General features: G+C 56.7%; 4 protein-coding genes across 4 annotated transcripts in view; 3 read left to right on the plus strand and 1 right to left on the minus strand.

The window, feature by feature from the left end:
• Nucleotides 1–1,017: 1,017 nt before the first annotated feature.
• CARM1 (coactivator associated arginine methyltransferase 1) lies at nucleotides 1,018–41,478 on the plus strand (the record flags this gene model as incomplete). Its single annotated transcript, XM_079702576.1, has 16 exons — nucleotides 1,018–1,243; nucleotides 25,628–25,753; nucleotides 28,030–28,136; nucleotides 29,084–29,188; nucleotides 31,030–31,140; nucleotides 32,216–32,393; nucleotides 34,514–34,604; nucleotides 34,786–34,867; nucleotides 39,293–39,378; nucleotides 39,574–39,663; nucleotides 40,109–40,246; nucleotides 40,337–40,426; nucleotides 40,523–40,635; nucleotides 40,789–40,866; nucleotides 41,105–41,173; nucleotides 41,336–41,478. The coding sequence occupies 16 exons, from the start codon at nucleotides 1,018–1,020 to the stop codon at nucleotides 41,476–41,478; spliced, it is 1,833 nt and encodes a 610-aa protein (XP_079558702.1).
• A 56-nt stretch (nucleotides 41,479–41,534) lies between these two features.
• Nucleotides 41,535–47,766, minus strand: YIPF2 (Yip1 domain family member 2). The gene is made up of 10 exons (XM_079703813.1): nucleotides 47,716–47,766; nucleotides 47,501–47,561; nucleotides 46,573–46,727; nucleotides 46,404–46,484; nucleotides 45,386–45,473; nucleotides 43,769–43,885; nucleotides 43,516–43,682; nucleotides 43,255–43,437; nucleotides 43,035–43,166; nucleotides 41,535–42,938 (listed from the first exon to the last, which is right to left on the minus strand). Exons 2-9 carry the CDS (start codon nucleotides 47,529–47,531, stop codon nucleotides 43,053–43,055), a joined length of 936 nt encoding a protein of 311 aa, XP_079559939.1. The 5' UTR covers nucleotides 47,532–47,561; nucleotides 47,716–47,766; the 3' UTR covers nucleotides 41,535–42,938; nucleotides 43,035–43,052.
• Nucleotides 47,767–47,907: 141 nt separating this feature from the next.
• On the plus strand, nucleotides 47,908–48,937 carry TIMM29 (translocase of inner mitochondrial membrane 29). The gene is made up of 2 exons (XM_079703383.1): nucleotides 47,908–48,049; nucleotides 48,126–48,937. The coding sequence occupies exons 1-2, from the start codon at nucleotides 47,956–47,958 to the stop codon at nucleotides 48,812–48,814; spliced, it is 783 nt and encodes a 260-aa protein (XP_079559509.1). The 5' UTR covers nucleotides 47,908–47,955; the 3' UTR covers nucleotides 48,815–48,937.
• Nucleotides 48,938–50,797: 1,860 nt separating this feature from the next.
• Nucleotides 50,798–58,208, plus strand: part of LOC307051862 (GTPase HRas-like) — a gene marked incomplete at its 5' end in the record, with an annotated part of 7,665 nt that continues 254 nt past the window's right edge. The window contains 4 exons of the mRNA XM_079702441.1: nucleotides 50,798–50,908; nucleotides 51,073–51,263; nucleotides 51,367–51,526; nucleotides 52,012–52,208. Of these exons, the coding sequence (XP_079558567.1) occupies nucleotides 50,798–50,908; nucleotides 51,073–51,263; nucleotides 51,367–51,526; nucleotides 52,012–52,134 (585 nt within the window). The 3' untranslated portion in view covers nucleotides 52,135–52,208. The remainder of the gene's footprint in view (nucleotides 50,909–51,072; nucleotides 51,264–51,366; nucleotides 51,527–52,011; nucleotides 52,209–58,208) is intronic.

Raw genomic sequence — 58,208 nt, forward strand, 5'->3', positions numbered from 1 at the left:
AGAGTGAGTTGGGGTGGGGGGGAAGGGGCTAAAAGAGAGGTCCAAGAATTTTTTTGTGGGGGCGAATACAGTGAAGGGCCAAGGATGGAGGAAGAGGGCACTGGGGGAAGCGGCTGGAGATGATGGGGAAGAGAGAAGGAGACGTTGAGTGCTCGGAGAGGGGGCACAGGTGACGTGCAGAGGCCAAGTCCATGCTCAAACTGCTTTTCCAGCGGGCGCGCTGGGGGTGGAGCCACAGGCTGGGGCGTGTCCCTACATCCTGTCCCCGCCCCTCACTCCGGCCCTCCCCAAGAACCCAGAGCTTCACAAAGCGAGACCAGTGGTGGGGTGGGGAGCAGGACCGGTATAGGGGCGGGGCCTCTTCGCAGCGGGACCCCGCCCCTTACTGAGCCGCCGTACAAAGCCTGGCGGGACCAGGGGCAGAGCCCAGCCTCAGGGGCGTGTTGGAGCCCGTCGGGCGTCTGGCCAGCTGCCGCCGTTCCCCTGGCTGGGGATCCACCTCACATAGCTCGGCCGCTTGCGCGGGGCGGGGCTCCGGCGTGTGTCCGCACGGCCGAGCACCGCCCTGTGACACGCGCTCCGGGCTGGGCAGCCGCACCACCTTACAAAGCGCGGCCATTCGGGCCGCGCCGGGTTGGGGGCGCGTCCCAGCCCTAGGGGCGTGTCCGCGCGGCCGAGCACCACTCCTGACGTACGCTCCCGCCCTCGCTGTTCCTGGGCCAAGGAGTCACCTCACAAAGCTGCGACCGCTAGCGCGCGGCGGGGCGGGGCGAGGCGGGGCCGGCCCCGCCCCCCAGCGTGCTTCCTCCCAGAGCCCAGGGCCGCCGGCAGGGGGCGCTGCGTCACGGGGCTGGACCGCAACTGCGGTGGCGGCGAGGCGGCGCGTGGCCATCAGGCGGCGCTACCTGGCTCGGCCTCGGCCTGTGCGGCGGCGGCGGCGGTGGCAGCGGCGGCGGCCTGGGCCCGGGCGCGGCGGCGGCGGCGGCGGCGGCGGCGGGGCCTGGAGCCGGATCTAAGATGGCAGGAACGGCGGCGGCGGCGGCGGCGGGGCCGGGCGTGGGCGGCCCGGGGGTGACCGGCCCGGGTGTCACGGGGCCCTGCGGGGCCGTGTCCGTGTTCCCCGGCGCCCGCCTCCTCACTATCGGCGACGCGAACGGCGAGATCCAGCGGCACGCGGAGCAGCAGGCTCTGCGCCTCGAGGTGCGCGCCGGCCCGGACGCGGCGGGCATCGCCCTCTACAGCCGTGAGTACGGGGCCCCAGGGCCGGGCCGAGGGCCGGGCTGCGCGCGGGGGCTGCGCATGAGGCCGGACGGGCGGGGGGCCCGGGGTGGACGGGACGCGGCCGCGGTGAGGGGCCCGGGGTCCCGAGGGTGAGGGTCCCTGATCCTTGGGGGCCTGGTGTGGGCTCCGTGGGGCCGGGCCGAGGGAGCTGAATGTGGGGGCCCCCGAGTGACGGGTGTGGAGGAACGGTGTCAAAGGGGCAGAAAGAGAAAAGAGGGCGTGAGTGGTGACCAGAGGTGAGGTGCCCCGAGTACAGAGGGAAGCGGGAAATGGGGGAGTAGCGAGGGCCCTGAGATTGGGAGGGGGTGGGCAGGAAGTGGGGGGCCGAGAGTGCAAAGTAAGAATTCGGAGGAAGCCGGGGGTGGGCGGGCTGGGTGGGAGGGGAGAGGGCCTGGGCGTGGGAGAGGTGGGAGTCTGTGGGCGGGTGTGGCCGCTCTAGCGGGGAGGAGGGAGGGGTGTGGGCAGCCTCTGGCTATCTCAGGGGACCCTATGGACTTCCAAGGACGGTTGGAAAGTGGTGCCCAGTCTGGGGGGGCCTGGAGCACCCTGTGTCACTCATCTGGAGGGCTTGGCGTTCCGGACCCCCGAGTGGGAAACTTCTAGATTTGGGGAGAGGGGTCCTGCGAGGGTGGTGCGAGCTGCTGTGTGTGCGCCTCGTGGAAACGTGGATGGGGAGGGCCCCTATCTGGATGCCCAGCTCCGAAGTAAGAGGTAACACGGACTCCTCCCTCGCCACGGTCCTCTGATCTACCTTTTTGGGGATGTGAGAAGCTGGTTACATTTTCTGAAGCTAGTTTCAAAACTGACATTAAGGTGGGAAAAAAAAAAATCACAAATGTGTTTGCCAAGGACCTCGCGTCTTTGTAGTTCATCCTTTTTCTTTCTCTTGTTACTCTTTCTTATCAGTTCTCTCTGGTCACGATTCCTCCTTCACATTTTTTTAAAATTAATTAATTAATTAATTGTTGGCAGTGTTGGGTCTTCATTGTTACGCGTGGGGTTTCTCTAGTTATGGTGAGCGGGGGTTACTCTTCGTTTCGGTGCGCGGGCTTCTCATTGCGGTGGCTTCTCTTGCTGCAGAGCACTGGGCTGTAGGCGCACGGGCTTCAGTAGTTGTGGCACGTGGGCTCAGCAGTTGTGGCTCGCCAGCTCTAGAGCGCAGGCTCAGTAGTTGTAGCGCACGGGCTTAGTTGCTCCTCGGCATGTGGGATCTTCCCGGACCAGGGATCGAACCCGTGTCCCTCGCATTGGCAGGCAGATTCTTAACCACTGCGCAGGGAAGTACCTCCTCCTTCACATTTTGTTATTCTGTTACACTCAGCTTGGTCTCTCCGGGTTTCTTGCACTGATGCTCTGTGGAGTCATTGAGGGGGCCTCTCCTGGCTTTGGCCTGTGTGAGTTTTTGCCACTTCAGGAACGGGGGTTTTCCGAAGGGAAGTGTGTGGAGCAGTTGGTTCCCACACAGGATTCTCCCCACACCTCAACTTGGAAAACCCAAAATAAAGGAGCTGTGCGTCTGTCCCCAGCGTCGCACCTCTTTTTGCTGGGGCAGAGCTGGGTCTTCTTGGATCAGATGAGGAGAAAGAAGGGTATCCCCGGTGGGCGTCAGAGCTCAGGACAGACACTTAAGCTTGGCAGGATCCCTCAGATCACAAGCATGGCCATTCATTCAACACACATTAATGGGATACAGAACAAAGAAGGGCAGTGTTTCTCAAACTAGGGTTCCAGGGCTGATCCGCAAAGGAGTTCCAGGTGAGGTGGTTTATCTTTGGTAAATAAACTTTTGATTTTAGAACACTTTTAGATTGATAGAATTACTAGGAAGATAATACAGAGCGTTCTCATATACTCTATACGTAGTCTCCTCTCTTTACATGTTTCTTCAGGAGAGTTTTTACTTTTGTGTTTTTGTTTCGTGGATCTACTCGGAATTGTTACTAGTTACAAAGGGAACACTTCCCTTTTTAGAGGTCATTCATAACTGAAGCGTTTGTCAAGAGGAGAAAGTCCATGTTTCTCAAACTGAGAGCCCCAGTCTGAAATTGTTTCAGACCCCTGATGATAAAGTCTCAGAGGTCTGAAATAATTTTTTCCTCTTTAGGCTCAAGTAACATTAGTGTGAGGTATTAGTGTAAAAGTATGGGTCCTGGAGTTGGTCAAAGCTGGTTGTATTAGTTTTCCAGGGTTGCCGTAACAAACTTGGTGGCTTAAACCAACGGGAATGTATTCTCTCATAGTTCATGGGCAGAAGTCCAAAATCAAGGTGTCGGCTGGGCCACACTCGCTCCACAGGCTCTAGAGGAACATCCTTTCTTACCTCTTCCAGCTTCCAGTGACTCCAGGTGTTGGTTGGCTGGAGGCCACAGAAATCCAGTCTCTGCCTCTGTCTTCACATGCCTGTTCCCCTGTGTCTCTGTGCCTTTTCCTGTAAGGTCACCTGTCGCTGGATTTAGGGCCCACCCTAAATCCAGGATTATCTTAGATCTTTAATTATTTCTGTAAAGACCCTTTTTCTAAGTAAAGTTATATCCACAGGTTCCGGGGGTTAGGGCTTGGACATATTTTGGGGGGCATCCACTACGTGGGCTAGACTGGTGCCCTGAGGGTAGTTGTGGGTGTCTGTGCCTCAGTTTCCTCGGCGGTAGAATGGAGGTGATGACAGGACTGTGGCACAGCGTGTTTGCTCTATGAACGAACACTTCTTCTTTGGAGGCAGCGCCTGCTCCGGTGAAGGCTTGGTGATGGCCTCAGAGTTGGTTGGGTTACTGCTCAGGGCGGGGCAGCCCTGGTTCCTGAGCCAGCTCCGCCTGGGGAGTGTGGGCCTCCGGGGAAGAACTGCTCTGAAGTCTGCTGGGGGAGTGCAAAGTCCTGGATCAGAGATCAGGCCTGGCCTGCTGGGTGTGGAGGGCTGGCTGACGGTCCCCTGGAAAAAGGCAGAATGGTCCGGCCACTGAGGGGACTTAGGGGTGAACCATGCTGCTGCTGGGAGCTGTAGGCTTTCTCTTGGGATGAACTTCCGTCCCTGGCTTCAGCATTTCCCCAACCTGGACCCTTCTGGGACCCGAATGCTTTGGCCAGGTGAGGAGGCTTCAGGAGCCCTGTTGCGCTCTCCTGTCCCTTGTGAGGCGAGGTCTTGCGAGCCGCTGGCGATTCCAGATCCCGGGCATTCGCCTCTGTGGGTGGAGCTGGGGTGGGGCGGGTGGGCAGTTGACCGAGACATCCGCCCGAATCTCCCAGTGTCTCACATCTGGGAGCTGAGGGTCCTGAACGTGGAGTGTGACTGGTGTGAGTCACCAGCTATGCGGCTTTGAACTAGCCATTTCACCTGTAGCAGCAGCCCTGTAGCGACACCTGTACACGTCCTCCGTTTCCTCACCTGCGATGGGAATAGTGCCACCAGGGGCTCACGGGGTTGTGGAGCAGGGTGTCCGGCGGTGAAGGGTAGATCTGTCTATAGATGTTATCCGTGGTGATGCTACTGGCGTGGAATGGTGAAGAGCTGGCTTTTCGAAGAGGGAGTCCCTTATGCTGTGGGGCTGCCCAGCTGCCTTGCACCCCCAGCAGACGGGAGGGGGGCCCCTGGGCTGCCACCTGTCTCAAGTGGCAGGGCTGGGAGATGGGTGTGAGTAGCAGAACATCCAGCCCCTTTCCTTGACGTTTGCCCCCTCCCTGTGGGAAAGAGGACAGCTGAGGAAGGTCCTGTCCCAGTCACCCTGCAGTGAATGGTGACCCTCCCCACCCCTTCTTTTTTTTTTTTTGGCCTCGTGGCTTGCAGGATCTTAGTTCCCTGACCACGGATCGAACCCGGGCCCCCGGCAATGAAAGTGCAGAGTCCTAACCACTGGACCACCAGGGAATTCCCTCCCCCACCCCTTCTTGCCACTTGATATCACCCTGGCCCGCGTCCATGGGATTGGCTAAATGGCAACTACCAAAACTGGGCCGTTTTCCTTGGGCAGAGTTGCCGGCTTCCCGGGCCTTGAGGAAGCTTTGGCACAGCCACTGGAGTCCTTGGACGTGGGCTGCCATCCCCTTGCAGGGAGGCAGCTCCTTGGAAAGCCCATCGTGGGGCGGTAGGGCGGCGAGCAGAACAGACTCTCAGTTCCTCAGCCCTGTGGCGCCCTCTCTGGAGCTGACTGTGCTGCTTTTCTCTTTCGGTCCTCTGGCCTGTCCCCGCCACATTGGCTAGGAAGGGATGTACGGCAGGGCTGGCTCTGACAGGGGCTAAATTTCAGTTCGTGGGGTACGTGCCAGGGGTGGAAACCCCAGAGAAAAACCCTCTGTAAAAGCAAGGTGAAGCATGGCCTGCTGTCCCGGAATCAGGACCCTGTGACTTCCTTCAGTCACCCTCCTGGTAGCCCACACCCCCGGCAGCTGCGGCAGGGGGTGGTAGTGAGAGGGTTTGGAAGAGTTTGTCCTCCACCCAGCCTTGAGGATATTCAGTGTCAAGCTGGGGGGAAGACCCAGAAAGTTACACCAAAAGGCATTCACGTTTCAGTGGTGCCTGCCAGTTGCTGCTGGCTGCTGTCATTTATTGAGCACTTACTGTGTGCCAGGCCCTGCTTAAACCAGTGTTGACAGACTCAAATGCTTGACTTTGGGGGCAGCTGGGGAAAGGATAATAATATAAAGCAGGGCCTGTGGGCAAGCTATGGCCTGTGGACCAGATCGGGCCTGTGGCCAGTTTTTTTTTTTTTTTTTTGGTGGTACGCGGGCCTCTCACTGTTGTGGCCTCTCCCGTTGCGGAGCACAGGCTCCGGATGCGCAGGCTCAGCAGCCATGGCTCACGGGCCCAGCCACTCCGCGGCATATGGGATCCTCCCAGACCGGGGCACGAACCCGTATCCCCTGCATCGGCAGGCGGACTCTCAACCACTGCGCCACCAGGGAGGCCCTGTGGCCAGTTTTTTAACCGGTGACGGCTAAGGGCGGTTTGTACATTTTTTTAAAAAATTAATTAATTAATTAATTTTTGGCTGTGTTGTGTCTTCATTGTTGTGCCTGGGCTTGCTCTAATTGCGGTGAGTGGGGGCTACTCTTCGTTGCGGTGCGCGGGCTTCTCCTTGAGGTGGCTTCTCTTGTTGCGGAGCACAGGCTCTAGGCACGTGGGCTCCAGTAGTTGTGGCGCAGGGCTCAGTAGTTGTGGCACGTGGGCTCAGTAGTTGTGGCACGTGGGCTCAGTAGTTGTGGCTTGCGGGCTGTAAGCGCAGGCTCAGTAGTTGTGGCGCACGGGCTTAGTTGCTCCATGGCATGTGGGATCTTCCCAGACCAGGGCTCGAACCCGTGTCCCCTGCGTTGGCAGGTGGATTCTTAACCACTGAGCCACAAGGGAAGTCCCGGTTTGTACATTTTTGAAGTGTTGATTAAAAAGAAAAAAACAACCGAAGGAAGAATATTCAACCAAGACCACAGAGTTCTGCAAAACCTAAGATGTTTACTTACTGGCCCATGACAGAAAAAGCTTGCAGACCCCTGCGATAAATGAATGAAACAGGCAGGAGGAGGGGGTACTTGGGAACTCAGCCCCAGCCAGGGTTGGCAGATCTGCCACAGCTTAAGAGAAACTGAAAAGCCCTTCTTTGTGTAGGTCTGTTTGTTTTGATTGTGAAGTGTCCTGATTGCTCAGGCCAGATAGAGTACACTTTCTGGACCATGTGGGTCAGTTAGCCTGATAGGTGTGGCCCTTGCTGTGTGTTACCACTGGTCCTTAGAACAGTTCTGGGAGGTTGGCACACCACTCTCATTTTATTGCTGGAAAAGCAGGGGTGAAAGGGCTTGACCAAATAACATGGCTGGCAGGCAGCAGAGCTGGCTTTGGAGTTCACGGCTGTTGGACCCTCTGCTCACTGCAGAGTGGTTCAGTGGAAAAGGGTGGTCAGGATTCAGTTTATCTGTGCATAACAGAAACCCAATGTGGCAATGGCTAAACAAGATGGCAGTTCACTTCTTGTGCTCTTGTCCTGAAGCCTTGGAGGTTGGCAGACCAGGGCTGGTGTGGAAGCTCTGCTCCAGGAAGTCCTTGGACCCAGGTCCTTCCAGCTAACCCCTCTCCCACATCCGGGGTTTGGGTCTTGTCATCATGGATCAACATGGCGGCTGGAGTCCAGCTATTACACCCTGGTTTTCAGACAGCAAGATAAAGGAAGGGACAAAGGATGCCAAGAGCATTGCCAGGTGTCTGTTAGGGAAGGTTCCCAGAAGCTGGCCCTGGGTGCTTCTGCTTGCATCCCATTGGCTAGAATGCAGTCACATGGCCACCACTAGCTGCAAGGGAGCCTGGGAAATGTAGTCTTTAGTCTGAGGAGCCCTGTACTCAGTTAATTTCAGGGTTTCTCTTTCAGTGGGAGAAAGGGGAAACAGACATTGGGAGACAGTCACCTTGGCCACAGTAGGTAGGATGTGGATGTAGCCACCAATGTTAGGAAGGATACTCCTGGATTATGGAAAGATGCTCAAGTGGGGGGTGGGGACAGCAGCCTGGTGTGGAGCAAAAGGGTCCCTTGGAGGAGCTAAAGAATGGGTAACAAGGTTGGGCCCAGGTCACTTTCCCGAGTGACAGGGCCTTTTCCTTTATGTGGTCAGGAGTGGCCTGCCATTTTTCACGGGGGCCTAACATGATAAGAATGGTATTTCTGAAGATTACTCTGACAGCAGGTTACACTGTAGACGGGAGCAAGGAGAGAGAAGCCTGCAGAAGCTTCCAGGCGAGAGAATGCAACAGAAATGTAACTGAATAGTTTCACCTTAGTCTGCCCCTGAAGCGTGTCAGAGGCCAGGAATCATGTTATGGAACAAAAGGTGAATTCTGCCCAGGGCAAAGGCAAAGGGCAGATGGCAGAGGCCATGACCCATGGCCAGGGGTCGTGAGTGACCTGCCTGCAGGGTTAGCTCCACTGTGTGGTTAAAAGGAGACTCCCAGTATTTTAAAAATCAGAGGATTTCACATCAAAATCTGGCTTTGTACTTCTGAAAAAGCAGAAAGGCTGGCAACCCTAGGCCTTCACACCCCGAGGCTGGGTCAGATGGCAGTGCTGCCTTCAGAAGGGGCAGGCACCCCACATGGCTAGAGTCCTTTCTGTGCTCGCCGCCACCCAGCACAGGCCTCGCACCAGGAGCCATTTGCCCTCTCACTTGCAGCGGTTTGTCTCCTCTCTTTCTTTTCTCTTTTTTTAATTTTATTTTTGGCTGCATTGGGTCTTTGTTGCTGTGCGCAGGCTTTCTCTAGTTGCGGTGAGTGGGGGCTACTCTTCGTTGCGGTGCGCGGGCTTCTCATTGCAGTGGCTTCTCTTGTTGTGGAGCACAGGCTCAAGGCATGCAGACTCAGTAGTTGTGGCTCACGGGCTCTAGAGCGCAGGCTCAGTAGTTGTGGTGCACACGTTTAGTTGCTCTGTGGGATGTGGGATCTGTGCAGTGGTTTGTTTCTTAGAGAGGCATTTCTCTGAACCCAGGTTTCCATCGGGGGTGGGAAAATGTTTCTTACCGTTAGCCCACACCCTTCTTCGTCCCCCATCCCTTTCTCTAGGCGGCTGAGTTGGAGCCCCGTGGAGCTGGGGGCTGTTACCCTAGTCCAAGTTGACCTGGCTTCCAGTCCCGAGTCCCGAGTCCCGCCCACTGCCCACCTCCGAAGCCCCTCCCCTTCCTCACCTCTCCCTGCACCTGTGTAGCCCACAGGCCCTCACTGGCAATTTGGAAGTCTAAAAGGTACGAAAACCTAACTTCTTACTCATTTGACAGCAAGCTCTAACCTGACCCAAACTGGGGCACAATTCCCCCCTGAGCTGCCACGTGGGGCTCTCTGTAATCTCTGGGTATCCAGTTTAGAATGACTGTTCCCGCTTTTGGCTGCAAGACTGTGCGCGGTTCTGGACGTTTCCTATAGTTTGCTGGGGCTGATCCACATTATCTGAACCTTGTTAGCTTTTTCCAGATCTGAAGAATTTGTAATCTGAAACACACTGGGCCGCATGTGTTTCAGGCAGGGACTAAGGGCCTCGCGCGGTAGCCCCGTTGGGGTTGTTTGGGCCCATATGTGAGATCACAGGTGGAAAGTGGCCGGCGTCCTGAGTAGCACCTGGCAGCAAGCACAGGCATTAGGTGTGGGGGCCTGCGTGAGGTGGGCGTGCAGGGCCTTTTATCAGAAGGAGGAGTCTGGTGTGAACTTAGGTGGTTCTGTGCTGCCTTCTGGGAGCAGGTCATATCTAGCAGCATGGGGGAGGCAAGAGAACTCTTGGCGGCACGTGAGGCTCCTTGCCTGGGGAGCCTGAGGAGGCACCTGAGGAGGTGGTGAGTTTGCCAGGACGTCGGGACAAATACCCATCCCAGATGGGGGAAGGGGGGGTTGGAGGGCCAGAGCTGGGCCAGACTTGGCTGCTCCCATGGAGAGTGGAGGCTGGGAGGGGCTTCAGGCAGCTCAGAGCTGAGACTCTGAACCTGAAGTCCTTGGATGGCCCCTGGGAGGGGGTTGTCCCATGATCCCTTGAAATTATATGCCGCTTGCATAAGGGGAGAGGAACAAGAGTCCATGGCCGGGACCTCAGAGGAGCCTGTCCGGAGGCAATACTTCTAAAATGCCTATTAGGTCTCTGTGCTTCTGGTAAACTGTGGCTGTGACGCTGCGGTTGGTTCTCTGTGCATTTTCTGGGAGAGAGGCTCCCTTGCTTTTGATCCTCCTCAGAGGGCTCTGTGACCCGAGAAAGGCTGACAGCCACTGAGCTCAGCCGCAGATTGGGGGTGAAGTGGATGCCGCTGGCTTGTAAGGGATGGTCAGTGGGAGAAGCGGTGTGTGTGTGTGTGTGTGTGTGTGTGTGTGTCCCGTCCTCAGACAGGGGGAGTGACTTTGAAAGGCAGGAATGCCAAGGGCAGGTCACTGGATTTCAGGCGGGGCAGCCCCACCCGAGGGCTGCGGTGGGGGAGGGAACCCAGGCCGATGGCAGGTCTGGGGAAGGCTGGGTGGAGCGTGGGAGAGCGACCCAGGACAGCAGGGCCCACCAGCAGTTCTCTGAAAATGAGGAGACCTGAACTTCCATTCTTTCAACCAGAAACGTATCCAGAGTGGACTTGCTGTCGCATTGTGGTCATTACCATTTGTCTCACTTTAAAGAGCAGAACTTGACTGAGCATCCATTGTGTGCCAGGTACTGTTTTAGGAGCTGGGGTTAAGCACGTGGGCCCACGCTTGGGGGTCTTGGGGGGTGTGTGTGTGTGACAGGCATTAAGTCAGCAGTCACCCGCTAGTGGTCAGCGCCTTGGAGGAGGTGAAACGTACTGAGGCTTGAGAGTGCTGGGGGAGGGGCTGCTCAAAGTGAGGGGGAGGAAGGGGTTGGTCACAGATGGTCCCTGCTCAGAATGGGGCATTAACGCCACCAGGAGAAGCGCAGGTGAGGCAGCGCCTCACCGTCGGCGTGACTGCTCTGTGCCTCAGTTTCCTCGGCTGTAAAACGGGAATTTTGGTAGCATCTACCTTGGAGGGTTGTTATGAGTTGTGAGCTAATAGAAGTAAAGTGCTTAAAATAGTGTCTGCTACTCAGCAGGGCGGGAAGAGCTGCTGGGGAGTGAGCCTGTGGGCCCGCGTGGCCAAGGACAGCCAGGGGCCAGTGTGGCTGGAGCAGGGCGCGTAGGGGGAGGGCCAGGCCCCAGCAAGGGGCTTGGCGTTTATTCCCAGAGTGTTGGGGAGGGAAACGACACCTGTGGTTGTGTCTGGGCTCAAGCCCAGTTCTGTCCCCTGTCCTTTCCTGGCAGGGTGATCCTGGGCGAATGACTCAGCCTCCCAGATCTCAGCTTCCTTGTCGGTGGGGAGGTTCCACTGAGGGGCTTGGCTGGTGGCAGGTGATCACCTGTGCCCGAACTGTAGGCACGCTCCTAGTTTCGGGGAGCAGAGAAAAGGCGGAGTAAGAACTCCTCTCATTGTTGCGCGGGGGAAGTGGCCCAGGAGCCAGTCTGAAGAGAATGGGGCAGGAGGCCACCAGCCGGAGAGAGTAGAGGTGGGAAGGAGTCTGAAGAGAATGGGGCAGGAGGCCACCAGCCGGAGAGAGTAGAGGTGGGAAGGAGGCAAGTCCCAGGGGCAGGGGGCAGTGGCTTAGCTGGGGTCTGCTGTATTTCTGGGTCAGTCCTGCTCTCCTGGGTCCCTGTCTCTCGGCCAGGCCAAGGGACAGGCCTGCTTTGCATTCCTGGGTTGGAATGCCCGCCCTTCTCCCTTCTGGTCTGCAGCAGTCCTCTCCAGAGTCAGAAGCAGCTGGAGGTCATGATTAGCATAGGCCGCGGAGCCTTATCTGACTTGACCTTGTGACCCTGGCCAAGTGACCCTAGTTCTCGCTTGTTTCTTCCTGGAGCATGGAGAGTGGTCTTGGGGGCTGGTATTAGCCCTGTACACACAGCAGGTGAATGACATGATGTAAGATATCACTGGCCTCCTAAACCTGCTGTGTGGTCTGGAAGAGGTGATCGTGAAACCCCCAGACAGGTACAGGAGGAGCTGGGAAGGGCACAAGGAGGTGGCCTTGGAGATCCTGCCAAGCCCCTCCAGGTCCCGAATGACTCACTTTGTGCGTTCACCCTCCTGTTTTCTCACTTCCGGGACTCGCTTGGGAAGCTTCAGGATTCGGGGTCCCAGGAACAGTGCAGGCCAGGGCTGTTGGCACCCTTCTTCACATCTGCCCAGAGAAACCATGGCACTTGGCCTGACACTCGTTACGCTACACAGCTCCGACCTATGGTTTAAGAACCCCGAGTCCCTGACTTCTCCCACACCCACCCCTTTTGTTCCCTGAAAACCAGTTCTGTGAAGGAAGTTGAGACCAGGCTTCACCCAGGCCTGCAGGAGTTGGCTTTGGAGGCTCTGTGGCCCTCATGCGTCTCCTCTGGTGGTTATTCTTTAGATCACTTACTTTAATGGTTGTTTAATCAACACACACAGACGCCTGGGCCTTAGGTGCACTTGACAGTGTGTGCACCCATGTAACCGCCACCCAAAGCCTGACCTAGAACTTGTCCCCCAGCCTCTGGGTGGGTTTTGTTTGGTCAGGTGGGTCTGTCCCCTGACGCCAGGCAGCGCATACTTGAAAACAGGTCCAGACTGGTGGGGCGGGGCGGGGGGGCCGGCGGGTGTGCTCCGTCTCCTACCATCCCCCATTCCTTGCGTAGTGAGAGGAGAACCCCTTTGCTTCCCTCTTTTTGTCTGTCTCTTTCAATTGATTCATCGCCCACAGCTTCGGTAAGAGCGGGTCTGAGCTGTTTTCTTTTAAGATTGTTTGGCGGATTTGCTCCCCCGTGAATTGTGTTCCCGTGGCTGGGGTTCCTTTTGGCTGGATGTGTTACTCGTGTAACGGTTTTGTGCGTCAGAAACCTGCCTGACAACACAGGAACTGGTAAGATTCTGGTGGGGTCGGCCGCAGGGACCCTGGCAGATCACTGCTCTAATGAAAAAGGGATGCTCTTTTAATCCCCCCACAGGGGGCACGTGAGTAAATACAATCAAAGGCAGACTGGGGGGCGTCCTGCAGACCCAAGAGGGACATTCCAGGAGCTTGCCACACTCTTCCCTGAGCTGGAGGTGAAAGCAAAGGCAGGCTGGGGCTCCCAGACTTCTGTTGTGTGTCCCGAAGGCCACCTCCGCAGAGCCTGGCTCTGGTCTGAGCCCTCTGTGTGACCGGAGGTTGGTGTCCCTAGTGATGGATGAGCCCTGGGTGGGGGATGCTGACGGGTCACATGGCCTTGACTCCCTTCCACCGCCACGCCACCCCCGTGCCCTGCCTATTGCCGCTTTGAGGCCCTACCGTGGCTGACGTGGGCTGAGCCCAAACATGTGGCGGGCGGGTGCCATGCCAGGCACTTTACGTTCATTGACTTGCCTCGCCGTCAGAACAGCCCCTTGGGGAGCCACCAGAGCCACAGCTCATCCCCGTTTCATAAGGGAGGAAACTGAGGCACTCAGTGGTGGGCGGCAGTCGGATGCCAACCCAGCTTTGGCCCTGACGTCTCGACTCAGCCCTGCCACCCCTTGGGCGCAGGTGAGGAGTCAATGCCGTAAAGGAGAGGTAGCACCTGGCCCTTGTGTCTCTGTCCTGTGTCGGGGCAGTGGCCCCGGTGGCTTCTTCTGGAGCCCGAAGCCAGTCTTTCCTTATTCCTGCCTCGTTGCCGATTCCGTCATGGTGTCAGGCAGCCTCTGTCCCCTCTTGCCTGGGCCACATCTGGAGTCAACATCTGGTGAGGCAGCCTCGGGTGGGCGGGAAGGGGCCCTCCTACCTCAAACATCCTGTTCTCTGAGGCCAGAGGCAAGGCCGGAGGGGCTCCCGGAGCCCCAGGGGCCTGGCGGAGGCCCTTCCGGCAGCCGTGAGGCCCCAGGACATCCTGTTTCACCTTTTTCTTTGTCGATGGGCCCTCCACTGGGACTACAAGTGGGCCTCAGCCCCCTGAGCTGGTTTCCTCCATCACTCTGCCGCTGAGGCTGCCTCTGCCCCGTCCTCCGGCCTCTTCCGGTTTGGCCTCCCTGGAGCCACCCTGATCTGAGGGTTGAGGCCCCTCAGCTGGCCAGAGGAGGGACATGTTTGAGTTCCCCAGACACCGACTGGCTCAGCTGCCTGTGCTGGCGCAGCGTCCCCGGCAGCTGCGGGAGCCAGAGTGTGGAGCGTACCAGCCTCTCTGAGGGGGTCCTGCTGCTGCCCTTGACAGAGCTCGCCCGCCCACCTCTGTCCTCACGGAGCACTGCCAGCCCAGCTCCTGCTGGCACAGATGGTGGCCGCCCTCAGCGATGCCTCCCAGCCCTAGGAGGCAGGCTCCATCGGGCTCAGGGGTATGGTGCCTGCCAGCCATGGTCAACCAGCCAGGCCTGGCTCTGCCCGGGCCCAGGGCCCATGTCCTTCCCAGGGCCTTGAAGTGGTCCCCACAGCCCCCCAGGGCCAACTCTCCTCCCAGAGGCTGGGATGGGGTTCGGCTCTCTTTCATGAGCTGCTGAGCCCCCAGGCTGAGCCGCTCCCAGCATGTCAGTTCTCTGTGCCTTGGTTTCCCCTCTTGAAAGTGAGCTAAGTGTGCCCAGGCAGGTGGGTGGGAGCATTAGCTGAGCTACTGCACTGTGTTAGGTGTTTGCCTGGTACCACATATAGCAACAGCTTCAAAGTCATGGCCAGAGAAGAAAGGCCCAGCAGAGGAGGCCCGGCAGAGGAGGCCGGCAAAGGAGGCCAGCAGCCCAGCGCATGGAGTGAGGGGCTGGGCTGCTGGTTTAGTTGCCTCCACCCCCCCGCCCCCTGCCCCCAGTTATCCGCTAAGCCCCCGTGCTTTCATGGGCCAAGGAACAGGCGCACATCTGCTGTTTCTTTTGTAGCTCACAAAGCCCAGGGCTGCAGGCTGATTAGCATGGAGGGGGCAGACATTTGCATGTAATGGCTCCTGCCCAGTCGGAGCCCCTAGCATTCTTTGCAGAAAAGCCAAGCCCTTTCTTTGGTCCTTCTTCTCTTGGGGTTGCCCTTCCGCACACCCCACAGTGAGACTCATCTTTGGGCCCCTCCAGACCAGGCCTGCAGGACCAAAGCCTCCAACCCATAAAGGCAGATATCGCCCCCCAGCCCCCATGGACCAGCCCTTTGAGAGGAGTCCCTGCTGACACCCCCTCCCCGGCCCCTGACCCCCTGAAGCCAGAGCTGACTTAGGAGGTTTGGGTGTCTCCAGTGCGGGGCCTCTTCTCCAGCCTGTGGTCAGCCCCACTGGAAGCGGGGGAGAGGTGACAAGGGGCGGGCCAGCAGAGGTGGGTGGCTCTTATATTGTGAAATATTTTCAAAGAATGAAGGATAATACAGCAAATACCAAGAGCAGTCACTGCCACCTTAAGAGATAAAACGCCCATAGAGCAAAGGGCCCCCTATCTTGTCTCCTCCCAGGGAGGTAACCTCCTGTTCAGCCAACACCGGTGGTCAGCCTTCACAAGAGGCCACTTTGACGTGGCCTAAAGACCCAACCTGGCACCTTTGAAACCTAGAATCAAGACTTTTCCAATCACGGTATGAAGCTGGTGCCTCTCAGCCTCGGCCAGATGGCTGCTCTGGGTCTAAGTGGCCTGCACCAAGCCTGGCTGGGTGCCCAGTCGGGCTGGTCCAGTGGCCAGTTGCCTGGTCTGGGCCCAGTGTGGCCTTGTGTCCAGAACTCTCTCTGGGATTCCTTCTCTCCAGTCTTTGCATCTGGTCAGAGTGCCATGGGGATATGGGGCACCGAGGTGGATGTTTTGTGCTCAGAACCCCTGCTATGTGCCTGTGGGTCTTGGGCGGGGCACAGGGTGTGTTGGTCTTCATGATGGTGCTGAGCGATGCATTATTATTTTATTTTTCTAGACCTGAAAGGTGGGGGGTGGAGCCCCAGGTAGAAGAGCCCAGATTCAAAGCTGGGTCTAACGGACTCCAAAGCTGGAGTTCTGGGATCTGCACATGCAGTGTGGCCTCCCTGGCAGGGGGAGAGGGACTACCCTGGGCTTCAGGAAACCCAAGTCTCTAGTGGCCCCAGGCACCCCAGCCTGGCCCCGCCTGCTGCTTCTCCTCCATCACACCCACTAAGGGGGGGAGGGTTGGGTGCAGGCCTGTGCCAGGCAAGACAGTCACAGGCTGAGAAGCCGGTGTCCTCCATCCTCCAGCCCTAGTGGTCACTTGGGTCACAGGACCTGAGGCTGCAGCGGAGGGATCAGAGCCGTTCCCACTACCCTCCCCCCACACCAGCAGGGTCTGACCTGCTCACTTCGGAGAGGGCCCAGGCGATTTGAGTGGGCACCAGGCCTCCCCCGCTGTCACGATTGCCTTTTGTCTGCTTACCCTTCAGGAACGTGGTAGAAATTCAAACCGCTCAGGAGGGTATAACATGAAAAGTCCATCTCTTCGTCCTGCCTGATCCTGGCCTGCCCCCCGCGCCGCCGCTTGTCTTCTGGTGCGCCCTTGCCGCGCAGTGTTTTGGGCACACATGGGCTTGCGTGCACACGTCTCCCCAGGAACCCACTGGGCTGAAGGTTCTGCAGGTTTAAACCATGGAAGAGAGGGGTGCCTCCCTTCCAGAGGCAGCCCCTGCAGTCATTTCATGGTGTTTCTTTCTAGACGAGCCCCAGGCAGGCAGCGCGCCTGGCCCCTCCCCCTCCCCGGCCCCCCCGCTCATTTTTGCACCTGTGGTGTGTGTGTATTTTACCCCATCTGCCCCTAACAGTGCGGCTTGGTCATCTTAACATGTCAGCGTCTAGAGACGGAAATCTGTGTCTTTCCATTGGCTGTACCTTCTTTCACTCATTCAGTGGCTCTTTAGGTTTTCTGCTGCTTTGGACAGTGCTGTATCTAGGTGTATCTTTGCAGACATTTAGAAGTAGAACTGTAGGATAAGGTCCCGCAAGGGGACTTCTGGGTCAGAAGTCTTTGACAGAGATGCCCAGATGGGGGCTGGCCCAGTGCGCCGGGGTGCTTGGGGGAGGGGTTGGGATTCACCCCGGGACAGGGCCAGGCCAGAGGAACCCAGGGTCACCTCATGGTCCTCAAATACCCCAGGGCTGGGCAGTGTGGCAGCAGCTGCTCAGAGCGTCTGCGAGGACAGCACTGGAGCAGCCGGCTTAGGTTACAGCCAGAGAGGGAGGCCAAGCCGGGCTAGGATTCCCCGGGGTGGGATTCTCTTCCGAGACCGTAACCATGGCTGCTCCAGATTACAAAGTGCATAGGACACTTACTAATGCCTCCCTTATCTCATGGAATCCTCACTGCAGGGAGAGTTTTATCCTCGCTTTATCCCCATTGCACAGATGGGGCCCCTGAGGTTCGGGGTGAAGGCAGGTGGTGGGGCCCTCCAAGTGGGCTGTGTCCTCTCACCCTGCAGGCTGTGCCGCGATCACCTTTGGACAGATGAGGAAACTGAGGCCCGCAGTCACATCTGGAGAGCGGCACAGTTGGCCCGGAACCCAGGTCTCCCTGGATGCCCATTCATTTTGACCACTGCCCTCTTGGCCTTCCCTGCTGTGGAAGTGGGGCAGTGGGGCCTGGTGCCTCTGGAAGAGGGGAGGCCCTTTGAGGAAGGCGAGCCCTGCATCCCCCAGGGCCTGGCTCGGCTTGGATGTCACTGCCTAGGCAGCCTGTAATCTGTATTGCACAGGGCATCGTGTGTATCAGACCCCCGAGTCCCTCCAGCCCCTCTTACCCGGCCTTCTCACTGGTGTCGCCTGCCTCCCTGTGGTGCCCGGTAGCATGGGAAGGCAGGGCCTGGCTGGCTTGTTCACTGCGGTGCCCTCGTGCCCGTGCTTGGCACCGAGCGGGCTGCAGGCCGAGCCACCCGGTGAGCCGATGGCCCCGAGCAGAGGGTGGGCCGAGGAGAGCACCCTGATTTCTCCATGCCTCGTCCTCCTCTTCACCCAACTCTCCTCTCTCCTGTGGAGTATTTTCCTGTGGAAGGTGAACAGCCTGTGTTTTATTTGGCTGTAGGAGGTGATTTAATAAGAGACCTCACATATGGACAGGCGTCCCCCCACCCCGGAGTCTGCCAAGGTAAATAGCTTTAATTATGCCTTGCTTGTGGCTGTAGTAGTTTTTCTGCCAGAAAGGCAAGGACTTGAAATGTGGCCTTTTTTTGTGTTGGTTGCTTTTCTTTTCCCCTTGAGCTGGTGGCTGCTCTCCCGTCTTGCCCTCCACCTCTCTGTTGTCCAGGAGGCAAAGAGCCGCTCTCATCTCACACGAGGATGGAAGGTTCTACGGGAGGAGAGAGCTTGACTCCAGGCATTTATCTCCATTCCACTGGGTCCCTCTGACACAGGTCTGTCCAGCCTGAAGGGCTCAAGGACCCCCTGCTTGTTCCAGAGCAAAGGGGAAGGGGAAAGAGGGCAGAGGTTACCATGGGGCTGCCCGGTGCCCAGCGTCTTCCAGTAGTTAAGTGACCTTCCCCAGGCCACATACTCCCTCGGCCTGGGCAAGTGGACCCCCATTCTGGTTGCCTCCTGCATGTAGGGAAGGGGCCCAGTCTCCCTGACCCCAGGCCCTGGGGTGGGGGCCGTGCAGGTCAGCATCCCCAGGTGCTGGGCTGGGCACTGGGCCAGCCACGTGCGGAGCTCTGGATTCAATAAGGAGTCAGCCTACGATCAGGGCTCGTCCAGGAAGTGCTAGAGAACCTTCCTGGTCTTCCTCCACCTGGAGGAGGTGACAGGGATGCAGGGGAAGAGAGGCAGGGTGCCAGGGAGGGTCTGCGGAGCCACGGAGGCTGGAGAGAAGGCCTTCTGCCCATGGTCTGGAGGGTGGTGAGGTCAGCGTGGCTTGACAGGGCGGTGGAGGGGCTGTGTCGAGGTCGTCCATGTTAGCAGGGGCTCACGAGCCCCATAAGGAGTTTGGACTTGTTCCAGAAGGCTCTGGGGAACCACTGAGGGGTGCAAGCAGGGGAGAGAACACAGCAAATCAGCCGCGTTAGATGCTGTGACTGGGACATGACTAGAGGCTCAGCACGTCCCCCGGGTCGTCTGGTCAGTGTCCCTGAGAGAGGATGCCTACCCCTCCCTGAGGCCGCCAGCTCTTTTGAGGCCCTCCTGGGTGCCGGGCCCCGCTTTGGGCCCAGGAGTGAGGGTGGGGAGCAGGGTGTTGCCTTCAGGCCTGGGACCGGGGAGCCCCCGTGCCTCAGTGTCTGCCAGATTCTGCTGCCCTGGGTCCCACGGTGCTGTCCAGGGAGCCGACAGGGAGGGACATCGGGTGGCGCTGTGCTGGGTGGGGGCAGGCAGCCTGTCCCCGAGAGCCGCCTGCTTCCCAGCCTCCGTCGTCTCTTGCCGGGACGGCAGCTGCCCTCCAGCCCTGGCCCTCTTTCGGCACGGGGTCCCTCTGGGTACTGCCCGTGGCTCTGGGGGAGCCAGACTTCTGAGCCACAGGTCCACCGGGGCCTCTCTCACCTCCTCCACAGCCATCCTACAAATCGCCCGTCTTGCCTGGGAGCCTCTGCAACCTCTCTGGGCTGCAGCCAGGAAGTCCCAGTCGCCCCCATTCTCCCTGCTGGGCCCCTGCAAGGAAAAACACTGCTCCTGTGTGTGTCCCCCGCTCTCAGCACTCACACTGAGCACTTCTGATCCCCAGGTGTTGGGCGGGTGTCCCACACACCAAGCAGTTCTCCAACACCAGCCGGCTGTCTGACAATTCAACTCAATTCTGAAACTGTCTCCCTGGAGGTAGTGTCAGATCCCACAGGTTGAGGGCTCAGTCCTATAAGACTGTACACACCCCACTTCATTCGCCAGTCGCAAGTTCGGCTTGGGTCATCTGTGCTTCTGATCAACCTGCTATAAATCAGAGGTTCCTAGGACCTCTTCCTCAGGTTCGATTAATTTGCTCCAGCAGAACTCAGGAAAACAGTTTACTTACTGGATGACTAGTTAATACAAAAAGATGCAACTCAGGAGCAGCCAGATGGAAGAGCTGAATAGGGCGAGGTGTGTAGGAAGCAGTGCAGGGCTTCCATGCCCTTTTCGGGGGCACCAACCTCCCAGCACCTCCACGTGCTCACCAGCCTGGAAGCTTTCCTGAACCCTGTCCTGTTGGGGTTTTTTGGAGGCTGAGGAGGGGGGACTGAAAGTTCCAACCCTCTAATTACTTGGCTGGTCCCCACATGGCTTTCTAAGTCCTATATCCTGGGGTGGTTGAAGGGGGCTTCACATGAATCATAAAAGACACCTTTTATGATCTCTCTTCTCACTTGGGAAACTCCAAGAGTTTTAGTAGCTCTGTGCCAGGAACAGGGACCAAATAACATACGTATTATAGATCACGGTATTACCACCCCCCTTCCTCTCTGCTTTCCCACATGCTGTTTCCTCTCGCTGGAGCATTTGTTCCCAGTCTCTTTCCCTGGCTGGTCAGGTGCCATCTCTAGCCTCCCACAGTGCCCCTGTGCCCCTGGCCTCAGTGCCCATCACCTGGGGATCCTCGTCACTCTGGCCGCCCAGCTCTCCTCACCCCCTCTGGGATGGGGAGGGTGTCTCCTTTCACGCCACTACCGGCTTTGTAATAAAGTTTTATTGGCACATAGCCATGTTCCTTTACATATTTCTGCGGTGGAGTTGAGTCACAGTAGCAGAGATTCAATGGCCTGAAAAGCCGAAAGTATCTATTTTCTGGTCCTTTACAGATAGAAGCCCAGAGAGGTGGTGCACACACTGGCTAGGAGCACAGACCTGGAGCCAGTCGGCTCAGCCCCTCGTCCTGTGACCTTGAGCGAGATACCTAACCTGTCTGAGCCCCCTTTTCTCATCGGAGCCAGTGGGGGTGGTAGCAGTAGATACAGGGGTGCTGTGAGGGGGTCCGTGGATAGCACAGGAACAGAGCCTGGCACCTGGGAAGTTATTACTCACAGTCTGACCTCCCAGCCCCATCGTGGTCTCAGCAGTGTGTGAGTGGGTGGGTGCTGGGCCACGCTGCCTGTGGAAGCTCGGTGTTTGTGACTTGGCTATTCAGGGGCCTTGCTCCCCAGGGAGCAAGACGGGTGGGGTGGTTTTCCTAGCTCCCCCCGCTGCACCCCGAGCGCTGCATTGCCTGTGGATTTGTCCCTGGCGATTCCGGCCCCTCGTCCCCTGGCCCCAGAGCCTGGGCGGGACAGACTTTGCAGTGTGGTGGCTGGGAGGCCAGCCCGGGGTGGCAGGCCGGGTCCAGGAGCAGGGTGGACACGTTTGTGATGGCTGCGGCATGACTAATACTCCTTGGGCTGAGTTCGTTTCCCGTTCAGAGCCCGTCTTGGGTGAGCCTCTGCGGAGCCTGTTCACCGCTCAGCCCTCCCGTCCCATCACTGCAGGGAAGAGGGACACCGGCTCTGCCCGACCTGCCTGCGGGGGGAACCCAGCACAGCCTCCTGGCCTGCAGCCCCCTTTGTGGTCGCCCCCAGTTAGAGCGACACGGCAGTCTGCCAGCCCCTCTCCCGCTTCCTGTCCCCACCTCTCCGGGCCGCGTACATGCAACAGCCCCCGAATGTGCCAGCTGGTGTGACCAGGGTGGCGCTTTCTGGCTTCGTTTCTGGAGGCAGGGCACAGAGACCAGTTCTGCCTCTTGCACCGCTTGCCCACTGCTGGGTCCAGGGCCTGTGGGCTCCGGTCCCCTTTCCTGGGGGGAGAAGCCCTCTCCCAGGAACCCCTCCCCCGGGGCCCAGGAGGCAGGCTGCACCACCTGGCTGGGATAGGCCCAGCGCCACCACCTCTGCCCACTGTCCTGGGGGCCCCCTCCCAGTGAGGGGGGGTAGGGGAACGGCGATCGACCAAAGGTGCAGAGCCCTGCCCGCTGGGGACTGGGGCGCTGAGCGTGGCCACGGGAGGGGCTGGGGAGGGGAGGCCCGTGACTGCCAGTCCGAGAGCTTGGACTTCTCCTGAGACTTTAAAAGAGGTAGGAGCCTGGTCCAGCTTTTTAAACATTTTTTTTGGTTTGTCATATATTTACCTAGCATCTCCTGTGTGCCAGGGACTGGCCTGTGGGTGTATAGCTGTGACTTATACAAAATGCTGGCACCATGGGCTTTGGTGGTCCCACCTGTGATGGGACAGCTCAGGTTGCCCTTAGCCCTGGCTTCCCTGGCCTGAGCCTCTGGATGCGGCCAAGCTTCCCTTAGCCACAGGTCCTTGTGGTCGCCTGCCTGGCGCCAGGTTGCAGGGGCTGCCTAGGGCAGCCGGTCGGGTTGCCAGGCTGCTTTGTAAACAGGCCCTCCCTGGTCTGCTCGCTGCCACACAGGCGTAGCTGACAGATCGGCTTTATTTTCTGCCCCAGGAGTGGGCATGGGTACCACGTCAAGGTTTCGGGTCCCTTCCTGAGACCCATTTATAGCTGGACTTGGGAGCACCTTGTGGGTGCGGCGTGGCTGTGAGCCTGGGGCTGGCCTCCCAATCCGCTCTTCCCTCCTGCCTGCTGTCAGGAGGCTGCCTGTGCCCTGCTCCCCCCTCCCTCCAGGAGGTGGCACCTGGCTCCAGAGGTGGGAGGTCATCTGGCAGAAACCCAGGCTGTGGCCCCAGGAGCCTCCTCCAGGCGGTGGCCCAGGCTTAGGGCTCAGACTAAACAAGGGGAGAGCAAGGGGCCCAGTGGACACCCATAGGCCTTTCATATCCAGATTCACCCATTGGGAACATTTTTCTTTGTCTATTGAGATAAAATTCACATGGCATAAAACAATTGAGTGGTATTTAGTGCACTCACAGTATCAGGTAACCATCACCTCTATTTCCAAAATATTTTCATCATCCAAAGAGAAAACCTTGTTTCCATTAAGCAGTCATTCCCCATTCTCCCACCCTCAGCCCCTGGCAACCACAAATTTTGCTTTTAGTCTCTATGAATTTACTGGTTCTGGATGTTCCATATATATGGGATCATATACCTGTGAGCTTTTATGTCTGGCTTCTGTCACTCAGCATGATGTTTCTGAGGCTCATCTGTGGGTTGGGACTTTATTTCTTTTTATGGCTGAGTGATATTCCATTGTATGGATGGACCACATTTTTTTTATCCAGTCATCAGTTGATGGACATCTGAGTTGTTTCTACTTTTTGGCTGTTTTGAATAGTAACACTTTGAATATTTGCATCAAGTATTCATTTGAATACCAGCTTTCAATTCTTTGGGGTGTATACCTACGAGTGGGATCGCTGAGTCAGATGGTAATTCTGTGCGGCTGTACCATTTTAAGTTCCCACCAGCAGGGTCTGAGGGATTCAATTTCTTGCCAACACGTGTTATTTCCCCCTTTTTTGTTTAAAATTACAGCCGTCCTGCTGGGTGTGCAGTGGTATTTAATTGTGGTTTTGAGTTGCAGGTCCCTAATGACTAATGATGACGTGCACCTTTTCACATGCTGGTCATTTGTATACCTTTGGAGAAACATCTCTTCAAGTCCTTTGCCCGTTTTTGAATTGGGTTATATTTTTGTTGTTAAGAGTTCTTTTTTTTTTTTTTTTTTTTTTTTGTGGTACGTGGGCCTCTCACTGATGTGGCCTCTCCTGTTGCGGAGCACAGGCTCCGGACGCGCAGGCCCAGCGGCCATGGCTCACGGGCCCAGCCACTCCGTGGCCTGTGGGATTCTCCCGGACCGGGGCACGAACCTGTGTCCCCTGCATTGGCAGGCGGACTCCCAACCACTGCGCCACCAGGGAAGCCCAAGGGTTCTTTATATATTCTGGACAATAGATCCTTATCAGATATATGATTTGTAAATATCTTCTTCCATTCTGTAAGTTGTCGTCTCGCTTTTTTGATACTGTCCTTTGATGTAAAAAGTTTATTTAAAAAAAAAATTTTTTTTTTTTTGGCCGTGCCACATGGCTCTCGGGATCTTAGTTCCCCAACCAGGGAGCGAACCTGGGCCCCTGGCAGTGAAAGCACCGAGTCCTAGCCACTGGACCGCCAGGGAATTCCCCAAAAAGTTTATAATTTTGATGAAGTCCAGTTTATGTAGTTTTTCTTTTGATACTCTTGCTTTTGGTGTCATATCTAGGAATCCATTGCCAAATCCAAGGTCTCAGAGATTTACCCCTCTGTTTTCTCCTAGGAGTTTTATAGTTTTCACTCTTATGTTTAGGTCATTGATTAATTTGCGTCAGGTTTTATATATGGTGTGAGGGTAGGAGTCCAGCTTCATTCTCTTGTACAGGGAGACCCAGTTGTCCCAGCACCATTTGTTGAAGAGACTATTTTCTGCCCCTTGAATGTTCTCGGGACCCTTGTTAAAAATCAGTGGGCTATACGGGACTTACCTGGTGGTCCAGTGGTTAAGAATCTGTGCTTCCAAGGCAGGGGGCATGGGTTCGATCCCTGGTCAGGGAACGAAGATCCCACATGCTGTGAGGCATGGCCAAAAAATAAAAAACAAACAAACAAAAAAATCAATTGACTATAAACATAGGGTTTATTCTGGACTCTAATTCTATTGATGTGTATGTCTCTCCATTTGCCAAAACTATTCTGTTTTGATTACCATACCTTCGTAGTGCGTTTTGAAATCGGGGAGTGTGAGTCTTCCAGCTTTGTTTTTTTTTTTTTCAAGATTGTTTTGGCTATTATGAGGGCGATTGGGAACACTTTGCACATTTGTACTCATGCTTCTCTCTATAAATATATTTTGTCGTTGTTGTTGATTTGGTGAACCACTTGAAAGCAAGTTGCAGACATCACAGGAATTCACTTTCCTTCCATATGTATCTTACAATAATAAGAACATTCTTCTGCAGAATAATGCTCCTGTCACATCTAGATCATTTGAAGTTATGGCTCTTGCAGTCCACACATTTCCCCACTTGTCCTTTGTAGCTGTTGAATGGTGTTCATTAGGCGGCAGTCCTGGACCACGCCTGGCATTTGATGGTCACGTCTCTTTAGCCTCCTTCACTCTGGAATACTTCCCAGCAATTTTTGCCTTTCCTGACTTTGGCCATTTTGAGGCAACCAGGGAGGTTGTCTTGCAGACTGCCCTGTGACCTGGCACTGTCTGTTGTCCCCTCGTGATGGGACCAGGGTGTCTGTCCTGCTGCCCCACATCCGGGCTACAGCATCGGGTCGGTTTGTCTCCTGGTGATGCCGTGTCTCACGGTTCGGCTGAGGTGGGGTGCCCCATGCTTGCTGAGTGAATGACTAGTAACAGTAGTAGTGGCGGGCGTGGGGATGCAGCGCTTCCTGTATGCGTGTGTTGGGCCCGACCCCTGCCCCACTGTTAGTCCCGCTTGACAGATGAGAAAACTGAGGACTCAGACCTGCCCTGGTGACACACTAAGTGGAGTAGGCGGGGCGTGAACACAGGCCGTCTGGGTCCTGTGGCCACACTCACAATACATGCAAGAAGGAAGGGGCTCAGCGGGAGGAAGCAGAGGCGCCACTGGCATTTCTTTCTTGACCCCCGCCCACCCCTGCTCAGCTCTGAAGGCTGACGATGCCCCCGTGTGACATGGAGGGGCTGCTGGCTGAAGGCCCGACTCCCTCAGCTGGGCCTGAGCTGCCCGCTGGGTTCCCGTGACCCTCTGACCCTGCCAGACTTGCCCTTCTCTCCCCTGTGTCTTCCCACCTCAGTGCCCAGGAGCGACATGGGGTCTGGCACCAGCAGGTGCTCCGTGAGGGAACGTCCTGGCACAGGTGCCCCCCTGGGCCCCCCAGTGCCCAGCAACTCCCCATCCCTCCACCTCAGCCCTGGTTGCCCTGTGGACAACTGTCCTCTCCTGCTGGACAGACTGCATCCTGTATCCCCACTGGGGATGCTGATCAGCCACCGCCTCGTCCTCAGCGTAGGCTGGGCAGGCAGAGCACATGGCAGCGCTTGTGGGGAAGGTGTTGTGGCACCCTGGAAGAATCTGGGGTGCCATGGGTGGGGGGAAGGTGGCCCCGGGACCTGGCGGCTCACGCCCGCCTCCCTCCTCTCGCAGATGAAGACGTCTGTGTGTTCAAGTGCTCGGTGTCCCGGGAGACGGAGTGCAGCCGTGTGGGCAAGCAGTCCTTCATCATCACCCTGGGCTGCAACAGCGTCCTCATCCAGTTCGCCACGCCCAGCGGTACGTCTCCCTTCTGTCCCAGCAGCGCACGGAGCGCCCAGAGCCAGGGGGCTTAGGCTCTCAGCCGTGGCGGGCGGGGGGCCTAGAGCCCGGGTAAATCATAGCCCATTCATCTGACCCAGAGAATGCCCCACCAACATCAGAAATATTCCCAAATAGAAATATGTCCATGGTAAGAGTACGTGCTCGCTGCCTGGACACTCTGCCCCAGACCTCGCCGGCTCCTTTGGGTCCTTCTGGGCTCTGCTTATATGTCCCCTCCTCTGAGAGGCCTGTCCTGACCTGCCCACACCCCAGGCCTCTTGGAGGAGCCGGTCAGATGGGGGTCAGGGGCCCAGCCCTCCCGCAGCAGTGGATGGGGGTGAGACAAGGTCCTGAGGTTGGCAGAGGCTTTGTTCCGAGTGCAGAGGACTCTGGAGGGTTCTAAGTAGACCCACCTGGGGGACACACGAGCAGGGACGGCGGAGCCCCAGGCGAGTGCTGCTGGTGGCTCTGGGTGGGGGTCAGCAGTGGAGGTGGTGACCCGCCCTGGGCTGGAGACCCCTCGAAGGGTCCAGCAACCGGGCTTGGTCCCTGCAGAGCCGAAGTCAGTGGGCCTGGTGGTCGGCGCAGGGGCTGGGGCAGGAGAGCCCAGGATGGAGAGACCGCCTGCCCACGGCTGCCCCCAGCTTCCCCAGAGCCCTCTTACTTGCCTCAGTGCCCCCGATGGAGAGAGGAGGCTCCCCCAACCCAGACCCTCAGGACTACCCGCCCTCAAGTGGCCTGGCTTCAGAGCTGAGAGAAGGCCGGGCTGGGAGAAAGCAGCCAGGTGGCTGACCACCTCCCGTCAGGAGCTCCACATTCCGTTTCCTTCTTTATCCAAAATCAATCCCAATTCAATGTTTAAAAAAATAAGTTACAGAAACACCACTAGGGTTATCATTAAGAGTTGATGTTTTAGATCCGCCTAGTCTGTTTCTGCTTCATGGATAGTTATATTCTGATTTTTTTCCTTTCAGGCCTATCAGTTTCTTAAATTGTGGTCAAGTACACATAGCAACAATTCTGCCATGTTAATAACCCTTTTTGAGTGTACATTTCAGTGGTATTAAGTATATTCATTGTGCAACCATTGTGCACATTGTGCAACCATCACCACCATCCAGCTCCAGAACTGTTTTATCTTCCCAAACTGTATATTTTTAAGATATTGTCTTTTAGGTGGGTTTTTTTTTTTTAATTTATTTTTGGCTGCATTGGGTCTTCATTGCTTCACGTGGGCTTTCTCTAGTTGTGGTGACCGGGGGCTGCTCTTCGTTGAGGTGCGCGGGCTTCTCAATGCGGTGGCTTCTCTTGTTGCAGAGCACGGGCTCTAGGTGTGAGGGCTCAGTAGTTGTGGCGTGCAGGCTCAGTAGTTGTGGCGCATGGGCTTAGTCGCTCCACGGCACGTGGGATCTCCCGGATCAGGGATCGAACCTGTGTCCCCTGCGTTGCAGGTGGATTCTTAACTACTGCGCCACCAGGGAAGTCCTGTCTTTTAGTTAATTGTGTTAAAATACGCCTAACATAAAATTTACCATCAACCATTTTCAAGTGTCCAGGTTCCAGAGGTATTTAAAGCACATTCATGTTGTTGTGCGACCATCTCCACCATCACCCATTTTCGTCTTCCTAAACTGAAACTCTGTTCCCATTAAACACTAACTCCCCTCCCCCACCCCCTCCCCTCCAGCCCCTGGCCCCCACCGTCCTACCTGTCTTCATGATTTTGTTTTGCTTCTTTTTCTTGATGCAATTTAGTGGTCTGTGTTAATAAACATAGTTCATTTTCCACGTAACATCTGGTCCTGCAGACCCCTGGTGACTGGTTCTGTCATGTGCTTCTCAGTGTCCACTGGGGTCCATCCAGTCCCCTCTGACCGGACACTGGGGTGGTGTCCCTGTGTCCACTTGCCACCCACAGACACTGCCGTGAGCTGTGGGTAGACCCATGGGTATCTGCTGGGGTGAGTCCCAGAGACTTGATGCCCAGGTCATCCTTTGAAGGCTTTGGCCAAGCTGCCCTTTGGCGAAGCAGCGCCAGCCGCGTGGAGCACGCTTGTCCCTGACACCTGCCTTCTCCCGTGCCAGTCACCAAGAGACAGGCTTGGCTGCCCTTCTTCTTAAGCTTCAACATTTGTGTGTATGTGTGGGGTTTTCAGATCACTCGTGCTCAAGGTAGAAAAGTCGGGGTGCACGCCTAGACAGAGCCCGCCACCCCTGAGCCGGCCACACGTGACCTGGCTTCCCCCTTCCAGATTTCTGTTCCTTCTATAACATCCTGAAAACCTGCCGGGGCCACACCCTGGAGCGGTCGGTGTTCAGTGAGCGCACGGAGGAGTCCTCTGCTGTGCAGTATTTCCAGGTGGGTACATACTGCCTGGGCCAGGCTGCTGCCCCCGGTGGCCCCCAGAGGCCGTGCGGCACAGGGCAGGCCCACCCGGGTTCATGTCCTGGCTCTGCCCCTTACTCGCTGAGTAACCTTGGGCAGGTTTCCTCCGCTTGCTGGGCCACAGTTTCCTCATCTGTGAAACAGAGATGCCAGTGCCTGCCTACAAGGGTTGCTGGAAAGATTTGAGTGCAGGTGAAGCTCAGGTCCACAGGCATTTTGAGTAATGATAGCATAGTTACAGTGTCCTGAACACGTAGGGCATGCCAGCCACTGGCCCCAGCGCTTTGACACGTGCAGAAGCACTTGAACCCTCCCAACAACTCTAGGAGGTAAGTACTATTGTTGTCCCCATTTTACAGATGAGAAAACTGAGGCTCAGAGAGGTTAAGTGACTTGCTCCAAGTCACACAGCTATTATGCAACAGAGCCAAGATGGGAAGCCAGGTCTGCCTGATGCCAAAGCCTGTGCCCCTGCCCAGGTGCCACGCTGCCTCCCGATCGCCTGTTGTCTTACAAAGAGACCCCACAGCACCTCACCTGCCTGGCGCTCTGAGTTCTAGGGTTCTGTTTGATCCACTCCTCCACTTCTTTGGGGCCCCTAAGATGGGGCAGGTGGCCCTTGATCCCAGAACCCTGCGTGTGGCATATCCTGAGTTCTCCTGGGTGGCTTCCAGGACCAGGTATCAACCAACTGTGTCCTTTGGCCACGGTGACGGTGGTGGTGTCCTCCCTGGGGGCTGCCTCTAGCTTCCAGCTCCCTCTGCTGGAGCAGGTAGCCGGGGAGTCCAGGCCAGCAGAGGGGGTGTGGCCTCCCCAGGGAGATCTCTGCCCGAAGTGGACCTCCTCTGTCACAGGGTCGGCCAGGGCCTCGGCCATCTGTCTGCTGCGTGCCCTGTGCCATTGGCATGTCTCTGTTCCAGTTTTATGGCTACCTGTCCCAGCAGCAGAACATGATGCAGGACTACGTGCGGACAGGCACCTACCAGCGCGCGATCCTGCAGAACCACACGGACTTCAAGGACAAGGTGAGCAGGGCCGGCTGCATCCACCCTGCTGCCTTCCTCCCTCTCCCTCAGGCTCCGTGCCCGCCTCACTGGTTCAGTAGCCTCTATTTTTTTTTTCCCTTTGTTCATTGATTTTATCTTTAATTTTTTCCGATTGCAAAAGCAAAATCTACTTTTTGTAGAAGCCCAGTGTGTGTCAGATGGGCATGAAAGGCCTCTGTCATTTCCCTCCAGAATGACCACTGCCAACAGTAAAGCTCTCTTCTTCCAAAATTTTCCCTATGCGTATACCAGCATATATATTTTAGGGTTATAATCTTTTAAAAATACAGATATACAAAATAGGACTGTATTCTACATTCGCTTCCTGCAAAATACTTTTCCCCCACTTAATGTTGTGTCTTGGCATGTACTGTTAAGTTACGTGGATGTAGTGTAATCTAAGTCACTTCCCTAGGTCCTTTTAAAATCTTTTTACTGTTACCAAGTAGTGAGCAGTTGACCCTTGAACAGCATGGGTTTGAACTGCACTGGTCCACTTATATGCAGACTGTTTTCAATAGATATGAGCAACTGTGTTACACGATCCACACTTGGTTGAATCTACGGCTGCAGACCCGTAGATATGGCGGGCCAACTGTATGGTTATACTCGGATTTTCTACTGGGTGGTGGGGTTGGCGTCGTTCCTGACTCCCGCATTGTTCAAGGATCAGCTATATACTCGTGATTAAAAAGAGACCAGGGTATATATATTCGGAGGTGAAATTTTATTCTGTTCTCTTCCCATGGCCTAGAGTTTGTTTTTCCTTTTTAACCACATGAAAGCTTGTGGTTTTCTTGACATATCTAGGGGACTCTCCACATGATCCACGTGGATCTATGTCATCCGGCGCCTTGGTGATGCCCTCCCCCAGCATTGCTGAGAATCCCCTCAGGTGACTGAGCCTCCTGGTCCCAGGGCCTGAGCCCCAGAGGCTGGGGAGGAGTCATCCTCGACACAGCGGCCATCCCTAGGCCCCGGCGGCTGGCATGGGCAGCGTTGGGGCAGTACTTGGGGCCCGGGAAGCCCATGTCCCTTCAGCAAAGCCTCTTCCAGCTCTCCCAGGATGCAGATCCATTTCCTAGTTCATCTAGAGCTCTGAGAGGCACCCGAGGCCCTCCCACCCGACAGCACCAGCGCCCCTGCTGGGCGCTCGCCCTGTGCCCCACCACCGCGCCCAGAGCAGGTCTCTTTTAGCGGGTGCGCACCAGAAACGTTTATCCTGATTCTGCTTGTGCGCGGAAGCAGTCAGACGAATCCAGAGTGTGGGACAGTCTACCACACACTAGCCGGGACTCCTCCCAGAGCCTGTGCTCTGGGGCCCAGCAGCCCTGGAGAGGGCACCCGAGTGGGAGCTTTCCCCGGGCCTCTTCTCAGGTTGCGGGGTTGCCCTGTGGGGCCTGGGGTGGGAGGCTGCCCTCCTCCTGCTGGCTGTGTGGCCCTGGCCAGTTAGCCCTGCGTCTCAGTGGTTCTGCTGCGGGGCTCAGAGGTGTCCTTACCTAGGGAGCACTCATTCCCACGTGCTGCATAGACGGCGCACACCATTCCTTCTTGAATCGGGTCTGAGAGTGTGTACTGGTCTTAACATCCTAGCTGTCCTCAGAAGTCCCACTCTACCACCTTCGGATCCAAACTGCAGGCTCCTGTGGCTCTCAGAAAGCACCCTCGTGGGCAGCTGTCCGTATAGAGGGGAAGCAAGCCGCAGGGCAGAGAGCGTGCTCCGTGGGTGGGTCTGCGGGGAGGGAGTGCCCCGTGACACACACGTGTTTACGATCACGTCACTTTACCACTAATTTGTCCTCACTGCCCCCCCACCTCAGATTGTTCTTGATGTCGGCTGCGGCTCTGGGATCCTGTCGTTTTTCGCCGCCCAGGCTGGAGCGAGGAAGATCTACGCGGTGGAAGCCAGCACCATGGCCCAGCACGCCGAGGTCAGTGGCCCTCAGGGGCCCAACCTGTCTCCGTACCCCAGCTCTGTGCCTGCTCCAGCCTGGGGAAGCCAGCCCTGCTGGAAGCCCCCAGGAGACCTGACCCCTGGGTCCAGGGGAGCCTGGGAATGTCATTCTCTACTTTGGTCTCTTGCCCCTGAAACTGAGTGGTTTCAGGGGGAGGGGCTTGCTGGGCCTGAGGTAGTCTCCCTTCCATGACGGATGGTGGCCCACCGGGTTCAGGGGTGATTTGGGTCTTCAGGGGCTTGATGGACTGGTGCTTCAGGGGCTGGACTGTGCAGTCACACAGACCAGGGTGGGATCTCGGCCCGGGGCAAGCCGCCCACCTCTCTGAGCCCCACTTGAGAGGTGGATGACAACAGGATTTCCTTTTGTCAGTTGATGCTTTTTTGGCACTGAAGCCCTCATCCACAAAGTTTAAAAGCTACAAAGGTAAACAGTGAGGATGCTTCCCTCCCCGACCCCTGGCTCCCAACCACCTAGATCCCCCCCACTGGAGGGAGAGAGACGTATGTAGAAGCTCCCCAGAGCCGCTCCATGAGCCCCCATGGGCTTCTCCACCCGCCAGCTCCCACACGAACGTACACACCACCGTCTTGCACCTGGCTCTGCTCTCTTTACGATACATCTGGGATATGTCTGTGTCATCATGTAAAGAGTTTCCTCACTCTTTCTAGCGGCTGCAGAGCATCCCTTTGCCTGGACGGACCATTGTGTGTTGAGACACAGGCTGTAATGGACACTGAGGCTGCTTCTCAGTCTGTAGCACAAACGCTGCACCGAATCCCCTGTACACGTGTCCCCTCTCCATGTGAGGTTACGTCTGTAGGGCAGATTCCTAGCACTGGAATCGCTGGGTCAGAAGGTGTGTCCAGGTTTAGCTTTGGCGGCTGTAGCAAGGCCTACTTGTCCCCGTCCCCAAGGTGACATCAGGAGGCTGCGGAGCTGCAGGAGGGGTGACCCAACAGGGAGGCAGAGGGGAACCTGGTGGCCGAGTGTGGACGGAGGCCCTCCCCCGCGAGGACCCCCGTGACCCCTGTGGCTCGCCCGCCCTCAGGTCTTGGTGAAAAGTAACAACCTCACGGACCGCATCGTGGTCATCCCCGGGAAGGTGGAGGAGGTCTCACTCCCCGAGCAGGTGGACATCATCATCTCGGAGCCCATGGGCTACATGCTCTTCAACGAGCGCATGCTCGAGAGCTACCTCCACGCCAAGAAGTACCTGAGGCCCGGGGGTGAGTGTCCCTGCCGGCGCGGGCCACTGCCTGGGTGGGTGTTCCCTGGGCCCGAGGCCAGGGGTGCGCCCCCGGGGGCCCCTTCAGAGAGCCCCTGGCTGCCGCTTAGTCAGCACGGGTGTGGTTCAGCTCCCCACTGGCCTGAGCTGGCGGCCTGGGGTACAGAGGGCCTCTGGGCCTTCACCCCCACTCCCTACCCGGACCTGACCTCAGCTGGCTGGGCCCCAAACGAGGCCACGTGTCCACTTGCCCGGTCTGCTCGGTCAGGGTACGGAGGGGCTCCCCTCAGGCCCGCAGAGAGCCACTGGGCTGCCCCTGGCATCTCATGGCCCATGGGGGACAGTGTCTGGCTGGGCTGTGGTTGGAGCAGGACATGTTCTGTGGCCGGCACCTTCCTCGAGGAACTGCCCTGTCGTCTTCATTCCTAGCGTTGTAGACCTTGCCCTCAGCCTGACAGACTCCTGCGCTCATCACCATGGGGTGGGGTTGTGTGTGTGTGTGTATGTGTGTGTTTGTGAGTGGGATGGGGGTTCTTGTGCATTGGGGGGCAGCTGATGGCTGTGGTCTCCTGTCCGTGTCACTACCTGCCTGTCTGTGCTCTGGGGTCATTGGGTCACTGTTGACACCTGCTTATCTGTGTCACTGGTGGTCTGGTCTGTGCGTGGCCCTGAACATCTGCCAATGTGTCCGTTTCTCTGCTCAGTTCTGGGCACATTCTGAGTATTTCTGTACAGGAAAGGGGCTGTGTGTGTGTGTGCGTGTGGTACAAGACGACCCTCGCCAGGGCAGAGCACGGGAGGTCCGTGCACTTGCGGCCTCGTGGAGGGCAGGGGAAGAGTTGGTCTGTGGGGGAGGACCTGCCTCAAGCTCCACTCTGAGAGATGGGAGGTAGGAGGTGGATGCCATTCCCCACAGCTCTGTCCTGCGATCCAGGTGTGTGGGAAGCCAGGCTGCCCCAAGGCTTGTCCTAGACCTGCTCTCATGCTCTGCCCTGTTGATGGGCCAAGCTAGCCGGGGGGGTGGGAATTGGGGGTGGTGGTGAGCAGCAGCCCCAGCGGGGTGTGGGCTCCTCCTTACGGGATGGAAGGACAGACAGGAGTCAGGCTCCAGTGGGCAGCTGCACACTCACCCCACTGGTGAAGCAGCCTGTCCGGGATGAGGCCTGGGGCTAACCTCTTCCCCTTCAGCCTGCATGAGTGTGGCTTCATTCCATCTCAGGAAGCTCTTTCGGGGGATTAAGGGAACCCTCCCCGCAGCTGCACAGTTTTAGGTGCCTTCAGGGCTAGGGGCACTTTTCCATGATGCTCCGGGGGCTGATGGGCTCCTCCTGGGAAGGGGGCCTGGCTTGTGGCCTCTGGGCCAGTGAGCCTCTCCCTTCCCCACCCCAGTGGCTACAGCTGAAGGAAGGCTTGAGAAGGCAGATTCCCAGCACCTCAGGGACTCTTCCCTGGAATAAGAGGAGGGAGGGAGGCCCACATCTGGAGGCCAGGTGACTTGGGGCCCTAGACTCTCGAAGTAGGCGGGGCCTCCTGATCCCTGGCTCTCCTTTCTACTGGCTCCGACTCATCTGTCTGTTCCTTGAGTCCCCCTCCCATTTCAGGCCATGCAAATGGTCCACCCTGCCTGCCAGAGCCTGGGCAGTCCTGTGGTGGGGATTCAGCTGGGGCCCGTGATGCCATAGCCTGGGGCTCACCCTTGCTCTGTCCACAGCACTTTCCTTTGCTTTCCCTGCTGCACGCCTTTCCGAGAGACACTGGCTGGCTGATGGAGCAGGGCCCCTGGGGGCCTGGCCGCACCCCAGGCACTGCTTACTTACCCCTGAGGCTCTGGCAGGTGCTTTCCTGTCTCCCAGCCCTTGTAATGGGACTTGAGGCCAGGCCCTCCTGCCTCCCCGGCTAGCTGTACAGGTTTAGTAAGGAGGTGTATGTCATGTATTCAGTGGGCCACTGGCAGAGTAGGTGCTCAGTATCTCTTCATTGCATGAGTGCATGAATGAGTGAATGATGAGTGAGAGGCTGGGAAGGTCCAGAGCTGGGGTCCTGGGGCCCTTTGGAGCCTCTGCCAGGTCCTGCTGGATGTCCCACCCTGACGCCAGCACCCCTCCGTGCCCCCACTCCCAGGAAACATGTTCCCCACCATTGGTGATGTCCACCTCGCACCCTTCACGGATGAACAGCTCTACATGGAGCAGTTCACCAAGGCCAACTTCTGGTGAGTGTGCCCCTGGGTGTCCTGCCTTCTCAGGGATGGCCCCACCTTTCTCTTATTCCTTATCCTCAGTAGGACCTAAAAGACTTGGGCTGGATGAGGGCCAGCTGGGAGAGAAGGCAGGCTGCCCCAACTGTGTCCTGCTGCTGGTGACCTTGCCATGGGGGGCTGGGGCTTTCTGCAGGTACCAGCCATCCTTCCATGGAGTGGACCTGTCAGCTCTCCGAGGTGCTGCGGTGGACGAGTATTTCCGGCAGCCTGTGGTGGTGAGTGGGGGCACCCAGGGCACTCACTACCACAGTAGCACTGGGCATGGCCCTCCTCTGGGGTGACAGGAGAGGGGCATGGGCTTTCCTGTAAGGCCTTATGCAAGCTGTGCAGCACTAGGCAGGCCACCGTTGCTCTCTGAGCTTCTGCCCCTGCACGGAGCTCTCACACAGGGATGTTGGGAATTAAGTAGCAATGCATGTAGAGTGCTTAGCGCATAGTAAGCATGCAGTAACGTGTTTACTGTCATTAGATAAATTGATCCTTGGTGAACTGATTTTATTTGATTGATTTTAATTATTGAGATTTTTGAACTGATGTATAGACCCATGGTTCAAAAATCAAAGAAGTATAAAAGTGGAAAACCTCCCTACTTCCATTTCCAGCCACACAGTTCTTTTTCCTATAGACAAACAGTCTTTGTTGTGTATTTTTCTAGAAGTCTTATATCTAAATGTGTGTATACAAATATACATATTTTAACCTTTTTTCCTTTCAAAGTATAGCATAATCAATACATTGTTCTGTCTTAGTCTGTGTTCAGAGGATATACACTGTATGATTTTGGTCCTTTGATATTTGTTGAGAGCTGCTTTATGCCCAGTATGTGGTCTCTCTTGGTTTATGTTCCCTCTGTACTTGAGAAAAATGTATACCAATCACTTGTTGTGTACATTGTTATATTAATATCAGTTTGGTCACATTTGTTAATCATGTTGGTCAAGTCTTCTCTATCTCTGTTTTTTTTGGTCTGCTTTTCCTATCTATTACTGATTGTAGATTTATTTTTCCGTTTAGTTCTGATAGTTTTTGCCTTATTTTTTTTGACATTACTATTAGGTGCATACAGGTTTAGGATTATTTTTATATCTTCCTGTTGGATTGATCCTTTTGTCACTATAACAAGTGTCTTTTCTTATCTCTAGTAGTACTTCTTGCCTTACAGTCTTTTATTTTTTTTATTTTTTTTTATTTATGGCTGCATTGGGTCTTTGTTGCTGCACGCGGCTTTCTCTAGTTGCAGTGAGCGGGAGCTACTCTTCGTTGTGGTGCGTGGGCTTCTTATTGCGGTGGCTTCTCTTGTTGCAGAGCACGGGCTCTACAGCGCACGGGCTCAGTAGTTGTGGTGCACGGGCTTAGTTGCTCTGCGGCATGTGGGATCTTCCCGGCCCAGGGCTTGAACCCGTGTCTGCTGCACTGGCAGGCAGATTCTTAACCACCGCACCACCACAGAAGTCCTTACAGTCTATTTTTTTCTGACAATAGTTTAACTACTCAGGCTTTCTTTGGTTAATCTTTATAGGATACATACTTTTCATCCTTCTTCTTTCAGCCTTTTTATAACCTTATTACTTAAGATTTACCTCATGTAAATATCATATATTTGGGTTTTGTTTTTTAACCAGATTGACAGATTTTTGTCTTTTAATTAGAATATTTAGACCATTTAATGTGACTACAGGTCTTTATGGCTATAAATCTATCATTTTAGTATTTTTTTTAAATTAATTAATTAATTTATTTATTTATGGCTGTGTTGGGTCTTCGTTTCTGTGCGAGGGCTCTCTCTAGTTGTGGCAAGCGGGGGCCACTCTTCATCGCGGTGCGCGGGCCTCTCACTATCGCGGCCTCTCTTGTTGCGGAGCACAGGCTCCAGACGCGCAGGCTCAGCAATTGTGGCTCACGGGCCTAGTTGCTCCGCGGCATGTGGGATCTTCCCAGACCAGGGCTTGAACCCGTGTCCCCTGCATTGGCAGGCAGATTCTCAACCACTGCGCCACCAGGGAAGCCCCATTTTAGTATTTTTCTATTTATCCTATTGTTTCTTTTTAACTCTTGCTTTCTTTTGTTTTAATAAGGTATATATTATTTTTCCCCCTCTTGATTGTCTTTCACTAGTTTTGGGAGACTCTAGGGCAGCATCTCTCTCTTTTTTTTTTAATTAATTATTTATTTTTGGTTACGTTGGATCTTTGTTGCTGCGCGCGGGCTTTCTGTAGTTGCAGCGAGCGGGGGCTACCCTTCATTGCGGTGTGCTGGCTTCTCTCGTTGCAGAGCATGGGCTCTAGGTGCATGGGGTTTCAGTAGTTGTGGCTCGCGGGCTCAGTAGTTGTGGTGCATGGGCTTAGTTGCTCCGCGGCATGTGGGATCTTCCCGGACCAGGGCTCGAACCCATGTCCCCTGCGTTGGCAGGAGGACTCTTAACCGCTGCGCCACCAGGGAAGCCCAGCATCTCTTTAAACACTACCTCTGCCCCATTCTCTTTCTTCTTTTGGAACTCTGATTATGTATACATTAGACCTTTTCACCATTTCTCAGATGATTCTTATACTCTTTTCTATACTTATACTTTTCTATCCCACTTGCATAATTTTCATGTTTTCTCCTTATCCATCTCCCAGTTCCAATCCTCTCATCACTATGTCTAATCTGAATTTCTTTTTTGTTTTTGGAAGAAAAAATTTTTTTGTGTGATGAGAATTTTTAGGATTTACTCTCCTAACAACTTGCATGTATAACGTACAGTAGAGTTAATTATATTTATCATGGTGTACACCCCATCCCTAGTACTTACCTTATAACTAGAAGTTTGTAGTTCCTTTTGACTGCCTATCCAACTCCTCCTTCCCCCTTGGTTTTCTGAAATTTCAGTTCTAGTTTCATTTTGCTTATTTTTTTATTATTTCAGTTCTCTGTGAAATTTGTTCACCTTTTTTCCTTAAACATGTTAATTCTAAGTCTCTGATCACTTTTAGTATCTGGATAAGTGGTAAGTGTATTTCTGTTTTTTCTTTTCTTGGTTTTTGGTACTTTGGTTCTGTCTCTTGGTATGCCTGGTCATTGAATGCCAGAATGAAAAATTATAGAGGCTCTGGATGATGTTTTTCTTTCCAAGGATTCGTTTTTGTTCAGGCAAGAAGCCATAATGACAGATTACCTTGGTCCTATGAGGCATTTAAGACATTTGGAGGTTGCTTTTCAGACTCTGCTTAACTGGCATATCGCCTGGCTTCCCTGTAAGGCAGCAGTTATCAAACATTTTCATCTCAGGACCCTTTTACATTCTCAAAAATGTAGGATTCCAAAGAAGTTTTGTGTGCATTGTATTGATTGATGTACTGTCAATATCTATTGACATTAAAAACTAAACCCAAGAAATTTTAAAATACACATTAATTTAAGGATAACAATAAAAACCCATTACATGTTAACATAAATAGCATTTTTAAAAAGAAAACTATTTTGCAAAACTTTTCAGCAAGAATTAGCGACATTTTAAATTTGCAAATCTCTTTAATGGCTGGCTTAGCAGAAGACAGTTGGATTCTGCTTCTGCATTCAATCTGTTGTGGTATCACAGGTGAGTGAATGAATGAAAAGGGCAGAAAACAGTGTTATATCAGGAAAATAGTTTTGACCTTGAGGGTGCTCTGGAAGGGACCACATTTTGAGAACCGCTGCTTTAGGGCATAGTCTTCATGGTCTTGGTGAGCCTGGTGGTTCACAGGGCCCCTTGTTCCAGCCTCCGAGCACCAACATAGTGCTATACCTTTCATTAGCTTTTTAATCTCATAGAAGCAGCTTTCTGCTTGATTTCCCTACCCCCATCCCACATGTAGCTCAGGAATTGGCAAATGCCACGAAGTGAAATCACGTGCAGACTGTCCACCTCGAATTTCCACATTTCCGTTTTCTTTAGCATCTTGGCCCCTTGACTGCTAGCTGCCTTGGTAATCCCAAGCCCCCATTTTGCTTTCCCCACCCAGGGACGCTGCTGAAAGGCCCCATCCCAAGGGGAAAGGCACAGGCCGAAAAGCATCTCTCCTCTCTCTAGGATCTTGGCCCCAAAGCTGTGGCTGCTGTGGTCGCTCTCCAGTGATTTCAGACAACTGGGGTTTTTTTCCTTTGTTTTTTATTCAGTTTGTATAGTTCTTGGCAGGAGTGTTAGTCTGATAAGAAATCTCCGTCATGGCTGGGAGTGGACGTCAGTGCAGTTCTCTTTTTTTGTGTGTGTGTGAACTTAACGGTTTATCTTAGAGATCTTTCCCCATCATAAACAGCCTCTTCATTCTTTTTCATGTACATAATCTTTTATCGTTGGGCCATTACTTGTTTCATTAGATAGTTTCCAGTGTGTCATTACTATAGGCAATCTGTAACTCCATGTGTAAGTTTGTACATGTGCACATAGATCTGTAGGTTAAAATCCCAGAAGTGGAACTGCCAAGTCTTTAATGCAGATGAATGGTTGTCATTTTGCGAGCTGTCACCTAATTGCCCTCCATTGTGTTGTACCAATTCCCCCTCCCCCCAGCATGTCTGAGAAGGGTAAACTGGTTTTAGCTGAATGGTCTAGAAGCCATGGCCAGACTCAGGACTTCACCCCGTGCCTGAAGTCAGGTCACACCTCTGATCTCTCCCAGGACACATTTGACATCCGGATCCTGATGGCCAAGTCTGTCAAGTACACGGTGAACTTCTTAGAAGCCAAAGAAGGAGATTTGCACAGGTACCGGCACCTATGCCCCGTCCTCCTGGGCCTGGCTCCTGCCAGAGGTCAAGGCTGCAGCCAGCTCTCTCAGGCAGAATTCTCCTCCCCAGGGCAGGCGGGCAGGACCCTCGAGACTCAGCACCCGGGTACCCCTCTTCTCTCCTGGCAGCCCCTGTTCAGCTTCCCCAGCAATCACTGCCCTTTGCCTTTCAGGATAGAAATCCCATTCAAATTCCACATGCTGCATTCTGGGCTGGTTCACGGTCTGGCCTTCTGGTTTGACGTCGCTTTCATTGGCTCCATGTGAGTGTAACAGGGCAGAGCAGGTAGCCCCTGCCCCTGGCCCCAGGGACTTGCCTGCAGTTGGGAAGCCCAGGCCTGGCTGGCTCAGATGATGAACTGGGGGCTGCGAGGGCAGGACCCGACTCCTCTGGGCTCTACTGTTTCTTCCAAAGGCAGTGGACACTGGCCTTCAAGCAGTAGGCTGTTGTGGCGGGGTGGGTGTCTACCCTGTTCTGAGTGACTGTTCTTCACGGGACCTGACTGTGTCTCTTGGCATGTATGTCAGGGTGAGTGGGTGCCCCATAGCTGTGGGGCTATGTGTTAACTTCCTGGACAGCCAACCTGTCTCGGCTCCCGGGCCCCAGGTGAGACCTGGGTGGCGGGGCACAGATGCCTGGGGAGAACTCAGGGTGCACAAGGTGGGGGCCGCAGCCCGGGCAAACATGTGCCTCTTCCTGCTTGGCAGAATGACCGTGTGGCTGTCCACGGCCCCGACGGAGCCCCTGACCCACTGGTACCAGGTCCGGTGCCTGTTCCAGTCACCACTGTTCGCCAAGGCCGGGGACACGCTCTCAGGGACATGTCTGCTTATTGCCAACAAAAGGTGTGAGCTGCTGGCCGGGGCTGGGGGAGGCAGGGGTCCAGTCCATCCACGCAGCCGGCTCATGGCCGGCCCCTCCTGCCTTCTCTACAGACAGAGCTATGATATCAGTATTGTGGCCCAGGTAGACCAGACAGGCTCCAAATCCAGTAACCTCCTGGATCTGAAAAACCCCTTCTTCAGGTAGGATGGGCCCTTGGCCTGCACGCGGTGGGAGGGGGCGTGCCCCTCCTCGCCTGCAGCCCCTCAGCCCTGTCGACCGGTCCGTCTGTGTCGCAGATACACAGGCACGACGCCCTCCCCGCCGCCTGGCTCTCACTACACATCCCCCTCGGAGAACATGTGGAACACCGGCAGCACCTACAACCTCAGCAGTGGGATGGCCGTGGCTGGTGAGCAGGCCCGCGCGTGGGTGGGGCAGGTGCCAGCGTCACTTCCTGGACATACCTGCCGGTGCTTCCTGAGTAAACGCTGGCAGTTCTGGCCCCTTGAATCCCTGCCCAGGACACTGTCCCCCGCCCCTGACATCTCCCTCCCCGGCACAGGGATGCCGACCGCCTATGACCTGAGCAGTGTTATCGCCGGCGGCTCCAGCGTGGGCCACAACAACCTGATTCCTTTAGGTGAGCGCACAGGGGGTGGGTGCGCTGGGGGCGAGCTCAGGCCTTCGGCCTCACCCCCTCTTCTTCTTCCTGGGGGTTGAGGTCCCCCGTGCCGTTCCTCTCTGCCTCGCTCTGCCAGCACCGCGCCCACCCTCCCCACATCCGAGTGTGAGCACCTGCTACGCCGGGCACGTGGGCTGGGCGGGCTGGGGGCGGTGACGCCATCTCCTTTCCTTCCTTCCTTCCTCTTGCTGCGCAGCCAACACGGGGATTGTCAATCACACCCACTCCCGGATGGGCTCCATAATGAGCACGGGGATTGTCCAAGGTAACGGTGGGCGGGGGGAGCAGGGTCCCGCGGGTGTGAGGGTGCCCACCGCCAGGCGCCCGCCTGCCCTCTCGCCTGCGCTCTCTCTCTCTGACTCTGCCGTGGGTCTGGGCGGGCGAGGGGGCAGAGCTGGCCCCTCAGTGCCCACACCCTGCCCCACAGGGTCCTCCGGCGCCCAGGGCAGCAGCGGCGGCAGCTCCAGCGCCCACTACGCGGTCAACAGCCAGTTCACCATGGGCGGCCCCGCCATCTCGATGGCCTCACCCATGTCCATCCCAACCAACACCATGCACTACGGGAGCTAGGGCCCTCCGGCGTGGAACGGACTGACAGCACCAGGAAACCAAATGAAGACCCTGCCCACCCCCCCTCCACCCGGGTGGCTCTCACCCTTGTACCGGAGAAGCCCAAACACCCGCTCACAGCCCTCTTTGCTACGGGAACTTGAACACTTTTTTACACGATGTTACCGCCGCCCCCAGCCCGCTGCCCGCCCACATCTTGGCCCTGAGCGCGTGTCGCTGCCATATTTTACACACGATCATGTTGTGGGAGCCCTGTTACCCGCTCCTGCCCTCTCCACCCTGACCTGGGTTTGAAATCTTCTGTAACAGGTGTGTCCAGGCCTGACAGCTGCAGGCCTGGCAGGGAGGGAGGGGAGCAGCTGCCGCCCGCCCCCACCCCAATCCCCCGGCCCCTCAGGCCTGCCCCCTGCCTGTCTCCAGTGGGAAGGCAGTCCTGGCCAGGTGGGGCCTCCCCTTCAACTACCAGGCCTTGGTCACAATGGGCGTGACATGCTGCTTTTTTTAATTTTATTTTTTTACGAAAAGAACCAGTGTCAATCCACAGACCCTCCGAGACATCAGGCCGGCCGGGCCGAGCCAGCAGCCCCTCTCCCCGACTCAGAGGCTCAGTGGCGAGGGGCAGCCCTGCCGAGTCTTCAGGATGCGGCAGGGCCGGGCCTCTGGAGCCCCTCGGCCCCCTCCCACCAAAGGGTTCACCTCACACTTGAATGTACAACCCACCCGGCTGTCGGGAAGGCCCTCCGTCCTCGGCCCCTGCCACTTGCTGCTGTCGTGTCCCTGAGCCCCTGCAGGTCCCACACCCACACCAAGAGCTAGGTGGCCCCGTGGGCCCTGGGGGGAAGGGTCACTGTCAGCCGCTTGAGCAGACACAGAAACCTCAAGGGTCTGTCGTGGAAGGCATCCTTTTTCCTTGTAGCTAACGTTAGGCCTCTGTATCCCCTTCAGTATTTGTAGATGCTCCAGTCCCTACTACTATGATGGCATTTTGGTCCCTCCCCAGCCTGGGAAGGGGCCTTGCAGGGACCTCTCCAAAAAAAAAAAAAAAAAAAGAAAAAAACAAATAAACAAGGAAATGTATGTTTCAGCACAGGCAATTTTCTTCTACTTCTGCTCCCCGTTTCTAACACCCCCAAACTCGGATGTGGTGGAGCTCAGGCTAGGCCCAAGGCCCACTAACTGGGCCCCCCAGGAAGAGCAGGCACAGCCGAGGCTGGGGTGGCCCCCTGTGCTGCCCGCCTATCCTGGCAGGTGGCCTGTGGGGCAATGGCTGCCCTGGAAGCTCCCTGCTCTGCCTCTCTCCCGCCTTTATATAAATTCTCTGAATCACCTTTGCATAGAAAATAAAAGTGTTTGCTTTGTAAGAAAAGTCTGGAAAGTAGCAAAATCATCTCGAGGTCTCAGGGGAGCCTTCAGTCACCGTCTGGGAGCAGGGCAGGCAGAGGTGCCCCCTTTTGTTGGGCCTGAAAGAGAGAAACTCCTAGGAGTGGCCTCATGACTTCTAACCTTGGGATGGGGGCCGGGGACCCCCTCAGCTACAGCTGGAAACAGTTCCTCACCTGTGGGCTCCAGCCTTCCTAGGCTGCTGCGGACCTTGGCGGGAGCGGTGACAGTAGTACGGTTGGGGGCTGAGATGTGGCCTGGTGGGGAGGTGCCGTGGGCTCCGGAGGCAGCGGCTGGAAGAAGTAAAACTGAACCGAGAGAGCCCTGGGTCAGCATCAGAGCCAGCAAGCCAACCCCCCACCCCAGGCCCAGCCTGTGACCACCCCAGCCCGGTACCTTACAGCCCGTGGCCAGGAGGGCGTGGAGCAGCACCACCACGGAGAGCAGCAGCACAGCCGCCAACCGGGTGTCCTCACGGACGACGGGCCAGAGGGTGAACACCAGGCCCGCAGCTGACAGGGCCAGGGCCAGGGCCCCGGAGAGCCACTGCAGCCATGGGACAGGGATGAGCCACAGGACCTGGGGACGACACAGGCAGCTGGCTACCAGGTTGTCCCCATGGCGCCCGGGGCCCACCCGTCCCTGAGCCCCACTCACCACAGTGGGGATGAAGACAAAGAGGGAGTAGCCATAGACGCACACCGTCTCCAGGAAGGTGTAAGGCCCCACGCGCTCCCGGACACCCTTGCGCCACTGCAGGAAGCCCCACAGCGCCAGCGGCACGAGCCACGCGTAGCAGTAGATGGCGGTGCCGGCCACGGTCACTGCGGGCAAGGCAGGTAATCGCCCCCAGGCCACGGCACCACCCCCCCACCCCCACTAGGTACCAGGCCTTGCCCACTTCGCTTACCTTTGTGGAACTGGGGGCTGTAGTGGATGGAGGGGTCCCTCCTCTGGGCCAGCACCAGGGTCAGGTTGCCGGTGACGGCCAAGACGAAGGCCAGTGTGGCACAGATCCAGAAGGGGCCTGCGGGCGGGGCATGCTCAGGGTCCCAGGGTGGGACCTCCCAGGACAGGTGACTTGTCCCATCTTGTCCCAGCCTCTTCCCAAGCTCCGGGCTGCCTCCACCCCCCGCCACCCCCCCATCGACCCAACTCATCGACCCGGCGTCACACCAGTGACAAACTGGTGGCTGAATCCAGTGCTGGCGCCCAGCACTCATCGTTCTTGGCCTCTCGATGGCCTTTGACATAGCTGACGCCCTCCTTCTGGAAACACTCTCCATGTGGTTTCCAGGACTTTACGTTTTTGCTTTTGTCTCATCTCACTGGCAACTCCTCAACCTTTTTGACTCCCTGAGCTCTTTAACAGCAGGGAGCTGGCCCGGGGCCCAGTCTTCAAACCTCTTCTCTGCATTCATTCACCCCTTGTGTGATCTCGTTCAACCTCAGGGCCTTATGCCACCTCTGTGCCAACGACCCCCAAATGTCTCAAGTCTGGGCCTCTGCCCTGAACCTGCGGCTCCTATTCAATGTTCCCACTCCACCCCACCACACTCACCCTTTCCCCTCGAGTCGCCCACCTTTCCGCATCAGTAAATAGCAACTCCCACTTTCTGGTAGTCCAGCCAAAAACTCTGGAGCCTCCTTATCTCCTCTCCTTCCACCCCACATCTGACGTGTTGGCTTCATCTTTTTTTTTTTTTTTTTTTGGCCGTACGTGGGCCTGTCGCTGTTGCGGCCTCTCCCGTTGCGGAGCACAGGCTCCGGACGCGCAGGTCCAGCGGCCATGGCTCACGGGCCCAGCCGCTCTGTGACATATGGGATCCTCCCAGACCGGGGCACGAACCCGTGTCCCCTGCATCGGCAGGCAGACTCTCAACCACTGTGCCACCAGGGAAGCCCCTGGCTTCATCTTTGACGTATGCCAGAATCCAACACCCGGCGCTCTCCACCCCAGGCCAGGCCCATCATCCCACGCTGCACCTCAGCAGTCGCCTCCTCCCTGGTCTCCCAGCTTCTGCCCTCCCCCCACCCCGCCCCCGCCCCAGGCTCAGAGCACCTAAGGACACTTAACTAAGATCCCTTCTCACCACAGCATAGGAGGCCTATGTGATCTGTCCTGTCACCTCTGTGGCCTCCTGGCAGCTCACTCCGGTCCAATGACAGTGCTGCCCTGCAGTGCAGGCCTGTTTCCACCACATCCCACTTCTGTAATGTTCTTCCCCGGGGTCTCCCCACACCCCGCCGTGACACCAACCAGGCTTATTCTCTCACCCTCCTCAGAGGGGTCTTCCCTGACCAACCCGTGTGCAATCGCAATTCCCATCCTCTAAACCCCGTGCTTCTCTTCCTAGCCCCAGCGCCCTCCGCAGCCTCATTTGGCTCTATCTCCCTGAACAGAGTGTAAGTTTCACGCTCACCATGAACGATTCTGCTTTGTTCTCAGCTGTATACTGGCGCCTGGCACTCAGTCCACGTTTGCTCAGTGAATAATCGAATGAGCTGAATGCACAACCGCACTCACCGTACAGGTCTGGCCGATTCCGCAGATGGTGCCGTACAAAGTTGTGGCCGGGCCGGGGCAGCAGCGAGCCTTTGATCCGGTCCAGGACCTGGGGGGGCAAGGCCGGGGCCTAGGATGGAAGCCCTCCTGGGGCTCCTCACCACCCAGGAGGAAAGGGGTCAAGCTCCTTAGGGGCTCCTGTCTTCCTATGGCCTGGAGCCCGCCCCTTCCCTGGGCAGCCCCCACTCAATATCCCAGTGTCCCACCACTCTGAAGGACGCTTCAGGGCCTGCCATCTTCTTCTTTGCTTCCTCTGCCTCCAGCTTGGCTGCCCCGGACTCCCCTTTCGGCTCTCTCCCCCCACCCCATTAACAGTCGTCAACAAGTCCTAGTCCTGGGCGTTCTCCTTCCCCCATCTCTCCCAACGTGTTCCCTACTCCGCAGCCCTGGTTTATTACCATCTCCCACCCTGGCCTGGGGCCTCCGATCCATGTTCCATGCTACTCAAGCCTCTCCTGCTCTAAACCCTTCCATGACTCCCCAGGACCCTTAGGATAAAACCCAGATTCCTTAATATAGCTCATGAGGCCCTTGGTGATCTGGCTTCTCTCCGCCAGTCCCCCACCTCACTCTCCAGCCTGAGTGACAGGTAGCCTCTGCAGTAGTGTGTGCCTTCTCTCACCTTTGATCCTCCACATGTGCTGTTCCCTGTGCCTGGAACATACTTATGCTTCCCTCCACTCCGCCTGGCTAGGTCTACCTTCTCCTCTAAGTCTCAGCAAATTCCTCACCTCCTCCAGTGGGCCCTTCCCTAACCCACCATATCACTTGTGTCCCCCACGTTCCCAAGAGTCCCGGTCACGCCACATCCTTGCAGCACACACAGTCACACCTACCAGCCTGGGTAGGAGCTCTTGTTCTCCCAGGTGCATATTGCCAGCACTTGCCCAGGGCCTGGTGCACAAGAAGTGCTCGGTGACTAGTGGCTGAACCCCAAGCGTGACTCCAAGTCCCATCCCACCAGCTTTCCCGGCCTGACCTGTGAGGTGTCCACGTCAAAGAAGGTCTGATAGTAGCCAAAGGTCCAGAAACTAGGCTGCTGCTTCTCCTCCTGTAGGAGCTGCACAGTGCAGGCTTTCAGCGCTCAGCGGGTGGCAGGGGTGGGTGGTAGGGACAAGAGGCAGGGCACAGGGACTTATGGGACTCACCGCGGTCTTGTCACTCTCCTCCACCTCGTCCTCAGCTCCGTAGCTGCCACCTGAGTCCATGGCCACAGCCACGTGCTGCTGGGGGACCAGCTGATCACCTCTGGTGGTGGCCTCATTTGGGGTCTGGGCCAGCAGATTAGTAGCTTCCTCGAACTCTGTCGAGAAGGCATATGGGACACAGGCATATTTGGGAGTCAAGACAATTTGGTTTCGGGGCTTCCCTGGTGGCGCAGTGGTTAAGAATCCGCCTGCCAATGCAGGGGACATGGGTTCGATCCCTGGTACGGGGAGATCCCACATGCCGCGGAGCAGCTAAGCCCGTGCGCCACAACTACTGAGCCCATGCGCCACAACTACTGAAGCCCACGCGCCTAGAACCCGTGCTCCGCAACAAGAGAAGCCACCGCAATGAGAAGCCTGCGCACTGCAGCGAAGAGTAGCCCCCGCTCGCCGCAACTAGAGAAAGCCCGTGCGCGGCAACGAAGACCCAACGCAACCAAGATAAATAAATAAATAAATAAATAAATTTATCAAAAACAAAACAATTTGGTTTTGCCCACTGCTCATCTGGACAAAACAATTTGGTTTTGCCCACTGCTCATCTGGGGGCCAGCGGTAACCGTGACCACCTGGGTGTTCACCCCCAACTCAGGGCACGTCTTCCTCAACTCTGGTAAGTGGGAAGGAGGTGTGTCCCCTCCCTTCTAACATGGGCCCGCAATTGAGGGCTGATCCTGGAATGAGGTAGAGGCTCGGGTTTGAGGCCTGAGTTTAGGGCGGAAGCGGGATTCCATTTAGAGATGGGTTTCATGCCTGGGTCGGCGTTCACAGCTGACTGGGGTTCGGGTTAGATCTGAGTTGGAACCTGGATGGGAGGTTCAGGCCAGCGGAGGGGGCAGGAGTCGGGCCCGGTCGCGGATGCACTCACCGTGGAAGGCCAGCTCGTCTGCCGCTGCCATGGTCGCTCAGGGCCGTCACCGCATCCCGCTCTGAGGACAGAGGCCAATCAGGCCCGCCCCCGACCTCTCTCGGGGCCCCTCCTGGAGGCTAGCCTCACCCCCGAGCCCGGTCTGGCGGCTAACGCACCCACCGGGGCGTGAACTCGCCGCTCCTGCCCCACAGGTGCACCCACGGCCCCCTCACCTGCGGCTACATCAACCGGCGGGGCCCGGGCTCTCTCTGCGCCTGCGCAACCCGCCTGCCAGCCACAGACGACCGTACTCCGATCTGACAGGAACATCCGGCGTCGGTCCGTATTCTACCCTCTTCCGATGGGAAGCCACTTCCGGCAGTGTTGACGCTTGCGCAGAAGAGACTCCCCGGGCCTTCTGCTTTGCCTACCTGGCGTTTCTCTTCGGAGTACGGACGCAAAGCCGGAAGACAATGGCGGCGGCCGTTCTGAAGAGATTTTGGCTCCGAAGCCGTGGAGAGACTGGTGACACTGTGGCTGCAAAGCCCGGCGTGTGGGCACGGTTGGGTGAGTAGCGGCGGGAGGCGGCGGGGTGGGCGGCCGCAGCGGCCGGACCGCCCTCATCGCGCTTTTCTCCCCTCAGGCGCCTGGGCCCGCGCGCTGCTCCGGGACTATGCTGAGGCCTGCGGGGACGCGGCGGCGGCGGCGAGGGCCCGACCCGTGCGGGCGGCCGTGTACGTGGGGCTGCTGGGTGGCGCGGCGGCCTGCTGCGCCCTCGCGCCGAGCGAGGCGGCCTTTGAGGAGGCGCTGCTCGACGCGTCGGGGACCCTCCTGCTGTTGGCGCCCGCCACGCGCAACCGCGACTCGGAGGCGTTCGTGCAACGGCTGCTCTGGCTGCGGGGTCGCGGCTGCCTGCGCCACGTGAGCCTGGGTCTCTGCTCGCTGGTGTACGAGGCGCCCTTCGACGCCCAGGCCAGCCTCTACCAGGCCCGCTGCCGCTACCTGCAGCCCCGCTGGGTCGACTTCCCGGACCGGATCCTGGATGTGGGCTTCGTGGGCCGCTGGTGGGTGCTGGGGACCCGGATGCGCGACTGCGACATCAACGACGACGAGTTTCTGCACCTGCCGGCACATCTGCGCGTCGTCGGGCCCCACCAGCTGCACTCGGAGGCCAACGAGCGGCTCTTCGACGAGAAGTTCAAGCCCGTGGTGCTCACCGACGATCAGGTGGACCAGGCGCTGTGGGAGGAGCAGGTCTTGCAGAAGGAGAAGAAGGACCAGCTCGCCCTGAGCCAGGCCGACCCGCTGGTGCCGTCGGAAGTCGCGAGATGAAACCCAGACCAGCCTGGGTCCCGATCGGGCTCTGAGCCCCGGCAGACTGTTGGCCCGGGATTGTGCAGTTGGTGCGAGGGAGCCTCAGACGCCGAGTGACGGAAATAAATTATTTGCACTGTTCTCTCCCTGCGTTTTCACAAAATCCGGGGCCTCCCTCTCACCTGTTGATTGTGAGCTGACGCTAATTCAGAGCCTCCTTGGTCTAGGAGTTGGGGAGAGCAGAGCGGCAGGCCATGTCACGTTTAGCACTGCCAGAGTTAGCAAGGAGCATTAGACCGAAATAAGCCTTTTTTCACTGGGCTTCACAGCCTGAGGTATCACAGTTGTTAGGTAACTCCCAAGCTCTACTAAGAACTTTGAGACTGACCTGGAATAGGTGAAGTGCCCTCTCCACACCTCACATTCTTTCTCTGTAAACAGGAGCACAATCTGCTCTGGGTGTTAGCAAAATCAGAGACCACCAGAACGCACTTGGTACCTAGCAGGCCCTCGCGGTGTGCATGGGGCTGAGTGGGGAGGATTGTGGCTCTCACTCCACACCCTTCCTGCCTGCCCCTGGGAAGGGAGCACAGCTCCCCAGCTTCACCTGCAGCCCCGCAGGGCCGCCCCGGGAAGTGCTCAGTAAACGGAGGACCACAGAGCCGGGAGCCTGGGTTCGCTTCTCTCTCGGAACAAAAGGATTCTTGGCTATAACAGGAACATTTTCCAGTTCTCTCTTTTTCTTTTCATTCTTAAGTAGCTTGAATCACTTCAGCTTTCCAGGCCAGTCCAGGAGTTGGCCTCTAGATGTCCTCAGGGGCTGCAGGAGCCGGGCCAGGCGAGGTGCCTACTGTCCTCGCCAGGCATGCGGGGGCTCAGGTGAGACACGAGCAGAGGTGCTCCGCTCTGCCTTACCCAGGCCAGCCCCTCTGGCTGTGTGTCCCTGGCCCTGTCTTCCGGGACCCCACAAGTGTGCTGGGTGCCCCCGAGAGGAGGCTCGCCCGTGACCATGGGGCAAGGCAGGTCTCCCACCTGCCAGAGCCCCATGGACCCCTGCGAAGAGCTCGGGCACCCCATGGCCATCACACACACCAGGCGAACCTGGAGTTTAGAAAATCACTGCCCACTGACCCTGCAAGGGACCCCCTTCTTTAAGCATCACAAAATGGGGACACCCCAGCTAGGGGCGTTGGCCCCAGGCCCTTTTCCTTTCTTACCTGTCCCCTGTTCCCACACCTCCTTTGAGTCTTTCCTGTGATCAGCTTCTGCTTCCTGGAGCTCTGGCCCCCGCCCGCCCACTTCCTCACCTGCCTTATGTTTTCCAAACTTCTTCTGGCATTGGGGCCTCGTGGGTTTCCCTTTATTTCCCCTTTACGTAGATCTCTTTCTTGGAGCAGAGCCCCATCCTGCCAGGGCAGGGATTCTTGCTGTCTGCCTGTCACCCTGTGCCTGGAGCAGCACCTGGCATGCAGTAGGCGCTTAGTGAATACTTGTCAAATGCACCAGCATGCCAGTTGGGGGTGGCTGGAGCTGCTTGTCGGCTGCCACTTGCCAGTCCCAGCACACTGCTGTGCCCTCCACTGTGGCAAGGCCTGTTCTCGTGGGGATGCTGGTATCCTCAGCCCATGGCACCTCCAGTTCAGGCCTTTTGCCCACCCAGCAGATTCTAATTCAGGTGCTTGCTTGGGAGATGCTCTCAGCTGTCTGCGCTGTGTTTGGGGGGCTGGCTCCCTGCTTCTCTCACACAGTCATTAAGTGCAGCTGGAGGTAGGACCCCCCCCCCAACCTCTGGGCTGGAGATGCTACAGGTGAGCGTCTGGGCCACCCTTCTGGCTGGGGCCCCTGTTACCTGTCTGGGCACAGAGGGCAGGCCGGGCCTGGGCATGCTGGCGCAGGGAACTCGGTGTGCCCTGCGTGGTCTGGCCGTGCTGCGTGAGGCTTCCTTAGCGGGCGGGACAGGAGACCACTGCAGTGTCTTGTGCTGCGGTCCCTTGAGGACTGATGACGGAGTATAAGCTCACGGTGGTGGGTGCCAGTGGCGTGGGGAAGAGGGTCCTGACCATCCAGCTCATCCAGAAACACTCTGTGGATGAATACCTTCCCACCATAGAGGTGAGCTCCCGGCTCCCGTCCACAGCCCAGCTCCTGACACAGGCTTGTCTCCCACCCGCACTGCAGGAGGGGTCTCCTTGTCATTGGTCCTGGGGGGCATGAGAGGAGTGAGGGAGGGTCCCATCCCTGGAGGGCCAGCTGTCTCTAAGCAGTGTCCTCCCCAGGACTCCCACTGGAAGCAAGTGGTCATCGATGGGGAGACGTGCCTGCTGGGCATCCTGGACACGGTGGGCCGGGAGGAGTACAGCGCCGTGCAGGCCCAGTACATGCGCACCCGGGAGGACTTCCTCTGTTTGCCGTCAACGACGCCAAGTCCTTCAAGGGCCAGATCCTTCGAGGACATCCGCCAGTACAGGTGAGCTGCCTGGCAACCCTCGGGGGCCTCCCGTCCACTCTGCATGTCCCGGGTGCAGCCGAGCCCACAGCCCACTGGCTGACTCATGCTTTCCTCCTTGCAGGGAGCAGATTGAGTGGTTGAAGGAATCAGATGACGTGCCCAGGGTGCTGTTGGGGAACAGGTGTGACCTGGCCACGTGTACTGTGGAGTGTCGGCAGGCCCAGGACCTGGCCTGCAGCTATGGCATCTCCTACGTGGAGACTTCGGCCAAGAAGTGCCAGGTGAGCCGGAGCTACCCCCCCACCCCGGCCAGGAGCAGCTCTCACTGCCCCCTCTCCCTCGACATAGGGCAGCCGCTCTGGCTCCAGCTCCAGGACCCTCTGGGACCCCCGTTGCCCAGCAGCCCCTCACGCTGTAATTCTCCCTGGACGTCAGGACAGTGAGGGAGGCCAGTGTCCAGGTCTGGGCCGACACAGCTCCCGGGGGATGTGGAGGTCCCCAGAGAGAGCTGCCCTGACCAGGCTGGAGTGGTGACCCTGGGGCCCCAGCCCCTGTACCCCCAGAGCAGCAAGTAGGTCCCAATCGGCCCAACCCCCCAGGAGGCCATGGGGGAGTTGCTGAGGACAAGCCTCCCAACGGGGTGGCCCTAGGGATCAGGACGGGCAGGGCCCAGCTCCCCGTTTGCGGGGCAGGGTGAAGAAGGGGCTGGGGTTCCACTTGAGGTCAAGGCAGTGGTCCCCCCAACGAGCTGGCCCCCTCTTTCCAGGGCGTGGAGGATGCCTTCTACAAGCTGGAGCGCAAGAGCCGGCAGCACAAGGCGAGCAAGCTGAGCCCGCCTGCCCGATGGGGGTGGCCTGGGCTGCCTGAGCTGCAGGGCCTGCTCTCCTGACTGAGGCACAGACGACAGGCGTGGAAGAGGCACAAGCAGGGAAGATGCAGGGAAGGAAGCTCCGGCCAGCCCAGGTAGGTGACAGAGGAACCATGGGTCTGCCAGGACACCTTGCATAGACTGTCGTGAACTGATGCCACTGGCCCCCCAGCTATCGCTCTCCTCAGCCCCATACTGACCCACTGGGCACATGCTGAGTCACTGTAAAGTATCTGATGGGCTTGACCCTGGTGTTCGGCTGAGCCCAGGAGGCTGTTTTGCGTGTGGCCCCCCAGGAGGCATGTGGGAACCTCAGCTTCGTCCTGCTGGTGGCCCCTCTGCCTCTGGGGGCCCTGGTTGCATCCTGCAGAGACCCTGGGTGCTGCAAGAATGGGCTAGTCTAGCACGTAACACATGAAACTTTATTCACCTTCAACCCGCAAAGGAGGAAACTAAGACAAAGGCTGTCCCTTCCCCTGGGAGGGAGGCTTTCATAGGGAAGGGCTCTGGGGGTGGGGAGCTCATTTGGACTCCGGCTGGGGTCGTATCTCCTGAGTTTTGGGGACCCTGAAAGGCAGTAACTGACTTTGGCAAAGGCAAAGGTGCAGCCTGTTGGGTCCAGCCCGCCCAGAGCGCCCTCTGCTCTGCCTCGCGGGGCCCAGGTGGCTGCGTGGGCTCTGGCATCGGCCAGCCCTGCTTCCTTATGTGTATGGGGGTGGGGTTGGCCCACCTGCCCCTGCCATCCCCTCGGTGGAGGTGGCCTGTTGCTCCCAGAGCCACCTCAGGTCACCGAAGTGTCCTTGTGGGGCATGTCCAGGCCCCAGCTGGTCATGTGCGGCTCCGAGAGGGCCCGCCTGGCCTTGGGCCAGAATTCTGGACTGGCCTGGGTGGCCCCTTTAGTCACCATCCTGGCTGGGGGGTGCTCATGGCGCACCTGCCCTCCCGGGGCCCAAATGCAGGCCAGGCCAAGCCCTTCTGGGTCAGGGCCTTGTGTCGTGCAAGGGGGGGGCACCGTCCCGCGGGAAGGCCAGCGTGAAGCAGCAGGGCATGTCGCTGGCTTCCCGGGGCCTCGGGGTCACTGTGCTCACAGTCACCTTGTCTTCTGGAGGCCCCTGTGTGTCCAAGTTCTCTGGGGACACAGACGTCAGGGGGCTGTAGGCACATGCGCGGCCTTGGGGCAGCTCTTGGGGTGCTGCCCCGGCTCTGCTGTGGCCGTGCTGGTCACTGCCCCAGGAGGGGCGCTGGCTGCAGGTGGCACAGGGCAGGAGGAGCGTCCTGGGCCCGGCGGCACTGTCTTCAGCAGGCTGGGCAGAGCCGGTGGCAGGGGCCTCAGTGGGGTTGCAGGGCCAGGCCTGTCATGCGGCCCTGGGGGTGGCCCGGCCAGGCACTGCAGGGGAAGGGACCCAGCCTTCCGGCTGAAAGCTGATGTCCGCGGGCCACTTGCCTGTGGCCTCATGGTTCACTGGGAGGTTTGGGAGGGAATTCCATCGCCGTGGCAACAGCCAATCCTGAGGGCTGTTTTGGGCTGCCGGCCCGGCAGGCCAGACGTGGAGCTGATGTTCCTTGAGGGAATGTTCTGGAAAGAGCAAATGGGGTGGGGGCTACCTCCCTTGGGGCCCCACAGGAGTCTGGGTTACTGGGAACGTTCATCCCTGCTAAGATTCCGATTAATAATATGGCATCTTCAGGATCAAAACTCAAGTTTCGTGACAACAGCAATGCTTGTTAGGCCTCGAGCTAACTGTTACAAAACCCTTCCGCTGCGGTGAGCACCTGGCAGCCCCATCAAGTGCAGGTCTCATCAACCCAGAAATTAGGTGCTGTTTCTGTCCTGAAATGTGGAGTCTGCACCCCAGCCTTTCTGCTCAGTCTAAGATTGGGGAGCCCCCTTCATCATCTCTGTGACCCTGTGCGCCTGCATCCTGACCATTGCGAAGAACCCCCTGGAAGGGGCAGGGCCTGGGCGCGGGGATACTCACGGTGTCATACACGGAGTAGGCTGCCAGCACGTGGAACAGGGCTTACTGCCTGGGGAAGGGGACACGGGTGCTTGTTTCATGCTGATGCTCTTAGTTTCATATTGTCTGACAAACCCTCATGACAAAACAGGTGTGTTTAAGAAGTAAGGCAAAAAAGCAGTGAACTCTTCAGGACACCTCAGTGTGAAACATTTTTCAGGGGTAAAGTGTACATGCAAGGAAACGTATAGATCCCAGGTATACCATGTGACGACGACCTTTGACTTTCTTTATTTTTTCGGTTTGTATACGTAACAGCTCAGTCTCTGGGATGCATGGCCCGTGGGTTTTCACACAAGGGTGGGGCCGCCGCATCCGCACTCCAGCGTCAGCCCCCAGCCTCGCAGCCCCGGCAGCCACTACTCCTTATCCTCCTGGAGTTGCGCCTTTTCCAGAACGTCCTGTGAAGAGAGTCATACATGGGTCTGGATTCTTTCACTTAGCAAAACAAGTCTAAGACTCACCCGTGCTTTGAGTGAATCAATAGCTGGTTCCTTTGTGTCCCTGAATCGTAGTCTGTTTCATGGAATTCCACGGTTTTTCCATTCCCTCTTTGAAGATCATCTCGGTTGCTTCCAGTTGTTAATGATCCTGAGCAGAGCAGTGAAGATTGCATGCAGGTTTTATGTGGATGTATGTTTTCAAGTCCTTTGGGTAAATCCAAAGGAGCATGATTGCTGAGCACATGGTGAGAGTGTGTGCGGTTTTGTAAGAAACGGTCAAGCTGTATCCCACGGTGGCTGCACCATATGCATCCCCACCAGTGCTGGACGAGAGTTCCTGTTGCTCCACATCCTCGCCAGCACTTTGCTTCTTATTCTGCACGAGTCTTTCATTAGATACACGATTGGCAAATCTTTTCTCCCACTCTGTAGCTTTTTCATTCTCTTAGCTGTGCCTTTTGCAGAATGACAGTTTTACATTTAGATACGGTTGTGCTTGTTGCTGCTTTCCATCATGATTTTATTGAAGTTCCTTACTGATGGGCACTCATGTTTTTCTGATCTGGCAAATGCACAAGGGCCAACGGAGGGCTCCAAGCTCATGCTCTTCCCACCTGTAGAGGATGCTGTCTGTCCCCTCCATGCTTTTAGCTTTAACAGTGTGCTCATGGTACCTGATGACTCCCAACCAGAACCCTCTGAGATTCCTTGACCTTCCCTCATAGCTGTGACCTTGCTGCTGAGGTGAGACGGACACGGTGACATTGATTTGGTGTCAATGTGCACATCTCTTAGGAGCGAAGTGAACAAGCATATTTTATCATTCCTTCCTTTTTTTGTGAACTCTCCCTTCTTATCATTTCTCATATTTTTGCCTTGTAAGAAATTGATTTGTAGAAAGTCCTCACCCATTAAGGGCATTAGAACTGTAAATATTTTTCCCCAGTTTCATAGTTTCTTTGAGTTTGATTAGGGATTTCCCCCCATGCAGATACTTGATTTTCATGTGGTTGAATCAGCCACTTTTAAAAGTAGAATCTAGGATTTTGTCTGACTTAGAAAGCCTTTTGGTAATTACGGTAGCATTAGTTTAACCTTTATCTATGTCTTGTAGCTGGTGTCCCTAGTCCCTCTTTCACACTTTTACAGGGTTTTCCCAGCAGTTCTCACTTAGTTGCTCTGCATGTGAACTTTGGAATCAGCTCCTCTAAGTCCCGAGACAGCTGGCACGACATCTTCTTGGGGCTCCTCCATGTCGTCGACTCAGGTCGCACACGTCCTCAGGGCGCGGCGCCCCATATGGTCTCTGACTCCCCCCCCCAGCTGTGGGGAGGGGTCAGCAGGCTGGGCACATGGTCAAGTTCCTGCAAGGAGGGCCCTCGGGGGTCTGTAACTTCTCAGAACTAAGACCCCACTAAAGCAGAGCAACGTGAATAAGGCCCTGTGTGGGCACCACACCAGCCTCCCTGTGCTGTCGGCCTGGTTCCATCACGTCACCTGGTGCAGGTGTCTCCCTCCAGCTCTGGCTCCCAAGGAGGCCTGTGCGTGCCTGGCGGGGGGGGGGCGTCCCGCTCCTCCTCTGCACCCAGAGGACCTGGAGCAGATGGGTGCTCCCCAGATTTGCCCCCCAACTCCGTCTAGGAGTGGCTGGGGGTACAGACTGAGGGGCGGGGGCATGGGCTCCAGGACTGCCCAGAAGGGCAGGAATCAGCAGACTTTCCCATCCCTCAATCCTGCCTTCCGTCCTCATGACAGGGCCGGAGCCCAAGCCAGCGGGACTGGGTGGACCCTCCGTGCCAGGCGCCCCTGACCAGTCCCAGTGGTCGAGGTGGCTGGGGACCGGGGATGTGAACTCACCACTCGCTCGCAGCTTCTGCCCCGCAGTCAGGGTGTCAGGTGGGGCCCCATAGGACAGGAAACAGGACAGAATTGGAAATAACTGTGGCCTTGGCCGGTTCTGCGCCCACGGCCCTCCCCCTGCACAGCCCCCGACCCACAGGGCCGGGCCAGGCAGCGACAGCCCAGGCCCTCACTCCCCAGGGGTAGGGACGAGGGGCGGCACCCCCAGGACCCGGACCCTGCTCAGCCGGCCCTCTCCTGCCCGCTGCTCCCGCCCTTGAACCCTGGCCCCAGCACAGCAGCCACCCTGGCCTGGAGACCCCACAGGCCACGGACCCCGTCCATCCTGTCCCACCCCTGGGCGTCTAAGCCTCCTCCCTGGAGGGAAGGAGAAATAAAACTCCCTGTTTGCATAGGACATGGTTGACTTTAGAAAATTACAGGGTATTGACAAAAACACGTGCAGAAGGACAGAGAGGGCTCAGCAAACCCATACATGTGTCAACGGGTGCCTCCCTGCTGACAAGGATCAATGGTGTGGAAACCAAAGACACCATACCAGCTACAGTCACACCCTGGAAAATAAGATATTGATATATACATATAACCAAATCACTTTGATGTACACCTGAAACGTAAATCAACTATACTTCAATTTTTAAAAAGCAAAAAAAAAAAAAATCTAAAAGCCAGCAAAACCCAATTCTCTGTGGTGATATACAGGGAGTCAGGGCATACTAAACACTGGTGTGATTCATGACAGACAGCCACTGTCTCTGGCCTCTGGGGAGGGACGGGCTGAAGACTTGAGCTGTCTTGGAAAAGCTTGGTGGGGGGGTATGTGGATGTCTGTTGTGTGAGTCTTCATAGTTTTGCATCTTAAATTTTGCATAGTGAAATGTGGAACATCAGACGAAACTGGGAGTGGGTCAAGGGAACAGCAGCCGAGTACCTGGCTGGTCTTTCATTTTCCACCGGATGAGGTCACCTGCTGCCTGCTCAGTACCACCCAGGCATAGGGTCTCTGGGAAATCACAGTTTGGAATTAAAGATGAGCGTGAAACTACCTCTATCCCCTTTGCCAAAATGTTCAGCAGAAATTTGGGTCCAGGCACCAAAGCTCTATTAATTGGGGGAAGAGTTTACAGAGACCTACCGACTGTGCAGGAGCTCTCATGTAACCATGGTCTGAAAGCAAACAGCCCACAGACTCCAGTCTTTCAGGGGTGCTTAGCAAATTAAGGAGTGAAAGCTGGTTTTTGGAAGTAGGTTTTAAGGAGTGTATTTCTCGGAGTAGTCCCATAAAGCGTATATTTGTTGCAGTGTGGCAGTGTCTAAAAATTGAAATGAGTGTAAATGTCCATGAGGAAACAGTAGTTAACCCCAGGTCCATCCTTCTTAGGAAATAGCACAGTCATCAACAAGAGGGCGAGAATTATATGCACGACATGGAAGGATGGCCAGGTTACGTCATGAACTAACAAAAGCAAGTTTTGGAAGAGTTTAAATTCCCCAAAGTAGAATTGCTGGGTTAAAAGATGTGTGCATTCACACTTGTTTGGGTGGCTACAATTAAAAAAAAAAAAAAAAAAAAAACCAACTCGAAAATAACAAGTGTTGGCAAGGGTGTGGAGAAAATGCAACCCAACAAAATGCACTGTTGGTGGGAATGTAAAATGATGCAGCTGCTGTTTTTGGTGATTCCTCAGAAAGCTAAGTGTAGAATTACTGTATGAGCCAGCAATTCCACTCCTAGGTGTGTATCCAAAAGAACTGATAGCAGGGAATCCAACAG

The sequence above is a fragment of the Hyperoodon ampullatus genome, assembly GCF_949752795.1.
Source record: "Hyperoodon ampullatus genome assembly, chromosome: 4".
In the NCBI taxonomy this organism is placed as follows: Eukaryota; Metazoa; Chordata; class Mammalia; order Artiodactyla; family Ziphiidae; genus Hyperoodon; species Hyperoodon ampullatus.

Coding starts and splice junctions, on each gene's coding strand:
- TIMM29 (XM_079703383.1), top strand. CDS start 47,956: ATGGCGGCGGCCGTTCTGAAGAGATTTTGGCTCCGAAGCCGTGGAGAG. Junction 48,050..48,125: donor CGGCGTGTGGGCACGGTTGG/GTGAGTAGCGGC, acceptor TTCTCCCCTCAG/GCGCCTGGGCCCGCGCGCTG.
- YIPF2 (XM_079703813.1), bottom strand. CDS start 47,531: ATGGCAGCGGCAGACGAGCTGGCCTTCCACG. Junction 45,474..46,403: donor TTGACGTGGACACCTCACAG/GTCAGGCCGGGA, acceptor TTGCCCCCCCAG/GTCCTGGACCGGATCAAAGG. Junction 43,886..45,385: donor GAATCGGCCAGACCTGTACG/GTGAGTGCGGTT, acceptor CCCCGCCCGCAG/GCCCCTTCTGGATCTGTGCC.